The sequence below is a fragment of the Lytechinus variegatus genome, chromosome 5 (genome assembly GCF_018143015.1).
Source record: "Lytechinus variegatus isolate NC3 chromosome 5, Lvar_3.0, whole genome shotgun sequence".
In the NCBI taxonomy this organism is placed as follows: Eukaryota; Metazoa; Echinodermata; class Echinoidea; order Temnopleuroida; family Toxopneustidae; genus Lytechinus; species Lytechinus variegatus.
In genome coordinates, this window is record NC_054744.1 from 6,266,701 (window position 1) to 6,338,789 (window position 72,089).

The 72,089-nt window shown below is 36.3% G+C and overlaps 2 protein-coding genes across 5 annotated transcripts; both read left to right on the forward strand.

The window, feature by feature from the left end:
* Nucleotides 1-1,614: 1,614 nt before the first annotated feature.
* On the forward strand, nt 1,615-16,213 carry LOC121415147 (regulator of G-protein signaling 9-binding protein-like). 3 transcript variants are annotated; one of them, XM_041608280.1, is made up of 8 exons: nt 1,615-1,714; nt 6,443-6,641; nt 7,111-7,213; nt 8,408-8,574; nt 11,543-11,673; nt 12,348-12,483; nt 14,186-14,333; nt 15,609-16,213. In XM_041608280.1, the coding sequence occupies exons 2-8, from the start codon at nt 6,604-6,606 to the stop codon at nt 15,729-15,731; spliced, it is 846 nt and encodes a 281-aa protein (XP_041464214.1). In that variant the 5' UTR covers nt 1,615-1,714; nt 6,443-6,603; the 3' UTR covers nt 15,732-16,213. The 3 variants fall into 3 exon arrangements, with proteins under 3 accessions (XP_041464214.1, XP_041464213.1, XP_041464215.1); XM_041608279.1 differs by having other exon boundaries at nt 1,625-2,030; XM_041608281.1 differs by having other exon boundaries at nt 1,625-2,030; nt 6,461-6,641.
* Nucleotides 16,214-24,492: 8,279 nt separating this feature from the next.
* Nucleotides 24,493-48,683, forward strand: LOC121415149 (solute carrier family 35 member F6-like). Of its 2 annotated transcripts, XM_041608282.1 has the most exons (12): nt 24,493-24,662; nt 27,801-27,901; nt 29,465-29,532; nt 31,177-31,235; nt 32,101-32,242; nt 35,834-35,893; nt 36,641-36,716; nt 37,085-37,179; nt 37,922-37,966; nt 42,035-42,218; nt 46,692-46,817; nt 48,324-48,683. In XM_041608282.1, exons 1-12 carry the CDS (start codon nt 24,568-24,570, stop codon nt 48,569-48,571), a joined length of 1,299 nt encoding a protein of 432 aa, XP_041464216.1. In that variant the 5' UTR covers nt 24,493-24,567; the 3' UTR covers nt 48,572-48,683. The 2 variants fall into 2 exon arrangements, with proteins under 2 accessions (XP_041464216.1, XP_041464217.1); XM_041608283.1 differs by lacking the exon at nt 27,801-27,901 and having other exon boundaries at nt 24,570-24,662.
* Nucleotides 48,684-72,089: the final 23,406 nt, after the last annotated feature.

Genomic DNA, 72,089 nt, shown 5'->3' on the forward strand with positions numbered 1-72,089 from the left:
GTTGTAGTTAGGTTTTCACTGCATAAAATCCTGAAATGGGGGTGACTTTTTACATTAATTTACCAATAATAATCATATAAATTACATGTGATGTATTCCTCTGTTATTGGACTGTACAACAAGACGTATGCACTTCATTTTGTATTTTTTTTTGTCCTAATTCTAGTGCCAAAAAGGGGGAAAATTACATTTTTGGGGTAATATTTTACAATTTTGGGGCATTTTTCGCAAAATCCGCCCCCATATGGCAAAGTGAAAAAATATTGACCTTACAACATCATCAAATATTCATTCTTGTACACCTCAGACAACTTAAAACTAAAATTGGCGAAGAAAAGTGAGAAATAAGGTTGAAAACAATGGATTATCCTATTGGGCTTTGTATAGGCCAATATGGCGCCAAAAAGGACCCCCCACAAAGGGAAGGAAGGGTCTGAAAATTTGACCCCCATCGTTTTTGGTCTAAGGGGACCCTATTGAAGCCAAAACAACCAAAAAATCAATTTTGGCACGCTAGTCCTACGGGATGACACACCATACCGCACTATAACATCCAATGGGGAAATGGCTTTCATTTTCATGAAATATACATTCCATCAAATCTTTAACCCCGTCGTTAACTGCCCATTCATTCTCGAGCAATGGGGGAATGAATACAGAGTGTCTCAAAGTTTGTGTGAAAAAAGGTGCATTTTCCATAGAACTTCTGCCAAAAAGCAATGCGTAAGGGAAAGATTAGCCCCAAAACACGAATAGATGAGTTAATCAAATGGGATGAATCATAAAAATCAGTGAAATGTAGTTTCTCCTGTACTCATTACTGAATACCCTGACTTGATACGATTAATTTTTCCCCCTCTCCATCAACTTTTAAGAAAAAAGGTGCATATTTTCATAAAAATATTACGTGTTATATCGACGGACGCCCGTGCGTACGAGCAGGAGGAAGTCAAATGTCTCGTATTTTTCATAATGATTTGAAGAAGAGATATAAAAAGTCATTTGGCGGGCTGTATCACAGAAAATTGTCAAAAATAACAAAGTTCTAGTTAATTGAAATAAGGCTAGAATTTATATAATTTCATAAAATGAAGAGGTTCTACAGGCTAGCGTTCGAACTTGACATTCCGTTTTGTTGACGATCATGAGCATGATCAGTCATCTTTGTTAACCATCCGATAGCTTCTGTGGGAAACCGGTGAAAGCACATTTATTTAATGAAAGTTATGGAAACACAAGCATTGATTCGAGGAAATATAACTGTTATACTTCTTGACCATTTTTTTGTGATAAGGTATAGCAGATATTGCACTTTTTAGGCCGCGATATGTGATTTGCGAAAATTCAGTGACCCCCGCCAAATGAGTTTTTTGGTATCGGCTTTCTTCAAATTGTTTTTGCTCACTCATGCGTGAATGAGGAATAATCTGAGTAATATCAGATGAAGGAGGAGATACTTTACATTGGTAGGTCATTAAATTGTCTATTGTATTTTCCCTCCTAGGAGCCCCTATATAAGAGGCAGACGAAGAGTACATACGGTAGTACCGGTCCCGGGATACCGGTACCGAAATGTTTCTGTTTTCGAGCTGATCCACGTACGAGACGAATTGTGTAGGTTCATCGGATCGGAACGACGATATCTCAAGATAGATATCTCGCTCGTGAAAGATGCTTACCGTATGAGTTGGATTTGTTGGAGTGATGCTGTGATGTGAGTTGAATTGTATTGAAGCAGTATGTAGTTTCTGCAATATGCCTTGCCTTTAAATGAATTTTTGAGAATCATTTCATAGTTAAACTCAACGTTAGAAGTTAGAACTGCGTTTTGATGCGCTGAGCAAACATCATACCACTCACACATTGACAATGCTGAAATCGATGAACGGAATTCGAATCGGAATCTTGCGAACCACCCCTGCCGCCCAGCCAGGCACGCATTTGTCTTGTCTTGGCCTGACGTTGAAGTTGGCTTTGCTTCAAATTCAATCATTCATGTGAACTGAGTCTGAGATCTAGCTGTTGAGCAAGTGAGTATCACACTGTGTCCTAGACCAAAAGCTTCAGTCTCTGTATTTTGGTTGTTCCGCTGAACTGCGTTGGCTCCAGCTCCACTCACCATACATGATCATTTTATTACATAGGCCTAGCCCTAGCCTAGGCCTACATGTAGCTATATTACATGATTGTTTTTTTTTTAAAATACAGACAAATTATACATCACTTGAAAGGTTTTTTCAAGACAAATTCAATGGTGAAGACCAAATTACAATTGGAGCACCATAACTGAAGATATGGCCTCTTAAAGGGACACTATACGCGGAACTTTTCTGCCACCCAAGACAAGTACGGCATACGGTACCCAGTTGTTGTGTATCCGGACGGGTTGTGTGTCCGGACGATCAATTTTAGAATGTCTTTGGAAAAAAATTACAAGCGAAGTTTCATCAATTATTAGTACAAAATGTTAGGAAATATTATAAAGAACAAAACAGAAAATTATTAGAAGTAATGAATTCACATTTTTAGTGTAATCCACAGACAAAAAAGAAGGCTTCAAAAAGATAAAGTGTCCGGACACCCGACCCCCCATCCTACCCATTGGGTGGCAGATCTACAGGTACTTGTAGATCTAAGAAACTTCCATCCTTTTTTTTCATGTAGGTTACTAAGTTAATTTGACTAAAATGCAACACAAGATCAAGATGTATGAATTCATATTTCTCTTATTCAAACAGCTTCTATTTGTGAATATATAGTATACAAGAAGAAAGATAACAAATTAGAATAAGACAAGAGAAGTGCATGGGATGCTTTGCGTTGTTAAAAAAATTAATCAACTCTTGGGGATCTCATTCCTCAACAGACTTTAATCAGAAAATAAAAATGAATGTCCCACTATACTTCCCGGTATCTGTAAGATTTATATCATTCAAAAGTAGAAAATTAAGTTTGTCAAGTAAATTTTTTTTTCTTTCTGTTTGTCCATGTTCACTCTGTATTCTGTATAATTACCATGATGTCTCAAACTTGTTTGCAGATCCGAGAATGCGAGATCAGACAGCTGGAGCTGCAACAGTAGCTAGAAATGTACTCCACTGCTTAGAATTATAGAATATATTAACATTAAATATATTGGAATATATAAAGTTAAAAAGCAAGTCTCTGACATTATCTGAATTTCTACTACATTTAAAATCACATTTACAAAATAATCTCCCTCCTAGTAAACATAATAAAACAGGGACCCATTATTGTGTACATCATGTGAATTGATGAGACAGCTTATTGATATGATGACACAAAACAACAGAATATAGATATAGTCATGTATCTATTCATTTTAATACCAGTACCAGGCAGCAGTCAATGCATGGTCTGCGCCTGTACACCATGAAAAAAAAATGAGACTGGAATTAAACATGCTTTAATTCCCGCCTGTTTTTTTTTTTCTTGAAATATTAAGTTGAAATTATCATTAATTTATCATCAATACACATAATTCATGCAGAAATCAAATGCACAACTTATCACCTACAACTAATTTCAATGGGTTTAACAATAACATACATGCATCAAGTACCACACCCACGGCCACCACGCCCACTCACTCCTTTCGGTCAGCCATGGCACCAAAATCACACTCTAGGCGGCACAACATGGGCTTGCATTCGCCTCTTGCGCAGCTATGCGACACATTCTTATATATCAAAATTAGATTTTCTGATACAAATACACTTCAAAGAATTAATTTATATCTGATATTTGACTGTTCCCTGGGAAATTTTCTGTTTATACGGCTTTGAAGTAAGAAAATAGAAACATGATTTACCTTAAGTGTCCAAAAAACTCCTTTTTGTAACGAAAAACATTGCCGACATTGAACTGAAATCGTCACTAACTTGTAGAAGAAAGTCTGCCGATTTTAATGATACATAACACATGGTTATTTGATGCCCCTAGAGGGTGTCAACAAGTAAAAGTAACTTGCAAGATTAACCCGGTTCTGGAGTCATATTTCCAAAATGGCGACTTCCATCGTGTGACGACGGACAGGTGGTGCTCTCGAAAACGGCCTTAAAAACAACATTTTGGCGATGCAAATGTGAGTAAATTGACTAGAAATAAGAAGTTTAGATATAATAGAAAAAGATCGTAACATTTTATGAAAAAAGGATTTGAAATGTTGATACACTGGCTCAATGAATTTTGCCCATTTTGTGTGTTGGCAGAATAGGAAATGTGTTAAACGCGAACCCGTTGCGATCGCTACTACATGAATGGGGATTACAGTAAAATGTCAGAAATTGTTGAATAAATCCCCAGAAACGTCTGTCCTGTCTGTGTCCATGTCCTTTCTATTCCTTTCTCCAATTACTTTTTTTAATTTTAAGAATGAAACGAGAATGAAATGAGTTCGGAATGTGAATGGGTTGTGTGAAAACAGAACAAATTAAAGAAAAAGATATATGAAAGTACGGTATAAGAAAATTTGACAATTATGTGGTAACTCCCAATAGGAACGTTACTCAGCAGGACAGCATTTTGCTGGTAATGCCAAGTTAATTGGTATACCAGGCGCGTAAAACCCCAAAACGTCCCCATAAAGAAAAAAAAGAAGGGCAATTCCACAGGTTGGGACAAATCTGTAACGTGAGTAACCGACACATTCCAAAGATTTGCCAGGAGCATAATAGAATTTCCCAAGTTTTGTTTTTATACAAAGGATAGTCAGACTGTGTACTTTGTTGTGATATGGAGATGTTTAGTTCCTATCAATAATAAAGGAGTTACAGCTCCAAGTATGAGTCAAGGTGTCTCCAAATGTAACGTGAGTAACCGTGGAATAGCCCAGCTAAGGAAGAAGAGAGGAGAAAAGGAGAAGGGAAGGGAGGAAAGGGAAGAAAGGTAGCTTTGTGTTTCTTTTCCCCCCTTTTTATTCTTTTTTTCTCAAAAGAGAAACTACTTTATTCTTGCTCTATATTTTTATATGAATTTTGCTTAAATGACAGTATTGAAGTTCTTCATTGTTTCCCCCACCCTTTCTCTTACCCTATTTTTCCACCTCAGCTTTATGTTTTTCTTGTCAATTAAAGTTCAAATGTATATAGGGCATGGATTTAGGGTAAGGTTAGGCCTAAGTATATATGAAGTTATCCTTTTTTTTGATCGTGCAACTTCTGGTCGGGTGGGATTGTTGGGTGGGATTTTTTTGGGGGGGATAACAATAAGCAATTATAGATGGCATGGTTAACTCAAGCCTTTTTTATGTTTTTCTTTATTTTTATAGACTAGTAAATTTTATGTCAGACCAGTAAAAAATGATCAGGTTGGGCTAGTAGAAAAAAAGGGTTAGTGACAGTGTGGAGACCTGAAATAGATCTCTCTTTAGATCCTGACTCGGACCTAGCGTTAACTCAAGTCTAATTATAGTGTTGTTACTGTTCAGACTTTAGTGTGTGTGTGGACGGGGGGGGGGTGTTCAAACTGTTGTCGAGTGATGGAACATAATAAAGCAAGAAAGCAAAGTGACCTGCCAGAAGCTTTTTTCACATTTCAGGCATTGAAATTTAATAGTTTGGTGCTCACTTCAATTAGAATTTTTTTGAACCCTCCCTTTGTCTATAATTAGAACATCATTCCCTATAATATTGTAGGAGAAGCATGTTTAAAATGTTCTCTCTTTAAAAAAGAAAAGAAATTTTAAAAACCTCTTTGAACAAACTCATTTCAGCCTCAAGCTCTAGATCTAGAGCCCTATGCGTGGCCCAATTTCTTGTTCATATACTCTACCATTAGAGAAAACTTCAGACTTTGGCATGAGTTAATTGCCCCTTCATGATCATTCCTGACCTGGAGTATCTTGCAGTATCTATGAAAAGGGAGCAAAAAATTGAAAGCAAAAACCAAATCCCACAAGCGCACATGACCTCATTGCGCATGTACGTAGCCAGCAAGCTATGCGCGTATGTAACCTTCATTTACTGAGCGCAATGAATTGAACCGTATTGTGACGTCACCTCCCAAAGCCGTGCAATGGTACGTCTTGCGTGCAACGGTACGAATGTTTGACATTCAGCCTCCCATTTGCTCGCGTACAACGAGCTAAGTAGGCGTTGTACAATAATTTTTATGCAATGGTGCCCCAGGTCATACATTAGCAGTGGCCTGGTGGCCCAGGGCAACCAAAAAGGAGTAGGGCCACCAAAGTCCTTTAAATATGCCAACACTTGGTTGCCCTGTTGCAGTTTTGATAAATTGTAATGTTTTCTAAAATGTGTTCGGGCCACTAGATTTACTTCGAAAGCCACCAAAATGTGAAATCGATTTTGGTGAACCGATCGGGCCACCAAGAAAAAAAGTTAGTGTGGAGCCGTGCTCTTAAACTTACCATTTATATATGTTGGACATCACTTTACTGTACATTCATTATCATTTTCAGTTATATTCCACCATCAAGCTTGTGAAGGATTCAAGATAAAATTCCAGGAAAGGAAACCTGGCTTGCCAGCTAATATTCATCTTGGATTCAGAAGAGAAGAGAAAACACTAAAAGAAGAGTTCATCATATAGTTTGTCAACTATCATATCCATTCCATTGGCATGAATGCTTTGCAGTTTGGAAAGAACATGATTCGAAGGTAAGATTTCATTTTCTTATTTCTATGCTTCAATAATCTTATTTATTGACGAATTCATGCAGTAGGCCTATGTACACATCAGATATTTATATGGGATGTAAGATTCACAAAAGAGTGAGCAGTTACAGTAATTGTGTTAGAAAAAATATTTGTAAAATTACTGGCCAGACAGTAAGGTATTTTGAACAGGCCTATGTACAAGTTTATATAGGGGTGCAAGATAACAAAGGTATTAGAATAATTTTTTGTCAGTTGGGGATATTATGGAGTTTCAGGACGTAATCATCTCTTTTTATACTCTATTTTTTGTCCTCTCCCCCCCCCCCTTTCCCAATTTCTTTTTCATTAAACTTGTAAAGTCATTGGGGAGATATAGAGATGCCATTTTTTTTCTGCCCTCAATATTATGTTTAAATTGGTTTTAGGGGGTTTTAATGATTTTTTTTCCTTTCTGATTATATCTTTGAAGGCATAATAGCTGCAATCGCAACCACTCAGAAGAACACACCGGTATACAAAGTGACCCTGATACTGATGAGATAGAAGACTGTGGCATGCCACTTTGCACAAAGGTAATTAGACCAAAAGTTTCAGTCTGCTGACCCTCATTTGGTGGTTTCAAGTTCGGTGTTGACCTTTTGGTGTTGGTTTTAGGTCAATTTCAACATGATTTTAACACCAAACATAACATGAAGATGGTCCCGAAGAGTCACTCACTAGTTGTTGAGATGTCAATAGTGTGATCTGGATCTGTTTTACATAATCTGAATAAGTTTTGGAGCTAGGGGAAGCAATCCAAATTTCAACACCAAGGCCAACATCGAACTTGAAATCACCCATTGGCTACACTTATATGGCAGGGATAGTAGTAAAATGTCAGAAATTTTTTTTTTTTTTAAATCCTAGGAAAAGGACAATTCTGTTAAAAAGGTAATGGACATACATGTATGTCATTAGGGAAAGATGATGAAAAATGACGAAAGTTTTTGCAATATTTGATCTATAAACGTCAACATCTGTATTATGATGAATCTTACACTGATAGACTATCTGATAATCGATGCATAGAATATTGTATTTTGTGTATTTGAATTTGGCAAATCCTTGAAACATTAAGCATGTGTGTATGTGTGGTTCCAATTTTCTTTATATATTACTTCACTTAAAAATCTGCTCAAGGCATCATGAACTATAAAACAGAGACTAAAATTCATTTTCAGGGAGGTATGACTCACTGCCTTGGACGTACATGTATAGAATCTCCTCATTTTGAAGCTTTCGTACCCAGGGTCCGACATGTACATGATATATCAAATTTCAACCTCCGTACGTGCATGCATGGTACCAAAGACTGGTTTATGAGCAAGTCATGTCATTTAAAGGAGAATGAAACCATTGGAACAAGATAGCTTGTGTGAAAAACAGAAAAATCAAAGAAACAGATCAACGAAAGTTTGAGAAAAATCTGACAAATAATGAGAAAGTTATGAGCATTTGAATATTGCGATCACTAATGCTATGGAGATAGCAAATTGGCAATGGGACAAAGATGTGTGATGTCACTTGTGAACAACTCTCCCCATTACTTTAGTATATATTTCACTTGAATTGCCTCTTTTATCACATCTATCCGTAGATCATGTGTTCTTTCTACATGAGGGCATGTAATATATATTTTTTAAGAATACATCATGGATAAAGAGTTTGTATCACCATAAGAGATAAGAGATAATGTATTTTTTCCAATGCCCATTTGAAAACTCTAGTTGGTGAAAGAGTTCAACATTGAGACGGCTCGTTACCATGACCTTACGTTGACCCTAGGAGGATCCAGTGACTCTGAGTACCTACGTGATGAGCTCAAGAGGACAAGGAAGAATGCCTTTGATCTAGCCAAGAAAAGTATGCGCAAGTTGCTACCTCACCTCAAAGAGTAAGTGGATGTTGTATTTGATTGTAAAGTTCACCCTGATGAGCTGGTTTTTGTCTCACCTGCGAAGCAAAGTGAGACTATAGGCGCCGCTTTTCCGACGGCGACGGCGTCGGCGTCAACATCAAATCTTAACCTGAGGTTAAGTTTTTGAAATGATGTCATAACTTAGAAAGTATATGGACCTAGTTAATAAAACTTGGCCATAAGGTTAATCAAGTATTACTGAACATCCTATTAGAGTTTCATGTCACATGACCAAGGTCAAAGGTCATTTAGGGTCAATGAACTTAGACCATGTTGGAGGAATCAACATCGAAATCTTAACCTGAGGTTAAGTTTTTGAAATGTCATCATAACTTAGAAAATATATGGACCTAGTTCATGAAACTTGGACATAAGGTTAATCAAGTATCACTGAACATCCTGCATGAGTTTCACGTCACATGACCAAGGTCAAAGGTCATTTAGGGTCAATGAACTTTGGCCGAATTGGGGATATCTGTTGAATTCCCATCATAACTTTGAAAGTTTATGGATCTGATTCATGAAACTTGGACATAATAGTAATCAAGCATCACTGAAAATTTTGTGCAAGTTTCAGGTCTCATGATTAAGGTTAAAGGTCATTTTGGGTCAATGAACTTTGGCCGAATCGGGGGTATCTGTTGAATTACCATCATAACTTTGAAAGTTTATTGGTCTAGTTCATTAAACTTGGACATTAGAGTAATCAAGTATCACTGAACATCCTGTGCGCGTTTCAGGTCACATGACCAAGGTCAAAGGTCAATGAACTTTGGCCGAATTGGGTGTATCAGTTGAATTACCATCATAACTTTGAAAGTTTATGGATCTGATTCACGAAACTTGTACATAAGAGTAATCAAGTATCACTGAACATCCTGTTCGAGTTTCAGGTCACATGATCAAGGTCAAAGGTCATGTAAGGTCAATGAACTTTGGCCATGTTGGGGTTTTTCGTTGAATAACCATCATATCTCTGTAATTTTATTGGTCTAGTTCATAAAAAAGGGAAATAAGAGTAACCATGTATCACTGAACATCTTGTGCGAGTTAGAGTAGTATTCAAAGTGAGCACTGCTGCTATATTGAACCGCGTGATGCAGGTGAGACGGCCAGAGGCATTCCACTTGTTAAAGAGAAATGCCGGTAGTTGCAGTAAACACTGATTTCACGAGAAAGTCTGTAAAACCAGGCTTAATTGTCAGTATATCATCGAGGATCTAGATCTGGTACAGTTACATAAACTGAACTTTGTGAAATCTTGAAATCTACGCTGAAAAAGTTCACACTGAAGATCACAAACACAGATAGGCACACGTGGGACAGTATATTATTATTGCTGGAATAAAGACCCAACGGAAGTGACCGAATCCGAGCTTATTTTGCTTATTTCTCAGCAATTACACAATTTCTCCCAGAATCCTTTGGCACATATTTTTTACTCATACAAACAGACACTTGGGTGGTCATATTAGATTCTGTAAAAAGTCATTTTGAGATCGTTACCAAAACTGGAATTTATCTTTAAGAGGAGCAGAAGAATTAGAGAAAAGTGTTGAAGGTTTGATTGAAATCCATCAGAGGATGAAAAAACATGATTCTTTATTATCAATCTTAATTTTGTCTTCATTCATTTTATTTTCATTTACTTATGTTGTCTTAATCTGTTATTATTTTTACTTAATCAATTTTTTTTCTTAATTTTGTGACTTCAGAGATGATCAGCTTTTCCATTCATTGTGTGATTTAGATTACCCAAAATGCCAGTTTTTTTCAAAAATTGAAAATTGATTTGATTTGTATGGTGGATATATCCTCAGGTAAATCATTTCATACCCCATTACCAGTATATTACAATTATATTTGTGAAATACCATTGCGATTTGGAATTTATGGAATATATATATTACATTACATGTGGAGCACTGTGGCCCAGTGGAATAGTCTCCGGACTTTGAAACAGGGCCATGGGTTCAAATCCCAGCCAGAAATTTATCCACATTATGCTGCACTTAACCCAGCTGAGGTGAATGGGTACCTGGCAGATATTTATTACCTTGAAATGCTGAGCGCTGGAAGCTAGCTGCTTGAGCTACAGCTGGGGTAATAATATCCAAGTCCTTTGGAAGCGCATGGAGACGTTTTTCATAATGTGCTATGCGCTATACAAGAACTGACATATGATGCAGCACGCCGTACACCACGGTACCGTAGTACCCCGGGGTACGGCGTTGTGCAGCGCCATCTCGTGTTGTAATAGTGTACAGTTACATTGTTGTCATGGTGATCACGGTCGTACGATCGGTGCGACAATCATGACAATGAGTTGGGACAATGATCTCAACGCCTATTTCCTTTCTTTGATACAATCTAATGCCAATAATAGTGAACACATTATGTGATACTTAAGAATTTAAGTATACTTTTCGACAGCTATCTTACACAAAAGATTAGCTTATAGTCCCAAAACTCGCCCTGGTACACGCGGTGGGGGTGGTGTAGGCTTATTACTCGTCCATCACAGGCATAGCGCAGTGCATGTGCAGCGCATTTGCAATGGAATCGCATGAATTTCCAAAAGTGAAGATAGCCATTAGTTATCAAAGTTATCATTTGCATGCATTAATTGTTACATAAGATCACTAAAAACAAAACAAAAATCTGTACAAGACATTAAAATATTCTCGTACACATTTTTTGGTAACCCAGGGTACAGCGCAAAAAATAAAATGAATAATTCAACAAAATGGCAGATTATTATTTGGTACCCCAGGGTACCAAATACTGCAACGTATGAGGAGGTTTCTCCTATACCATGTAATATAAATTCTGTATGGATGATTTTGACATTTATAAATTGTGATTAATCCCAAACTGCACTCCATGGTGATATTGATGTTAATCTTTACTTTTATGCATGTATTCTGATGATTTGCATTTCCAGTAAATTTGACTTCAAGGCAGAGCGTAGCGAGTATGAGAGACTGTGGAACATGTTTTCAGCTTGCCTGGAGGTTTTTGAAGGTCACATGAGAAAGTCGCTGGAGCTGGTGAAATCATTCCCCATCCATGCAGGTGGGCAAACAAGAAAATAAGTCAGTCTGGTTATTATGTATACCATGTATAGTTTTAGAGTTAGCTCACATTTTGCTGTGTGTTTAATTAACCTAAACACCAAACTAACTTTAATGGTGTCACCTATAAATGGCTGTTGACATTACTGTTTGAAACTTGATCTTGACACCTATCACCTCCATGTATAAAAGTGTTTAGTAACACTTGTCTAGTAGAATCACTTTACGTTAGTGTTATTTGCTTAATCATAACACCAAACTAACACCTTACACCTGGTAACAAGGGTCGGGTGTAATTGAATTAATTATTATTTCTAATATTGCTGTGTTGTACTAGTTGAATTACTAAACACCATACTAACTTTTGCACCGGGTAACCAAATTGTAATGGATCACTCAAAGCAACTCCTTAAAGAAGATGTAATTTGGTAATTTTACTTGACTAACATTGCTGCTAGATACAGACCGTTAAAATCAAAGCAACATCTTACACCGGAATGAAAAGTGTTGATTTACATTGGTGTGAGTGATCCTCATGCCATGATTAACATTGAGGTGTTTGACTCCCAAACACTAACTCCTTACCCCAGAAGCACAGGTATTCTAGAATCACCTGGTGCTTCAAACATTGCTTATAATGCTATCTACTAACACCAAACTAACTTCTTACACCAGGTAACAAGGTGTTGATTAACACTGGTGTAATGGAACCTCTGGGGGTTGATAACATTCCTGTGAATGTGGAGAATCTTGATATTCCCTGTGTTGATAAGATGGTACTGGAGAGAGAAGATACCAGATTATTGGAGAGGTAATGTGACATAACTAATACTTGATTTCACAAGATTAAAGGGGAAGTTCACCCTGACAAAAGTTTATTGTAAAAATAGCAGAAAAAATGATAAAAAATATTGCCGAAGGTTTGAGAAAAATTCATCAAATAATTAAAAAGTTATTAGAATTTCAATTATTTGATTTGTGACGTCATATGCGAGCAGCATTCCTACATAGCGAATGTTAAAAAATCAATGAAATGTCATTTTCTCAGAAAATTGAAAATGGTTTTCACTGTAACTTTTGTATATCAATAGACAAATCATTTCACACCCGATCATGAAAAGAAAACAAAATTAAGTCATCAGGAACCATACAAAATTTGAAATTCATACATTTTATATTACATAACACATGGGGCAGCTGCTCGTTTATGACGTCACAAATCCAAAATTTTGAACTCTAATAACTTTCTTACTCTTTGACGGATTTTCCTCAAACCTTCACCAATATTTTAAAATATTTTTTCTGCTATTTTTACAACAAAGTTTTCTTCAGGGTGAACTTGCCCTTTAAGGAGCTTTAAACCATGAAGGGAGTACAAACCGTGGATTATGCAGACTGTGTGTACATAATGATATGATATTGACTGGCCTTGAGGGGAACATCAAATATATTGCCCACAAGAGGAATCAAGAGCCAATCGGTGTGTTGGCTCAGTTGGTAGAACATCCGTCTCACAACCGGGAGGTCAGGGGTTCAAACCCCAGCTGCGTCGGACCAAAAGACGTGAAAAGATGGGAGTTGCTGCTACCCTGTTTGGTGTTCAACGATTAAAGCGGCTGCTGGGCCCCCGATCAGTTGGGCAAAGCAAATTTTTTTAGTATTTTATTTCATGTCTATTTCGAACAATAAAATATGGATTCTCATCTGTTCTTTTTTCATATTGGCCCAAGTCTTTAGACGAGGGCAATATGGTTCTTTTAGGGCAATTTATTTGATGTTCCCCGAAAAAAAGTGGCAGTCAATATTTCTATTATCAGCCCTTCCATGAAAACATGCCTGGAACTGTTTCACCGGAATAATTCAAATGTTTAAAATTGTAACTTTGTTATCCGATTTTGATGAAATTTTCAGCATTTTAATCTGTGAATTATACTCTTTTTCTTTAGATATAAATATTTTCAGCCCAGGGTATCTCTTTAACTTCATACTTAAATTGGAGTGAGGATTGAAATATTTGAAGTGCGATATTATGAGAAATCTATGTTCATGTTGTCCATGACCATGTATCTCCTAATTGAAACCTCTCATGTGTATTTAGGTCTAATAGATAAAATTATTATTTGGAACATCACATAAGTTATTTCTTTCTTGCTTCTTTCCCTACTTATTTTGCATGATCTATCAGTGTCACTGTACAGACCATAGAGGTTTTTTAATCTTTCAAGTTCATTTTGATTTCTACCTGAAGTTCTACTTGCTTATACTGATGAAGTAAAGCACTGCTTTTGTTCATTTTCATACTTGCATAGTAATGATATTATTGATGATGATGATTTCGAAGTTTCTATGATGATGATAATGATGATGATTATGATTATAATAAGGATAATAATAATAATAAAAATGATAATAAATAATGATTATAATAATAATAATGATGATGAATAATTGGTTCATTTTAAGTTTACTTCTTATATTGATGTCCATTGTCCATCATCTCTTTTCACCCCCAGGGATATCCTTGAGTTGCGTAACCTGATGTCTGAGATGCACCGTCGCGTTGACATCAAACCATGGACCATCCAGCCTCCCAGTGATTATAAACTGGACACCAAGTCTCAGACCTCACTCAACAGTGAAACAGCCTCCTCGACGGGCTTTGTAAGTGAAATGCTTGAACAGTGCTATTTTGAGACATTATTGCCCCAGTGTTTGTATTGACCAAAGGCAATAAAGGCGATGGGGATTGGCCTGTTCAATACATGTTTTAAGACACCTCTTTCTGTCTTGCTGGCAGGTGACACAACATTTGCTCTTGCAACAATTGCTCTTGCAACTATTGCTCTGGGCTTATTCTTGTCTAAGATGTACGGTAAGGGTTGCAATAGCGTTTTACATTAGGTTTAGGGTAGGGTATAGTGTTCAACTCAGGGTTGAAGTTGGCCATTCCAATAGTTTGTGGAATTTAGAGTGGAGCAATTATCGCCAGAGCAAGTGCCATTGAACCGCTTGCATAGCAGAGTGAGACTTAATTCAATTCAATTTTTTCAATTCAATTCAATTCATTTTATTCAATCATTTAAAGACACCGGAATTGTCATAACTTTGAAAGTATATGGATCTATTCCATAAAACTTGGACATAAGAGTAATAAAGTATCATTGAATATCCTGCTTAATTTTCAGGTCACTTGAACAAGATCAATAAACTTTGGCCATATTGGGGGTATTTGTTGAATTGCCATCATAACTGAAAGTTTATGGTTTAGTTCCTGAAATGTGGACTTAAGGGTAATCAAGTATCACTGATTGTCTGGCACAAGTCTTCGGTCACATGATCAAGGTCAAATGTCATTTAGGGTCAATGAACATCGTATTTTATTATCATGTGAATGTTTTTTGGGGGGATGAATGACTATTCTATAGTCGTTTTCAAAGTCAGCACTGGTGTTATATTGAATCGCATAATGCAGGCAAGACTGCGATAAGGCTACACTTGTTTGGTTATTTTTACACAAAAAATTTTGGATAGATTATGTGTTGAAAAGTATACTTGCATGGAATTTAGAATGAATAATGTTTTTGTACTTATTTTACTAGTTTATTTTTTCTTCTATTAGATAAAAAAACTTCAAATTCCAAATTCATCTTTTTTTCTTCCAATCTACTTTTCCCCTCACTGTAAGTCTTTCTCTCAATCTCTCTCTCTCTCAAAATTCATTGTTTGAAATCATCAGTTTATAACTTCAAAACTGTGTATACTTTAAATGATTTAAAGGAAATCACATTCATTATAAAAAAAAATATATTGAAACTTTTTTAATGTTTCAAGACGTTAGAACACATTTTAAAAAAGAAATAGGAACATGACATTCGAACATGTCATATCCCCTGTAACTCTAATTCGAGTTTATTTCTCTCTTCCTGTTCCACATAGGATCCCCAGTACGATGCTCGTCAGCGACGTAAGTGTGCCTTTCTGGTGTCCGTGGCCCTGATCACCCTGTTGGCTTTTGCAGCAATCCTCATCATATGCCTGGTTCTCTTAGAAGGGAAGTAAATCAATATCATCGCTGCAGGAGAGCATTTCATGAAAGGTCCCGTCAGATGTTTGATCCAACAAAGTATGTTTTTGATATCCGACAGGTACGGTAGCGACCGTCGTTCATCTGCTTCTCAGCCAATCAAAATCAAGGAAAGCTGACAGCTTGTCAGGTGACAACTATTGAGTGAGTGAAATGCTAACCTGGTAGAATGGTGTCTGTTGGTATACTGCATAACCTTGATGTCTTTGATGAAAAATTTTCAGGTGAGGGCGGAAGGGGGGGGGGTCACAAAGTCGCTAAAGGCATGTTCGAGTTAAGTAAATCTAGACACGATAGATCTATTTAACTGCAAGAAATCTATTTATACCTTATTTGTGCTTTGAATGTGTTCTTTGCTCTTGACTTGAGTTTTCTGATTACAAAGTGGAAGATGAGATTGGGGATGTCGTCTTCATTTTAGTCCTGAGTAATGTGAGAATAATCAAGTGTAGTGTTGGGTTTTGGAGTTGCTCAATGAGCTGTTTAAAAATCTCATTGGCATCAGTTTTCCTGGGGAGTAGATTATTATTTGCTGACCCCAGACTTTGTCAAAAGGCATTAGAAATACCTGTAGTGTAATAGAGAAATTTGAGGGGGGGGGAAGCGAACTTGATATACAACCAAGAAATGTTTCAGCCAAGCCTGCTTAAATTCAAATTTGTTGAAATGTTGGACCTCAAGAAAAGAGTAATTTGACCCAGGTGAAAGTTATGCTTGGCCATATTAGAATGCTGTACAGTGCCATTAAAAAAGTGTTCCAGAATTCTTCATGAGATGTCACCGAGAGGCAAATAAGTTTTTAACCTCAAATGCCTACATCCAAGGCATTTTATTCCACTTTCCTTAGCCTGGGCAAGGTTATTAAGCTGTTTACAGATGGGCTCTCGACTACATCTGAGGGGAACGAATATGGCAATACCATAAGGCAATTTCCAGTGGCATTCCATAACATCAGCTGGTCATAAATCTGGTTTTAATCTGGGCGATTTACTAAATGGTGACATATCCCCCATGAAAACGGACATTAAAATGCCTTTAAATGCAGATTTTCAAGGAAGCTATTTTCATATAGAGGTATTGGTTCCATGACGTATGCTCCACTATAACAGGGACTCAGTTTTAAGGCGAGTGAGAGTGATCGCTCCCTACTGCTCGCCTTAATCCATTTCAGATAGAGCAAACTATCGCTTGCCTCAGCGAATTAGAATTATTTTGTGACATGAAATAATAATTGCAAAAATGATGATAATAATAATACATGAGATTTGTATAATGCACTTTCCATCTTGATTAGATGCTCAAGGTGCTTCAGACCAGAACAACAAAAACTATTTACATTTAATAGATGTCTGAGGAGAGTCACCCCCTTTGCACGTTAGAACCCACAGAACTATTTGTATAAGAGTAGGGGGAAACCCCGGTGTAGTGGTCCACCTGCATTCCCCCCAATCAGATATATCGGGAGGAGAGACCTGCGGGTCATAGTGATTCAGTTCGCTTTTCGCCTCCCAGGCACAGGTGAAGCCCAACAAATAATAATACCGGTAATAATAATAATAACAATAAATCAATGTCTATCAAAAAACACTTATACAGATATGTTTTCAGGTTGCCCTTGAAGGTGGTCACTGAAAAAATGCAGAAAATCCGGCAATATCATACACATTTGTATTGTTTGTACAACTTATTCCTTGTACAACCTCTATTCTTTAAACCTGAATGTAGAACAAGAGTGTCGGTCAATCTCTACCGCTCCCCTTGAAACTTTTAGGAGAGCTTTTTTATAACTCCCCTAATAATTATGAAACTGGGTCCCTGCTATAAATTCCACACACAAATTGAATATCCAACTTCAACCCTGTATTTACAGGACAAGTCCACCCCAACAAAAACTTGATTTGAATAAAAAGAGAAAAATTCAACAAGCATAACACTGAAAATTTCATCAAAATCGGATGTAAAATAAGAAAGTTATGACATTTCAAAATTTCGCTTCATTTCACAAAAACAGTTATATGAACGAGCCAGCTACATCCAAATGAGAGAGTTGATGATGTCATTCACTCACTATTTCTTTTGTTTTTTATTGTTTGAAATATGAAATATTTTGATTTTCTCATCATTGTCATGTGAAATGAAGTTTCATTCCTCCCTGAACACGTGGAATTCCATTATTTTAATATTTTGTGCTTCAGGCAAGGAGGTCCTAATCGTCAAATTCGTAAAAATTGAAATATTGTATAATTCAAACAATACAAAACAAAAGAAATAGTGAGTGAGTGAGTGACATCATCAACTCTCTCATTTGGATGTAACTGGCTCGTTCATATAACTATTTTGTTAAAAATAAGCGAAACTTTGAAATGTCATAACTTTCTTATTTTACATCCGATTTTGATGAAATCTTCAGCATTGTGCTTGTCTGATTTTTCTCTATTGATTCAAATCAACATTTTTCTGAGGTGGACTTTACCTTTAACACTATACCCTATCCTGGACCTAACGTAAGACCCTATTGCAACCCTAACCCTATATCTTCGACAAAATAGAGCCCGGAGCAATTGTCGCCGGACCAAACGTCTTGTCACCGTATTGTTAGCCAAGGTTAAAGGACGTGCCCCCCACCCTGTCTCCTTGAATCAGGGTTCCCACATTCATGGAAAATCCTGGAAAAATTTGTGGTCCTGGAAAGTCGGGGAATTCAGACAATTTGTGAAAAGTCATGGAATTGCATTTACCTCTTGGCTATGGCAGCTTTCCCGTTTGTAGTGTCTCGCAACTCTCATACTCTGTGATCATACTCTGCTATTATAATTGGTGTTCATGATTTCCATTTTTCCCAGTTTTGTGACATCCTAAATTCTACATAACTCCCGGGACGTCACGGGAAGTCTTGGAAAGCAGCAATTTAGTGATGGAAAAGTCATGGAATTCTGTTTTCAAATTTCTGTGGGAACCCTGTTGAACAAACAATCTTAATTGTACTATGCTCACATTGCTCAGTATTCTCATCACTCTTTTGTTTTGTACTACCTCTTTTTCTTCTTCTTCCTAAGTGAGAACATGATTTGCTTTCAACATTTTAAAAGAGTCATTATCTTGAGCTAATTGATTGATTGATTTTAATGTGCTTTAAGTCTTTCTGTTCACAGCTGCTTTGAGTTTGTGATCATGCAGGCATGGGCATTTTATTTATTTAAAAAAAATCATGTTTATGTGATATTCTCATCTTATATCTGATTATGTTGAATGGTTTTATAACTTTCTTTCTTTGAGAGTATTTAACAACTTGATATGCAAAATCATATGTATTCTTGTATAAAGGTCAGTGTGTAGAGTTTGTGAAATATTGTTATGTGTTTAAAGTATGCCAGTGTAAATATTAAAGAGTAGTTTATTTTATTTCATCTGCATTCCAATTAGATTACTCTAGAGATAAACAGCTTAGTGTATTTTTATTTATGTGTTAACTTGATGTGTCACAAAGAAATGGCACTGCAGTTTTGTTATAATTCAAGCAGTACTGTTTAAAAAACATTTTGATTGTTATGTGTACATGTGAGAAAAATATTCTATTTAGGTAGTATCACACAAAATTACTCTAATATTGGCGTACTTAATTCTTTATTTATGCACTTGAATTGGAACTACTTTTTTATTCTAAAACAAAAGTTTAAAATTTAAGATTAAGATAGTAGATAAAATGATTGTGATGTTCAAACCCATTTGAAGTCAAATGAGAATCCAAAGTGTTGATTATACCATTTTATCATAAAAGCAAAACAACAAAGCAGAAGGATACAGCTGGTCTGACCCTTTGGTGTTGTTGAGAATTTTAAAAAAATTGTGATTTTTTTTTTCAAGCTTTTGATATTAATTCAAAAATTTATGACTGAATTGGTGTGAACAAATTGCGATAATCAACTTCATTACATGTATTTACTTAAATATGAGGCTTAGCTATGGGAAAGTAGATGATTTGGATATTAAACTACCCTTTTATCAGATGAAATGAAAATTACAATTGTGCTATAAATTTCTAAAATAGGGGAGTATCATTTGATCAAATCTGGTTCACAAAAAGATTAAGTACAAATGAATTTTGTATAATTTATTGTCTCTTCAATGTGTAGAGCAAAAAGGACTTCGTTTGATGTGACTTGTATACGTACATGTTGCTCTGTGCACATAATCTGTCTACATAAGTACTCGTATTTGTTGAAAATAACACTTGATTCATCCTCATTTTAAATCATTCTCGTGAAATTATGACAATATGGTATATATTGGTCTCATGCAAATTTCATATTCTTTGTGCTCAACCCTTAACTTTGATTTCATTGAATGTAGCTTACATGTACATAATACACGGACAAAAGTTATTTTTCAATCATCATACAACAATATTTGATTTTTTTTTGCTATTATTAATATTGATGCTCTATCATACATGTAGTATTATTGATGCTTATCAATCAATTGTGCCTTTAAAAAGTGATTTATTGACTATACGAGTGTTTGTGATCACCTTGACTTGTTATTGATGTCTATTTTGCACAAAATCTTCATGTATACAAACTAGGGGTAGAATACACTGTACAGTGAAATTTTTAGCCAATGGTATGTCTTGCGACATATAAAATTGAATTTGGATTAATCTATTGATGTTAATTTAGTGTCTTGTGTAGAGCATTATAAGAAGTCATCCTTGATGCCATATTTTTTTTCTTCTCAAAAGCAGAAAACACGGTAGGAGCACATTACTAATGGTTTGATGAAAATTGAAGAATGACAGAGTAAAAAGTTTTGTAAAAAAAAATCAAATCAACATGTGTGACATCACAAGTTATTCTCCTATTATGTCATGAATCATACGAAATCAGGGGGGTGTTTCACAAAGGGCAATTCCATAAAATAATCAACCTTTTTGTACGTCCGACCACCATTTTTCTCAAGTTTTACTTCACTTCATAAACTGACCAAGTCATGGTCACTTGAGAGCATTAGAGACTGTCAAAAGAAGAAGAGATCATAGAAAATTTCATGAAGGTCCCACATATAGGGGGTTGGACGTATATATTTTATGGAATCGCCCCAAAGAAAAGCATGACTTGGCGTCGCACTTAAATGCCAACGTGTACAAGATATGCAACGTGCAATCTTATTGATCAATACATAGTAGTGCGCATCCTCTTCTCATGATCTGACCAATGACATTTAGACTTTTAAGTGAGATTCTTAAAGTCATACTTAAAGCTTTGTGAAACACCCCCTGATAACATCTCATCATGAACCATTAAGAAGTGTCAAATTATAAGATTATATCAAATAACTTATGTGGGAGCTGCTCACATTTTACACCACAAAAATTAACATCAAGAATTCATTACCTTTTTGTTCAATTTTGTGGATTTTTGCCTTAATGATGAATGTTTCACTCATTTTTCTGCTTGTAATAAAATTGTATGACATGTATATGATAATATATCAAGATGGACTTTCCTTTAATTCTTTGGAAGATAAATGTCTGTTTCATATTAACACATTCATTGGAAAAAAGATACATAAAATGTAACTATTAGAGATCATAGATGTGATATATGCAGTTTACAAAGTTTAAGTTATATTTGGTATATTTTATTGTGATCTTAGATATAAAGTGTGCGTGAGGTATAATGTTTTGTTTTAAAGATTGTTGTAATTAATGTATTTCATTTATTTATATTTTTTTGAAAAAGTTCAATTTAACAAGAATGTTAAAGACAATTTGACTTCATACGGCAACCCAACCCTTTCAATAATTTTATTGGCATTGTAGCAGAATCTGAATGATTATTTTGGAGTAAACCAGACCAATAATATGGAAGGTTTGAAACAAAAAATAGCGATGTCTAATTTTCAGTGAATTGTAGTGCAATATGCCTGTATCTAAAATGTGTCACCACCAAAATATTATATATTTTTTAGGTTTCCTTTACATATAGGCTCAACAAACTGCCATTGAATTTGGGTAGCTACTCTAGTATGTGAAAAGGATTATTGATGCAAACAGGTTTCTAGTAAATGCTCCTTAATCATACTCTGAAAATCTTATCATTTTATGTGTTTTTTTAATGATAAATGTAAGTCTTGAAATTCCCCATTTATATTGGTTCTTATGGATATCCACTAATTAATAAAACTGGTAGTATGCATGTTACGTTCAGGTTCAAAGTCAGGTTAAACATACACTTTGACTAATGTCTGTTGGTAAGATGTTTGTTTGAATATTGCCATAATAATAATTGAAGTGGGGGGGGGGGGTTATGTTCTTAATCTACCAAGTAATGGGGTTCCCCTTTCTTTTTTTTGGAGGGGGGGGGGTTACCATGTACTAAACCTAATCAACTGTGCTATCATTTGTTGTGTGCTGTTTAACTAACTACCTTTTACTGTTCATTTGTCAAGTGTGCAATATGTTGATGCTTTTGTGATAATTTGATTAAATTTTGTCATGCTTCAGTTAAAAAAAAGATACATGTATTGTCATTTACGGTCATTTTTACTAATGGGATACAGAGAGAGAGAGAGTGAAGCAGCCTGGTGAGATGTGGGGAGAGAAAGATAAAGTGAGAGGGGGAGAAAGAAGAGGGAGAGCGTGAGAGAAGTGAGGGTTGGGAGTGAGGGCGTAGATAAATGGGAGGGGTCATAGACATTGATGTGTTTTTATGTCCAGTTAGGGTTTTATAAATCATTTAAGATATGAAATTATGAAATTTTATTCATCCTAAACTTTTGATTTACAACAATATCTACATTGTAAGATGTATGGTCACTTAATAATTAAGATTTTTTAAGATAGAAAAAGTGTGGGCAAAATGTGTCTTGCTTACTTCTTCTTTAAAGGACAAGTCCACCTCAACAAAAAGTTGATTTGAAAAAAGAAAAATCCAAGAATAACACTGAAAATTTCATAAATATTGGATGTAAAATAAGAATGTTATGACAGTTTAAAATTTTCCTTATTTTCACAAAACAGTTCTATGCACATCCTAGTTGGTATGCAAATGAGGCGACTGATGACATCATTCACTCACTATTTCTTTTTGTATTTTATTAAATAGAATATTTTAATTTCTTCACTCATGGAAAGGGAGTTTTATTTCTCCCTGAACCTGTGGAATTACCATGGTTTTAACATTATGTGGTTCAGTCAAGTTGGTCCTTATTGTCAAATTTGTAAAGATTGAAATATTGCATAATTCAAACAATCATAAAAAGAAATAGGGAGGGACATCAACTGTCGTTTGCATATCGCTGATTACTATTTTGTGATAAAAACCTTTAAAATGTCATAACTTTCTTATTTTACATCCGATTTGGATGAAATTTTCAGTGTTATGTTTGTTGGATTTTTCTCTTTTGATTCAGATAAATATTATTCCGGGGTTGATGTGACCTTTAAAGTATACATGATTAATACCCGATTTCCACTGTTCGATCTGTTACGATTGGCCTTTTTAGCGAAGATTTTTTAGCTGTCCAAACTTTCTTTTACAATCACCATTGTCACAATTGACCTCAAGATCTGATAAGATCCGGCACAATCATAATCAGAGGCGTCGATTATGGGGGGGGGCAGGGGGGCGATCGCCCCACCAATGAAAATATTGGGGGGGGCAAACGTATCATTTTGCCCCCCCCCCAATAATTCCGCATGTGCTAAAAATAAAATAAGATTGTAATGTTACACAGAAATCAGCAAGCGAGATTGAGATACACAACTCGTTCTTCGTCTAAAATCGTGCTCAAAATGTCCACTTTTCAGATTGGAATATCAAAAAATTTCAGCTCGCGCTTCGCGCTTGCATCATTTTTGTAACAAAAACCCATACTTTCCATGATTAAATAGGTGAATATGGTCCCGTTGTTAGTTCTAACCCTCAAAATAACTCCCACTTCGATTTCCAATAATCTTTTGTTGGATATATATATCTTGTTCTTTATTAAAAACGTCCATTAAACTCAATTTTTTTTTCAGATCGAAATATCAAAATTTTCAGCTCGCGCTTCGCGCTCGCATTAATCTGCTGGTGAGATATATATATATGTGTGTGTGTGTATATATACATATATATATATATATGTACACATATATATAGGCATGTGTGTGTGTTTATGTGATCAAGCACCTTTGGAAAATTGATTCATAATTTTGCCCCCCCAATCTGAAAAATGGATCGGCGCCCCTGATTATAATTACCTCATAATTAAGAAAATGGTTTCAAATCTTAGCGCGAATCGTGATAGTGGAAACTAGGGATTAATCACGTTATTTACTTTGTCATTTTATGCTTATAAAAACCGAAGCTTGAACTCTTTACTGACTCATAAAACTCGATTGGTAAAAACAAACTTGCTTGACTCTCTTTTTCATCCCTTCTTTCTTTTCCTTTGTCTTTTTTGTTCTTCCCTCTGTTTCTATATTCATTTATTTTACCGATTCATCTTCAACTTTTCCATTAATTTGTCGATTTTGTTACTCGATTTTTTGTTTTCCTTCCCGGGTTTTCCTTCTCAAAAGGCAACTCAACTAGAAATGGGCGGGGCGTGATCTGTCAAGCAATATAAATGGACTGTACTCGTCATTGTCATGTGATCAGAGTGCTCATGATCATGTGACTGCGAGATTTCTTGGGCAATTCGCGCTCGGTTATTAGCGAGCGCTCGGATCGCTGCTGCCGGGAACTGTCCCGATGATTTTTGTGGCGTGTCGCTAGTAAAATTAAGTTCAGGCTGCTGTCGGCTGGGTTGAGGAAGTCGAGATCCAAGATGGGACTGTCGTGCTACCAGATTCTACTAGCTGTAGGAATGCTTGTTACAGGAAGCATCAATACTCTAAGCAAGAAAGCCCAGAATGACTGTCAGTGAGTTATATAATGAATGCTCGATCTTTCAACTAATTTATAAAGTTATTTCTGTTCTGGAGATTATATATTCCTCCATTTCGACTTTCGAGATGGGCTGCAGATGATTACTTAGTCTGTCAACAACAAATCTCAACTGCATATAGACTATATAGACTTACTACTCCACTTCTATTCTAAAATATACAAATTTGTAATTACAACTCTGTTTTACTTGTCTATACTCTTAGTCTTTGATAAAAAGTAAAAAAGAAAAAACTTACGTGTGTCATATTCGGAGGAGCGATAGCTCAGTCGGTAGAGCGGGGTTTCGGATTCCAGTGACCCGGGTTCAATTCCCAAGTGGTTCGCTAGTGCCCTGTAAGGCATTTATCCTCATTACCCATAGTACCAGGTCCCTCAGAGAGGACCTTAAGGCAAGCCTTTGGTCCCCTGGTTGTTGCTTGCTCACAGGCATTCGTGCTTTCTTAGCAGTCAGGTAAAAAAAACCTCTGTATGGTAGGGGGTCCTAAAGCTGCGCGGGTCCTAAAGCTACGCACCACTCATCGCGCATGCAGTTTTCAATGGCAAATGCGCACTCTGTGTGTGGAACTGTGACTGCAGAGTGATGAACAATTCCTATTAATTTTTTTCTACAGAGGCTGCAGTAAATCTCTAAATGCAGAGAAAACCAACAACTGTTAGGAAGTTTGGAGTTATATTCGCTTTAATTTTATATTATCCTATAATAATTTGAATATATTTTAGAAATTGAGGCACAGGAAATACTATTTTTTTGCATGATAAATCGAGTGCGTAGCTTTAGGACCCCTTCTACATCGGGCGGCGAAATCAAGAGGTGTTCGAAAAACACGACGGGATTTTCGTATTAGTGAGTTTTGTGATATTTTCTACTTGGCTAATTATCTTTAGAATGTTTGCCACAAATTAGTGAAATATAATTTGTTGAAATATCAAAATTGGGACAGTTTTTATTGTTTGAAAACAAAGTGCGTAGCTTTAGGTCCCCCCATCATATAATTACATAATTACCGGATGTACTGGAAAAATGCAGAAAGCTGCAGCCAAGTTTCCAAGTCTAGCTTTCGTCCAAGCTCAATCTTCTTCCACAAGTATTAATAATGTGTTACACTTACAGTGTCAGTGTACATGGTGCAATAGCCATCTTTTTTGTCAAATCAATTCATTCCCAGTGACTGTACCATTCTCTATTCCAGAACTTATCAAGCCTGGCTTTGAAGGAGTTTACAGATGGAGCAGAGACAACTTCATTTGGTAACGAGTTCCAGTCATGCACTATTCTGGCTCCGAAGGCATTTGCTCTTACATCCAGTCTATTTCTTTTTTTGAAGAGTTTAAATGGGTGACCACGGGTTGCCTCAACAGTAATAGACGAGAAGAACATATCCTTGTCAAGCCAGTCAATTCCATGCATTATTTTATAAGTCTGGATCATGTCACCTCTTCTCATTCTGTATTGCAGGGATGGTAGTTTTAGGGCTCGAAGTCTGTCTCCATAGTTTAGCATTGCCAAGGATGGTATGAGTTTTGTTGCTCTTCTTTGTACTGTCTCAATCTCTTTCATGTCTGTCTTGTGTCTTGGGTGCAAACTGCATTCCCATATTCGAGGATTGGTCGTACAAGACCCTTGAAGAGTTTTGGAATTGTATCCCTATCCCTGGTGAGGAAGGTTCTCTTGATGATTGCAAGTACTCGGCTAGCTTTCATGACAGCTGAAGCAACATGTGTGTGGAATTTCAGTTCCGAGTCCACGATAATGCCCAGGTCTCTTTCTTCTGACACTTCCTCAAGAGTAGTTCCATCAAGGCTGTAGTTGTAATGCAGGCTGTTTCTCCCAATGTGTAAGAACTTACATTTTGCTATGTTGAACTGAAGCTGCCATTCTTCAGACAATTTGATAAGGTTATCTAGATCGGCTTGCAGGATTTCACAGTCAGCATTTGTTACTATTTCTCTGAAGATCTTGGTATCATCTGCGTATATTCGGACTAGACTTGTAACTATCTCTGGCAGGTCATTGATAAAAATAAAAAAAATTGTTGGCCCGAGGACACTTCCCTGCGGTATTCCACTCTTTACTTGACTCCACTTTGATATCTGGCCATTGATAACAACTCTCTGCCTACGCCCCGTCAGAAAAGCATGGAACCAGTCCTCCAGCTTGCCATATATTCCATATGCTTTGAGTATGCTTTGAGTTTGCTTAAAAGACGTTCATAATATGAAGGTTCAACCACTGACAGTGGCTCATGAGAGGACTGTTACTGATGATGGTGATTTTTTTTATGGTGATATGAATAATTGGAATCCGGTATAATTGTCACTGACAATGTCATGCACGTGTTGTCAAAATATTTTTTCTGTTCTGATGAAACAAGCATGAACAAGTGACCCAATTTAGGGTAGGCACTGGCACTAAATTTGTGCTGTAGTGTAGACATGTGAGCTCTCTAAAAGTCAATACTGGAGTTGGCCCCAACTGTTCTTTTGAATGTTTTAAATTTGAGTGAACCATGTAGTTACGTGTAGCGCGTCATCCTTTTAGAGTCATACACAGTCCTAGTACTAGCACAAAGACTGTAAAATGCCTATTTTTAGCCACTATCCTACACAGTATAGGGACCAGTATTCATACATGCATTGAGTGACTACATCATTTCAAGCACATTTCATGGAGTATTTAAGCCTTATTTAACTATTTAGGAAATTTTGAAGTTGAGCAATGTCTTTGATAATATTGCTAATAATATCAAGGCAAAGCATTTTAGTAGAAATGCTATTCCTTTTTTTTTTGGAGAATCTATAAAGATTCCTCCTAATGAATTCAATAATTATGCTAAATTATTTCCATTTTCTAAGGATTGGAACTCAATGTAATGTAGATCTAATGCTAGATCTATAGCTTCAACTGTGAATTCTGCTGGCATGGCTGGAATTCATCTAGAGAGAAACAAAACTAAAAAAAATAAAATGTTCAAAACAGATTTCTGTGGTCTATATTGTTTCATCTTCATACAGTATGTTGGGAACATGACAATCCATTAGTTTTAAAAATAACAAAAGTGTATACTTCATGTCTTCATCCATTTTATATCCTCATGTTTTTCATTTGTGTAGTGTGAAGGGAGTGGCCATTCCCCAAGGGCCGAATGGAACAAAGACTGCAACAGAGCATGAATTTGATCATCCCTGGTTTCAAACCATCATCATGTTCATGGGTGAATATACATAATGGTTCATTTAATTAATCAAAGATTTATAGTTTCATGCAATACAAAAATAGTAATATATTGTAGGTATTTTCCTTAGTGGTCTCTCACATTTACAAACAATGTGATTCTCTCTTCTTCCCTTTCATATTTGAAACCTTTTAATTCTTCCCATCCAGGGGTGGATCCAGGATTTTCCGAAGGGGGAGGGCATTTCTTACAGGAAAATTTTGACAACCCTCCCCCAAAAAGGTCTTCACTCCCAAATTCCCAAATCGATGTGATGAAAAAATGAAAATTGTGGTGCTCTCAAGGGGGGGAGGCAAGGGCCAGATGTGGCCCCCCAGATCTGCCAATTTTCCCATCCCCCTCTCCCTTTCACTCTCCCTAGCTTTTTCTTACCCTCTTTGATTGTGCTCTCCCTTTATATAGATCTCTTTTCTTTCTCTCCCACTCTCTTTCCCTCTATCTTCAATTACCTTGTTTTCATTTTATCTCATTTTTAGTAGAAGGTGTTTCGTAATCTCCTTAGCTTCCCTTCCCTGTTCCCCTTCTCTCATTTTAATTTCATCTCACCCCTCTTCATTTAAACAAGCCTGTACCTGGGGATTTTTTTTTTTTTGGGGGGGGGGGTCGATAATTCGATTAAAACCCCCTAATTTTTTTAAAGCAAGAAAAACAGTTTTGGGTGGTGAAAATGCCCAACAATTTTACATTTCGACTGTGGACCTTTATGTTGTATTGCTTGTCAATTTTTTTGGAGACGAAATGGCCAACAGTTTATATGTTTATTCATTTTCTTTTCTTTTTTTGGGGGGGGGGGTTGTCAAATTTTTCAGCCAAGGAATAGAGAGAATCAAACCTAATTGAAAACCCAGGCTAGAGTGCTGCATTCATGTATTGGGAATTTACGATTTGGATGATGTCAATTTGAATTTCAATTTCTCATAAGAATGCTCATGTTTTCATTTTTATGAAATCTATATGTTTCAAGAAATGCATTTAAATTTATTGAATGAGAAAATATTGATAAAATGGTCTTTCTTGCTGATATAATTAGCCTTTATAAGTTTATATCATCATGTTCATCTGTCAACTCGGTGTCCATATTCTCTCAGCAATGAATATTATCAAGTGTATCAAGTCAAACTGAATACATGATATCAAATATTGAATTGGAGTTTGTTAAAAATTATAATAATAATTAATAATAATAATTGTAAATTTATATTGCGCAATTTCTATTTGGATATACTCAACTGCGCATTACAATACATAGCAGATAAACAGAAAAACAATTATTAACAGGATACGCAAAAATTTTAAAAGTAAAATTAAGTTCGCTAAATTAATCGAAGAAAATAAGTAAAGATTAATCATTTCTACAAAATACATAACCAAAAACATGAAAAAGTGACTTCTTTTTTAAAAACTATCTTGGAAGAGGTGGGATTTCAGTTTGGTTTTAAATAAGTTGACAGAGGATGCAAAAATTATAGCTTGCATTTAAATTATTTACGTAGATGAAAAGACATTTTTACTCATTATGTTCGTTCATTTCTGTCTCCCCAGGGGAAAGCTTGTGCTTGTTGGGATTGCTGATTGCCAGACGTCATGAAAGAGAGGCATTTAGAAGACAGGTAAAGTGAGAGTAAAGTTAAACTTTTTTTGTTACTTTCATGTAAGAAAAAAAAAGACTGACTTTCTGCTGCACTGTAGTTATTGGCAATAGGCATAATTTTATGACACTGTGAAACATTAGGTATTATTCTGTTTCTGTTTGTGGTAACTCCCATAGGAACTTGGCAGGACAGCATTTTGCTGGTAAACGTCAAGCTGGTATATAACCAATTACCTGGGAAACATTTCATGTCTAGGTTAATCAGTCATAGTGGCTGACATAATAGACAACAGATATCACTCTTCGACCTCACAATCCTGCGATTATGAGTCCAATGCTCTAACCACTGGAACACACGACCCGTGTATTATGGATACTCTGATTTTCATATTTTGCAATAATTTTATAAAAAGTAAAGAAGACATAGGAAAAGAGAAAAGAAGAGGAAATGAAGAGATTGAAAGAAAAGACAAGAGTTGAAGAGAGGAGAGGGGCAAGGTGAGGAAGGGGAGAAGGGAGAGGCTGTGAAATCATAGAAATTTGCTGGTCACTGGTTATTTTTATATCTCAAGGAACACATTTAATGTGATGATGACATAGCGTATTTCATTCATTTCATTTGTTTCCATATCCATCCAGCAAACAAATATAATTCAAGTAAATACCAAAGTAAGCATTGTTAAAAAAATGTAAAGCATTCAAATTAAATTTAACAACCAGGGGCCGTATTCTGAAAATTGTCGTAAGAGAAATATTCTTGTATCTTTAGAGTTACGATAAAATCCGTATTCCGAAAATTGTCTTAACTTTTCTTGTAACTTTTCTTGTAACTTTCACTGAGTGCGTATGATGTCAGAGATATAATGATGCGTAAATACATAATCGGCGCATAATTATATCTCTGCGCAAGATAAAATATCAAGTTACAAGGTATTCTGAAAATTCTCTTATCTTTGCTTTCTCTTAACTTCCTTGGAAAATACAATGAAATTTACAAGAGGTGGGGGCTATTGTAACTTATTGTTGCATGCGATATTTGTCCGTCTGCAATAAGTATTTCTTGCTGCATCCGCAAGAACATCATGTTTTACCAAAGGAGACGTTCCAAAGACATAACGACGGATTGGTAGAATTTTCAGCAATTAAAAATTGGTGTTCGCGACGATGGATCTTTGGAGAGAAAATATATCTTTGAGAGAGCCACGTGTATTTTTAGCACAGAAGCGCACAAGCATAAGCGTCGTGGGCGCAAGGAAACTACGCCTCATATCAACAATGCGCTTCATTATTTTAAGAAGAGATGCTTCTATTGGTTGGCCTAAGCATATGCCAAGCTTAATAATTGGTTGATGACAGAATATTAGGCGTGTCAGAGATAAAATAGGGGACGTCCTTACAGAGATAAGACAATTTTCGGAATACCAATTTAAGAGAATTTTAGCGCGCTGTTATCTTGCTGACTTACAAGAAAAGTTAAGAAAAAAGTTAAGACAATTTTCAGAATACCACCCCAGTTCATAAAGTACAATAAGTAGTTTATACAACAGATTGGGTATGGAAAGGACTGCTGCTTGTAGGTAGCAGTCCCCTATATCAAACTTAGATTTAAAAGTTGTGCTTTTAATACATGATTCATATGATTCTATCTCTATTATTTTTTCAGCTCAGGGAGACCCATTTTCAAGATGCACCACCTGCTGGTGTCATGCTGAAACAACCAAGGTAGGTACCCAGCAGGGGAAAAAAAAAATGGGGGCTCAGAGCAATTTCGCTCCCAAATTGCTTTAAAAAAAAGGACTGGAAATTAAAAAAAGCCCCTGATAATCTCTTTTCAATACAATGATAAATCATATCCATTAAAACAGATTTGATAATAATAATAAATTAGAAAATGTGCACAAATCCACTCCGTTCATCTAAAGACCCATATTTGCTTGCCATACCCAAGACTCGTACAAAAACAGGTGATCGCACATTTAGTGTTACTGCTTTTAAAGAATGGAACAACATCCCCACTTTCATTAAATAATCAAACTGTTCAGATCAATTTAAGAAACTTCTAAAAACATGCCTCTTTTCCGATTAATTTCTTTTGCATTGATTTGTACTGTAATTATTATGTACTCTTGTTTTAAATAATTTGTAAACGCTGTGATATAGTTAACTATGGAGAGCGTACTAAATGCTAGTTATTATTATTATTATTATTAAGGAATGATGAGGGTGCCTAACAATTCATCATTTTGGCAACAGGTTGTTAAAATGAAAAGTAATTGTAGCCCATGAAAATAAATAAAAAATAATGTTTGGCATGGTACCCATATTAGTTAAAATGTTCAGTTTATCAAATCTACACTTTTTCAAACTTAAATAAATTTACTATATAGGGCTGAGTTGATCTAGATATCTTTGAAAGCCTACTTTGAAATGATATAATTTGGTTTGATCACAATGTATTTGATGAATATCTCATCTTAAAGATGTGAATCTTTGGTTTCCCTTTCTTGATACACCTGGATCAATATAAGCTTTCAGGTGTTACCATACATAAGAATAACCAGTTACATAATCACATTTTGTTATGCAGAATCTTTCAACCCATCATCATTTTACCAACCCTCTGCGACCTTCTTGGGACGACCCTCGCTGGTATAGGTCTCATCTACGTCTCAGCATCGGTCTGGCAAATGCTCCGAGGTTCCATCATCATCTTCACTGGAATACTCTCGGTAAGTGTGAGAATCCCGTTAAATCTGCATAACGGTAAGTCAATGTTCTATATAAAGTGGAATAATCGCCTCGGTCAAAGTAAAGGCCTGGTGACACCGCCCAAGCGTTGTTGGAGCGGTCGTGGAGCAGAGAGAAAAAATCATAACCGCTCGCTACTTTTCACCATTTTCAATTTTGATTGTTCTTATTTTGTTTTCGATTTTTCCCCCAATTTTGTGAGCGAAATTCGACTCTCTCTCCGTACTGCTCCATGACCACTCCAACAACGCTCAGGCGGTGTGACCAGGCCTTAAGTTTTGAGACCAGGGGTCCGTTGCAGAGAGAGTTGCGTTTAAACGCAAGTAAAAAAATCAAGTCCCAAATGCGCGCTGTTGATTGGTTGAAAATGAAGTTGCGCATGATTTTTAGAGTTATAATTGATTGCAACTCTTTCTGCAACGGGTCCCAGGGTCCCGTCTTACAAAGAGTTACGATTGATCCAATCAACCTCAACTCAAGCCTTGAAATAGGCACCTGTGAGCCGGGGCAATTTTGTTTTTTAAATTGCCCCCAGCTCACGGGCTTTTTACAGGAACCGGGGGCAATTTTCTGGAACAAGGGGCAATTTAAAAAAATATATATAACGGTGAACCACACCGCAAATTTGTTTATAGTAAGCGCAGCTCCTGCAATTTTTTAATTAGTAAATGAATAGCATATGCTAAGTATTAGGCTTATTCAAACATTTAAGAAATCAGATTTAAATGTTTAAGTGTTTTGACACCCTCACTCCACATCCCCTTTACAACCACACACACATGGGCTTATTTATTTTTCGTCTTTAATGAACCATGATCAATGAACCCCCCAAAAAAAAAAAAAAATCTAAATAAATTAATAAAATGAAAATTAAAAAAAGAGAGAGATGGAGAAAGAGAGAATTCAGATCAAATAATAAATTTAGAAAAAAAAAAAAATTTTAAGGTTTTTTTTTATGGTTTGAATCATGGGAGTGGGTGAGTGTTTGTGTGTGATTGTGGCTGTGAGGTGCACTTGGATTGCATATACGATATCAATAAATAACTCAGTCTATTCAAATTCCAGCACATAGCCACAGGCTATGTACATGTATTGTAGGTTCACGTACCTTAAGTTTTTCACAAGTTATTTGAAAACGCAGATCACAGAAAATGCCTTTCATTCTGGGAGAGTCTGAATTCGGTGAAAATGTATTCATTAGTAACTTAAATATTCATCACAATGAAGGAATCATAAAGTTTTTTGACAGTTTTCAATAATTAACATGAAATCTAAACTCTATCTCAAACGGGAAATCACCATCACTTAGGCCATTACTGATAGAATTCTCACCCAGAGGTCTGGCAGACATGAGCTCAAAACTGGCTTGCTAACACCACAATCAAGTGCACGCGGTGTCCTCCTATATTTTTTTTAGATGGAGCCTTGTTAGATTATTTATTGTCTGATATTTACCCCTCTCCAGGAAAGAAATTAAAAAGCTACAATTCACAACTATAAGCTAAGTTATTTTGGATTATTAAGGCTCCGTTTTGACAAGCAAGGTCGGCGACTGTGAGGATAAAAGACTTGCACATCGTATGTGCTGTGAACAGGGATTTATCTCCTGTGCAATTCAAATTACTATATCACAGAATTGTGATATCCCGACTGGAAATGTGTGCATTAGAAATTGCACATGGTGAAGTATGGAAAAACCGCTACCGGAAGAACGCGCGCACATGTATTACAGGAAAAAAAGACGGACGTAGCTCACTTTTTATGGTACAGAAAAAAAGACGCACTTGGCAATTTTAAACTGTGTTTATCGTAAATTGAAAGTTATTTGATTTTGGCTTTACAGATATTTAAATTACATGAATGATATGGCTTCACTGCTCACTCACGGCGGGCGCAATTACCTGGAAAATATTTGCGCCCATTCGTCAAAATTTGATGATTTTGGGGCTTCATGGGCGCAATTGATGGCGTTATGAGCGCGAATTTGCGCTCAGCGCCCACTTATTTCAAGGCTTGCCTCAACTATATGGAAATCTATCAATGTCATAATTTTGCACAAATTTGCACAAATTCCTTTGCATACTGAATTGTCAAGAAAAAGATAAATGTATGAATGTACATCATAATTATAGAAAACATTTTGAGCAAACATGCATTTTTATCTGTTGACGTTTCTGGCTTTTCATAGTTGTGTTTGATCGGATCAATCAAAACTCTTTGTGAGATGGGGACCAGGTGAGTGTTTCATGAAGCTGTTATTATCTTTAGAGCAACTTTAAGAATGACTGGTGATCCTTTCTTGTGGTAAATGGTATATTCATTGGTGATGGTTAAGCACGTAAGAAATGTTTGCCAGTCCTTCTTAAAGTTGTTCTTAACTTACGAACAACTTTATGAAATGGGCCCTAGATGATGCATGATGTATCGCCTCCTGTGAGTGGAACAGATGTCTGTGGTCGTAAGATATTTGACTTGGGTGAAACATGAACTTCGGATGATTTCATGGGTGGAGCTAACATTTTTTCTCCCATTTTATGGGTGTCCTAGTGGTTACGACTCTTGTCTATCAGAGGGATGTGCATGGGTTCGAATCCCAGCCATGGCGTGTTTTCCTTCAGCAAGACATTTACCCACATTGTGCTGCTCTCAAACCAGGGAAGGTGAATGGGTACCCAGCAGGATTAATTCCTTTAATGCACTGGGCGCCGGTGATAGTAGCTTGAGCTAAAACTTGCGTAATGATAATAATCACAATGCGCCTTGGAATAGTTTCTTTCTAGAAAGATGATGCAATACAAATGCATGTTATTATTATGATCTTGAGAGTGAAGTTCCATCAGTTAATGGACTGATTCGATAGGGTTTTGTTTTAATCATTTATTTTGATCTTTTAAGCAGACACAAACCGGCAGCCATCTCAAGCTCTTAAACATCAAAATCTGGCCAAGCTGTAAACCCATAATGCAACATTCTCTGAGCAGTGTAGTCTTGTAATTCAGACCCATTGAAATGTTAATTGCATGCTTATTCACAACACAATATATTTCTACCACAAAAATTGTGTACATTTCCTCAAGACATTTTGTTTCTCTATACAAGAAAAAAATGTTAGCTAATTTATTCTCTGTATTGATAGTTATCTCAAAAAGGGCATTTTATAAGACTAGGTATTTATGACACAATGTATGAGAGACCACAAGCAGTTTGCTCCCCTTTTAGGACCAACGCCTCATACAGATATATCTAAGCTAAACAAGAACAGTTAACATCTGTGAAGAGGCTTGTATGTAAACTATGCAGTATATTCTGGGAGTGTTACACTTAAGTAACATTGCAACTGCACCCATGTTTTCTATATCTCTGCATTTAATCCTATGTTAATTAAGAATTCACATCTTAATCATATCCAATTGACTCTTTACACAATGATGTTCCTCAGCTTTGTTCCTTTAAATTAGCCTTTTAATAGTCAGTGATTCATGTTAGGGGATTAAGAGTTGAAAAAAAATAATTCCATCTCTTTTCTTTTGCTTTTGTTTGCAATAACCCATAATTTTGTTCTAAACTTACAGAAAATCTTCTTAAAAAGACAGCTAAAGTGGTTTCACTGGACAGGAATGACAGTTACAGTGGTGAGTATTGGAGCGATAAGGGCAATTTATGAACAGAATCACTTCCTCCAAGTTAGATTCAGATATGAAAAGGGTATGGTATCAGCACAAACATATTAAGGCATGGGGTAATTCCCAGACTATGTCCTAATAAAGTAAAGAGGGCTTCAGAATGAAGGCCAAAGAATTCAAATGTCTGTTGTGAATTTTTTTTTCATGGATACCATCTACTGATAAGTAATAGTACTAGACGATATTTTGATTTCACTGTTACTCAATTATCACCTGCAAAATATCACCGAGTCTGAAAATTCATTATGAGCTGCAATTCTGTGAGAGCAGAGAAGAGGGAGATGAAAAGTAAGGCTTTCATAAGGTGCTTGTTCATGAAAAGCAGGCATTTTTGGTACCAACTTCTGAAGTTTTGAATTGGTTTAAAGCAATAGGAAACATCATTTTGGTCAATGAATAGTGATCAACTTTTCATAATCGGCAATATTTTGTTCATGATATTGAATATTGAATATTTTTTCAATATTGCATGATTTTTATAATATTGAAATATGGCCCAGCACTAAATGGTAATTTTCTATGTATCACATTTCCCATGAACGGTGAGGGCAAGCTTGATTGTTAGTTGATATGTTTCTCTTTTGGAGGAGAGATTGTAAACTTTATTCAATTTATGTTTTTGTTTTGTCAGAATCCTATACATATAATCTATGTATTTCATCCCCTATTTTGAATCATGATTTTTTTTCCATTTAGTTTGGACTAGTTTTAGTTGGCATGTCAACGATATTTGCAGAGGAAGGAACTTCAGAAGTAGGTCAAACTGTCTTAGGTAAATACAGTAGAATAGAAGCATGTATTCAGTATTTAATTAAAGTGGTCAGTCAAGATAAAAAAAAAAGGTTCTTGAAAAATGGTGTAAACATATAAGTTGCGGTTTGAAAATAACAATCTGAAAGTCATGTATGTACGTCCATGTATATATGATGGTTTTAGCATAGGGCTTTTGCAGTTTAGTAAAGATAGAGATTTGAAAACTATGAATTATGAAAAATTTATGTAACAATTGGCTATCCATACTTAAACTACAATTTTAAACCCGACTTCAGAATACGGGCCCGTATGTTTAACGCTTTAGCAGACGCATGCTACAAAGCCCAGTTTGGTGAAAATGTGTTGAATCCTTTTTTTATATTCCAGGTATCTTGTTAATATTAGGAGGTCAAGTGATGAATGCTGTTCAGATGATTATTGAAGAAATCTTTCTTAAAAAGAGAGCTTATCCTGCACTACAGGTATGAAATATGTCTCTAGAAAAATGTTAAGAAATATCATCTTTGTTGTTCCTCAGGTTAAGAAGGTTTGGTTTATGGGGTGACAGACAAGAGGATATGGTGCCCTTTCAAGTTTCTCAATATTGCCTTTTTTTTCTTCTTTTTCTTTTGATAGATGTCTATTTATCATTATTTATTTCTATATCAGAGTAGAGACTAATATTATAACACATACAAAATTATTTTGCTTCAAAATTTTATGTGTAGATTTTAACAAAGACGTTATGTTATGACAATATGAAATATGGGGATACGATCATGAGTGTATAGTCATGTGACAAGTTCATGTTCGGTATGAAGAGTTTTAGAAATTGCATTTTTCACTTGTCTCCTTTGCCTATCGTAGGGCATTGGTACGTTTATGTAGCACACAAGTGATCAAAGGGACAATGATATTTATTGCCATAGGTTTCATTAGTCTGCACGCACAGACCCTTGGTTTTGCACAATTTGCATAGTGCATCATGCAGAGTCTGAAGTAGTGAGACTAGTTTCATAATAATAATAATAATGTACTGTGTGGCTGGCTCTACCAGACACAGACAGAACCTTTGGCCTCTAGTCTTAACTCTAGACCTATTATTGGTTAAAGTGTCAAATATGGGTCTGTGCTTGCAGACTATTAAAGGATTCATTTCAATATAGCTGAATGATTTCACTCAAACAACGTGTTAATAAAGTAATATTTTGTTTATTTTACCAGGTGGTAGGAATGGAAGGTATATTTGGATTCTTCATCTTAGGGCTGGTAAGTGTTCATTGACAGACCTATATTATGCTGCCATACTTTGGCAAAAGAAAGCAAGTTACAAAAGTATTTGTTGTAAATGAGCAATGTGTTTTTGTCATTTACCTAGGCATCAGTGCAATTTAACAGCATATTTTCTTCAATATCATTCCATAGAATGATCATTTCTTCCCAAATTTTGCCAGAAGGTGCATCATACGCTGTAAAAAGGGTGTTTCAGAAATAACAATAACTCAAATTTGACTGATGTGTCACTTGCTTCCTTTTGCCAAAGTTGGGCAGTATGGTCCGGTCACACCACTTGATCCAACTCCAGACTGATCAAAGATATTACGTTATTATCGATGGCATATCGTCTGTCAATTTGGAGTCTGTTTTGTTGGTGTGTCTGTATCCTTAGCAAGGGCATGGGCTGGTTTGAGCATGGGGAGGTGCACATCCTGGGGAGGTGGGACTTAGGCTGCGTTTATGCGACCTCAACCCAGAATCATGATTTGAATTACGATTTGAATCATGATTCAAAACAGCAACATGAATCACGATCCGACAGAATCAGCGTTTATACGACCATCTTTCTAACGCTGTTTCTCCCTGAATTCGGGCCGATCCAGTGCGCATCACAGTGCGCAGTTTGACCCAGGAAGTATAGGTCAACATTTTCGCGCGTTTCTAACTTAAAGTCGGCTAGCTAGATTTTTGCTGCCGCCCGAGCTAACGCGCGATCGTTTGTGCAACGTTTACTAGGCTTCCGATAAATGAATATTTTACTTCCAGAATTCCGTGTACTAGTATTGTACCTCGTATTGTTTTTGTTTACTTGTATTCAATCTTGTCAGTTCATCGAAAATGGTGTTCGGTAGCCGTAGTACTGGGCACGAATTCTGTTAATTTTGTCTCGACAGGCGGTGCCACATCTCCGTAGAAATCCCTCCCTCGCAAGCGCCGCTGAAAGGGATTCGTAGATCGTCTTATTTCTGTGAATCCCGGTCACTGATCTCTATAGATCAGTGATCCCGGTAACTCTAAGGGATGCTTTTGCTTCAGGCCAAAGCATGCACAAGCAGAGCCCCGAGTTCGTCGTCAGTCCAATTTGTGCCTTCGGAACTTGAAGATTGATGAAAACAATGAAATATACAAATGACGCTACAGTACAACCCCGGGGGTACAATACACAGAATGATAATTCCTAAACGCACGTGACAATTGGCATATACCGGTACTAGTACACTGGCAATACTGCTACACGAAATTTAACCTGCACGAAACACAGCGTGCGCCTTTGAGTCGAACCCGGAAGAAGCACGACACAATGACGTCATAGAATCATGATTCAAATCACGATATCGTTTATACGACCTTTTTCGTTCGTGATTCTACAGAAACGTCTTTCCAAACGCCCCTTTTTTCGTGTTTCATGTTTGTGATTCTAATCATGATTATATTCAATTTCGACTAAACGCAATCGTGATTCTGCAGAATCGTGATTTGAATCATGATTCTAATCATGATTCTAGGGTAAAAAAGTGTCGAATAAACGCACCCTTAGTGGTGTGGGGGGCGTGCACATCTTTGTGAGGTGGACATTTGGAAAATCAGCTGTTGAAAGCAGGAGAAGGGGTGCAAATTTTGTTTCGCTTGCCGGTGCCGGAACTCCACTGCCTGAGTGCTCAGCGGGAGGGTGCATGTGCACCCAGGCCCCAGGGCACTCCCAGCCTACTCCCTTGATTAGGGACTGTATGCCGGGGGGGGGGGCACTTACATTGACGACTGGATACCATGCGCGACCAAAAAAACATGTAAAAAGGATGTCTTTTAAAGATAAAGCATGTTTTGTACGTAACGTAATATTAGAGTGTCAAAAACACCAAAATAATGAAAAAAGGGTATCGCTAGGAAAGCTACGTGGTGTAAAAAATTAAGACTAAAATGTTTAATAGAGGATGTACTCTCTGCCCCAAGAGTCAACACTGCGTGTGTAGAATTAGATTTGCACGAGATGTGGGAGGTGGGGGCTGTACTTAACCCAATCAGGTAAAGGTAAAACCGACGACTGAGTGACATAACAATAAAAATATTTTTGTTCTTGTTTAGGGGGTCAATTCAGAAATACTTGCCAAGAGTATCGTTTTGTTTCCAATAATTTTTAAGTGTAGGGTTTCATACGCCAATACTTGTTAAGGGGTGCATTTTAAGAATATGGAAAATATGTGTTTAGGGTGCTTTCCGAGACCGCGTGGTCGCGCATGGTATCCAGTTATCCACCCGTCCATGGAACTACCCCCCTGGGACTGTATGTTGGTAGTAACTTACTACAAATGCTGGGTCATTACTGTTAAGGGAAGGGGGCAAGCTTTGATAAAGAATGGGATGATTTTAAGTTTTGGGGTTTTATACATATGGGCCTTAAAGGTAAATGCCAGTTGTGGTAAAGATATCAAAATGAGTTCGTACAGAATCCAATGAAATGACCACCAAAGTGTCTGTTTGTATATATAAAATATATGTGCCAAAGGATTCTGGAAGAAATTGTGTAATTGCTGAGAAATTAGCAAATAAGCACAGGATTCGGGTCAAGCGTTGGGCCGACATTCAGAGCAATAATAATACACTGTCCCACGTGCGCTTATCTCTGTTGGTGATCTCCAGTGTGAATATTTTTCAGCGTAGATTTCAAGATTTCACAAAGTTCAGTTTACGTAACTGTACCAGATCTAGATCCTCGATGATGTACTGACAATAATGCCTGGTTTTACAGACTTTCTCATGAAATCAGTGTTTACTGCAACTACTGGTATTTCTCTTTAAGAAAAGACTTTCTATCTAGGAAAGCTCTTGCATGGAATGCTTGTAATAAGCTTCATTTGATTTGGGAATCAAATGTTTCTCTGACAATAAAACTCTCCCTGTTTAGGGCATGTGTAGAAAATGTCCTTTTGTATGGTTGAGAAACATGGACAATCAAGAAGTCATTTAAAGATGGCACATGTACTCAACTTTTAATGAGGTTACAAAATATTAGTTGGGAGAGATCACAAAACAAAAGATGAAATTCATGGAATCTCCCACCTATCTCCACCATGGTAATTAAACTTAGTATGAGATTTGCTGGTCACTGTTTCCGTGGTGAGAAGGAATTTATTTCTGATGTACTTTTTTGTTGTGCCTCCTTCACAAAACACAAGGACGGAGACCTTATATGTTAATTACATATGTAGGGATACCAATAATTGGTTACATGATTTATGAATTCTCGTGTCAGATCACTAAGCCCAGCGTACCATTGTTGCTTCATTCTCGGATGCGTCCGATTTGTAGTGTAGTCAGTACTCGGTTCTCATAGCTGAAGCGATTGACTCAAGCAATGGTGGTGAGAGGAGGTGCTTCATAAAGCTGCTTGTAAACTAATGCACAAGATTTTTGAGACATTGGTTGGCACAATGATGATGCACATAATTTTCTTGTCTTCTTGTCTTGTCTTTCCGTTAATGCCCACAATGATTATATTATGGCATATGAATGTCAAGATTGACTTGACCTGAATTTTGCCGGGACCGGCAGGTGTAATACACTGGGTGAACACCCTACTCTTTGACGAATAGTGTATTGGTTTTAACGTGCATAGGTTGTGACTCTCCTGTACACGGGACCAACATTTGCGTCCTTCCCGATGGACGGAGTGTTTTCCAACTGCATTCACACCTGCACTGAATACAGTGGTGAGACATGCTAGCAAACAATGCTATAGCATCAGATTTTTTGTTACACGTGTTTCGGCATGAGCGGGACTCAAACTCCACACACGTTAAGATCTACAATCTTATCCAAAACATGCGCTCTAACCGACTGAGCTACGCTGCCTTCTTTACTCCATCTGTAACAGATGCTGTTCCGGAAAAAGAAAATGGTAATAAGCTTGTATAGGTTTACCAAGAGAGCCAATAAATTTCTATTGGTTTCAATACAAAATGCATTTTATAAGTAACAGAAGATTGAGAAATAGGGAGGATAAAGTCTTGGCATCAAACTTTTTTGATCGAATTACAAAAACTCTTAACTTGTTCTTTGCAGATCGTTCTTCCCATATTGTACTTCATCCCCGATGAGAATGCTTACACGGGTCGTTACGAGGACAGCATAGATGCTATGCTTCAAATTGGCAACAGTCCGAGGCTGCTGGCTTTCTGTTTACTTTACCTCCTGTCCATTTCAGGGTACAACTACTTTGGACTTTCTGTTACAAAATCTCTGACAGGTAATGATAACATGCGCTTGAGTTGAGGCTTCCTTGAGTCTGGGCATGCATTTCCAAAGTTATGCAAGATTCTGTATTTGCATTTTGGACAAAACATTTGCTTAAAAATGCCCGAGATGGGGAGTTGGGGGTTTGGGTGGATCCTTCCTGCATCCCCCCCCTCCCTGCTACTGCTGTGAGAGTTTGAGAGGGGTTCAGATAACTAGGCTCTATTTCCCACACACTAAATAAATCTTGTACGCACAAAATATGTTGTATTGATAATTTACACATTTTAAACACTCATATATGCCCTCTACCCTAGAATTAGCATCCCACTATTACTCTCATGAAACTTGGCAATTCGTTCAGGAAATTTAGACAACATTTCCTGAACAATAAAACTTTGTTTTGTGGTAATTATAAAGTACCAGTGGGTAACCACACGGGTTGTGTGGTCCAGTGGTTAGAGCATTGGACTCACAATCACAAGATTGTGAGTTTCATGACGAAAACCTCTCGTTTAAACTTTGAGTCATTGCCTTTGAAAGAGGGGAGAGTTCCAACTCGAAGAAGCTTATCAAAGAAAGTAAACACAAGTAGCCCCTTGTGGGCAACAGTTAACCGCATCTGAAACCCATTTGATAGGTTGGATAGTCTTGTACTCAGACATTTGTTAGCGCAATTTATAGTCATTCACCTCTCTCCCCCTCTCTCTTTGCTCCTGCCCGTATCACTTTGTCATGGTCATCTCTCTCTCCCTCTCTCTTCCTCTCTCCCTCTTTCTTCTATACTCTTACGCATGATATCATCATCCGTGATTCTTTTTTCTTCTTTGTCTACTTCTCCCTCTGCTTCTTCTTCCCTTCTGCCTCAGATCCTCCTTCTTCCCCATTCTCCTAGCTGTTCCACTTTCCATCTGTGCAATTATAGTATAGTATAGTATTTATTTCAAACCATATCAAACACAAACAATAGTACAGAATACAACATCATAGAACTCAGAATGATAGGTTTGGGACCCCAGTGAAGCACAGCTTGTTAACGGGGCCCCTTTACATAGTAAGTAACATATTTACAATGGGTGTAACTTATATGTAACTTAAGAATAAATGATTCGACAGTATAACAAAAGGGGTAGCTTATAAAAATAGAGATGTTTCAGCTTGCCTAGGGTAACCCTATTAACAGCCTAAATGAAGCAGGGCCAGGACATTCCCCAAAGCATCCTACAACCTCATTCATTAAAATCGGTCAAAATTTGTGAGTGCATAAAAAATGCTTAGGAAAGGACACCTCACCAAATGAACAGGAGCCCCAAGAAAACCGAAACACCACCCTTTTTTACCCCTGTATAGACAACCTCTAATAATAAACACACACATGACCCCCCCATACACACCCGATTACAAATGCACGCACACACCTCTCACACACACACACACACACACCCTCACACACACACATGGAGACCTCACTCATTGCAATCTGCTTCATGATTTATACATTCATATCCGACCGCAATCTGTCGAAGAGATGCTTTTTACACAATGTTTTAAATCGGGACAGAGCCAGGCTATTTCTAATGTCATGAGGTAACTTATTCCATTCTTTAACACAAACTATTCTAAATGAATTTAAAGCAGTTTGGGTTCTTGCTAATGGCTGATGGAGAAGGTTTCTTTGACGAGTATGATAATGATGGATGGAAGAATTTTCAACAAACACATGAGACAAAAATGCATTCTGGCGTGATTGACACTTAAACATAAATGTGACACAGTTAAGAGATACCAATTCATCAAAAGGTAAAATTTGCAGTTGTAAAAACAAAGGAGTGCTTGGCGACCTATAATCCGAATATGTTATGTATCTAACAATTTTTCTTTGAAGAACTTGCAATTTATGTATATGAGTCTTATATGTGTGCCCCCAAGCAACATTACAGTACGTCAAATGAGGCATGACAATAGCATTATATAAAGTAACAAGTGTCTGCTGGGGGAGGAAATAACGAAGTTTGGATATCACTCCAACACAACGAGAAACTTTAGTACATACATTATCAAGGTGGTTTTTCCAAGATACATATTCATCAACCGTAACACCTAGAAATTGCACATGTTGACTGCAATTGATCTGTTCATTGCCAATAACTAAGTGATGAACATCATCAGGGATTACCCTCCCTCTAGACCTAAATAATACACATTGTGTTTTACCTGTATTCAATAACAGTTTGTTACTACAAAACCATGCATAGAGTTTACAAATTTCAGAATTAACTGACTGCATAAGAGTGTGAATGTTCTTGTGAGAATATAATAAACAGGTATCGTCAGCAAAAAGAGAATAGGTAAATAATTGAGACGAATTGATGATATCATTAATGTAAATCAAAAACAACAATGGACCAAGGACAGATCCCTGTGGTACACCATAGTTTACATTACTTAATTGTGATTTGGCGCCATTAATATACACAAATTGTAGTCTGTTTTCTAGGTAACTTCTAAACCAACTTAAGGCTATACCTCGAACGCCGTAATATTCAAGTTTTCTTAGAAGTATATCGTGGTCAATTGTGTCAAATGCTTTTGACAAGTCTAAAAATATTCCAAGGCAATACTTCCCATCATCAATTGAAGTAACTATTGCATTTACCAAATTTAGAACACCCATGCTAGTTGAACAATTTTTACGGAATCCAAATTGCTGGGGTATCAAAATTTCATAGGTGTTCAAAAAGTCATTCAATCTTTTGTAAACTATTTTCTCTAGAATCTTTGAGAATATTGGCAACAATGCAATGGGTCTATAATTCTCAATGCATTTTCGATCATTCTTTTTGTATACTGGAACCACTTTTGCTATTTTCATTTTGTTGGGAACCACCCCTTGAATCAATGATTTATTGAATATGTCACAAAGTGGATCTGCAATAACATGAATACAATCTTTTACAATTAATGAGTCCATACTCACTCATATTGCGATCTAATTTTTCATACTTTAAGAAATATTATTTATTAGGAGTATTATCATTGCCACGCTAAACCTCATAATTCCATCAATTAGTAAAAAGTTGTGAAGTGATTCACACCCCTCTCATTTACATTAGAAACCAAAGATACATTTATAGAAACAGTAGTCTGGTCTATGAATTAGACTAGTCAATGATAACTAGTTTGCTGTCTTTCAGATTGAAACACTGACTTCCGAGTTCCCGAAGACTGTCTACATGGGAAACTCGGAAGTCAATGTTTCAATTTAAACGAGTCCAAATGCGTCCGTTCGATATGGGCACATGAAGAGCGTTGGCAGCGCGCTCACTGAGCAGAGAGACATATAAACTGAATATAACATATCTTGGCTTATACTCGGTCCTTTTCAGAAATTCAAAGTTATATCTGGGGTAGCTATCAATTTAAGAAGTCGTATTTATAAAATGAAGATGAAATAACTAACAAGAAAACGAATCATGATGTCCAGAAATTCAAGCCAGTCAGATTAATCTGCACTTAATTGCAGTAAAACTAAAAACCACAGCCAAGGTCAGTGATGGGCGATGACTATTGTGTCAACAACATATTTTGGCTACTCCCTTCAAAATGCAAGTTGATCATTTCTGTGTTTAGAGGATTCTTATAAGTAATATTTCATCTATTTCCAATCCAATTTTCATGCTTTAAAGCTTATTCTGGGATACAAATTCCTGTTAACAACTTTTCCATTATAAGAGACAACTTATTTTACAGGAGAGTATCATTCAACCATGCAGCTCAGTCGGAATTCAGTAGTTGTATATTCTGTGGTTATCAAGCCCTTTATGCCCTTATCACACCCAAGGGCATTCTGCGGTCTGGGGACAGATAAGGTTTCTTGGGGTGCTGCAGAGAAGTCAATGTTTCAATTCCGAGTTTGCCAGGGCTAACTCGGAGAGATTTAAACGGGAGATTTTCGTAATGACCACTTTGATAAAAAGGTCCAAGAGTAATATCTCTGTCATCTTTAAGATCAGCCATTATGACTTATTAACCTAGACGTAAAAATTTCGCAGGTAATTGGTTATGTATACCAGCTTGACGTTTACCAGCAAAATGCTGTCCTGTCCAGTTCCTACGGGAGTTACCATAAACAGAACAGAAGCAGACACCTTCTGAAAACATGACAACCAACAAAACTTCGTCGTTTAAGGGTAAATGAGAGGTGAAAATATTGCATGTCATACAGGAGGCAGAGATGTCCTATATGACATGCAACATGTTCACCTCTAATTTATTCATAAACAATAAATATTTTTGTTGCTTGTCATTTTTTACAAGGCTGCCAACTAGTAATTTATAATTCCCTCGATACAAACTGTCTTTCCTCATTTGCTTGTCCAGCAGTTTGAAAATGTTATGAAAATGGTTCTCGCATGGGAACGCCCAACTTTTGAAAGTTGTGCCACCTCCTGAACAATAAATTTGTTCTGCTTATTCTTTTACACAGCTGTCCATCGAACCCTAATAGATGCCTGTAGGACCATTGTTGTATGGATAGTTGGTCTTGTTATATACTACGCATTTGATCCTACGTTTGGCGAACCTTTTGATGTTACATATGGAATTCTTAAAAGTAAGTATGTTTCTAACTGCCTAAAATGATCACTTGATGCATGTTGTATGCAGGTTTTCAATGTTTGTTTGTATTGTACTGTTGATTGCTTAAATTACTTGTTGAGATATGCCTTCATTTTAAGTATAGTAATCAATTGATCATCATATACTTTGCTCCTCAATTAACAATGAAGTATTTTTATTGCTACAACAAATTGGATTTTTTTCATGTGGTGTCTCAGAAAAAAAATGAAGTTATATTCCCTATACTAAGAATCATGCTACAGGATTGGTCAAAAGTTAATCACGTGATAAAGCATATAATCACCTATTGATTTCACGTGCAGAGACAAACTAGCACTTCCTTGGCAAGTTGGATGTACTTGCTATCTTTACTCTGCTTCGCTTCGGAAAGTTAGCTCCATCCAGCTTGCCTCATAATTGATACTTTGCCCATCACCTTGACCAATTGTGATTATTTTGCTTAATAAAGTTGGAGTTTTTGCAATTCGATCCAAACAGTTTGAATTAAATTTGATGCCAAGCAAATGATTAATATTTTATCTTCCCAATTTCTCCAACTTCTGTTTACTCTAAAAATTCATTTTGCATTGAAACTAATAGCAGTTCGTTGGGTCTCTATGTACACCTACAAGCCTTTTCACATGGGGGAGGGGGGTGGAGGGAAATCAAACTTTAATTCAATGTGTCCTTCTTTTCTACTATTAAAGGTAAAAGAAACTAGTTGCATCAAACAATTATTTTATGAGAAAGTGTTTTAATTCAAGGTTAATTGTCACAATGTTACATGTATCATTAATCTACATCTGGTCCATTAGTGTAAACTTATCTTTGTGAAATCATGAAATCAGAGATGCCAAGTTCAAAAAAATGTTATGCGGCCAGTACTTACACTCGTACGTTGCGAAAAGGCGCGCGCGCAACGCGCGCACTCATGAGATATGGGCTTCAAAACCATGAGATGCACACACGCGATTCATCGTATCACGTACTAGCTGTGCGCTGACTGCACTCTCGATTCGTATAATCTGGCGAATAATGCTACTTTTTCTCTTTTTTTTTCTGTCTGGTCCCGATGCGTGAGAAAAATGGGTGCCATGCGTGAGATCGTGAGACGGACCCTGAATGCGTGAGTCTCATGCACAATGCGTGAGACTTGGTAGCTCTGTGAAATCTTAGCTGAAAACCGATAATTCTGATGATCAACAACACAGAAGGGCATATGTGGGATTGTGTATTAATATTGCTTGGAAAAATACCTGACATTACATCGAATTCTGTGCACATTTTGCTCATTTCTCAGCAATTGAGCATTTTCTTCCTGAGCCATTTGGCACATATTTTTTTATTTACACATGTATGCATACAAACACCTGGGTGGTAATTTCATTGGATTCTTTTCAAACTCATTTTGAGGTTGTTACCACTACTGGTATTTATCTCTAATCTAGAGGTGTGTAGTTTTGTTAATTCAGGATTATTTGCCATCTCTCTCTCTCCACAGTTGATGGGTTCATGTTTCTTCTGATCGGGACTGCCCTCTACAACAACCTCTTCGATTTCTCCTTCCTGCCGTGTCAGTGTTTCCATGACGACGGATCATCATCAGAGTCACCTAGAGAAGCGAGGGTCGCCGGTCCTCAGGTTACCGGAAGCATCCAAGATGCGGCCTTACCAGACTACGGTGATGATTATGATGATGATGATGATGATGAGCATTCACCGTTGATTAATTCTAACAAAAACAGATAGGATTGCAAAATGTATTGTTTCTATTTCTACTCACAGGGTTAATAATAATAATCCGCTTTTATATAGCGCTTAATACATCGGAACGACGTGTCCAAGCGCTTTACAGATATATTATTACCTAGGTCATCGGATTCAATCAGTCATTCCCTCACACAATGTGTGCACATCCTCCACTCCCTTGAGAGTATTCCAGTCAGTCGCCAGTGAGGCGCACACAGTACTGGACAAGCTACAATGACTATCACATCCTACCGGGTACCCATTTAGCACCTGGGTCGAGAGTGGCAAACTGTGGATTAACGCATTGCCAAAGGACACCAGACCGTGTGGGATTGGAACACACGACCCTCTGTTTACAAGGCGAGAGGCAGAACCACTACACCACGGCTCCTCCACAATAGTAGCATCTCTTTGACTAGGAGAACTTTGATATTGAAGAGAACAGTAGGATATGTTTGTCAGGATCTGTGCCCCGTTGCATAAAAATGGCTATCATTGTAACTATGGTAACTACCATGGTAACGCTGATCAACAGCCAATCAAAATCAAGGATTCCAGGCAAGTTACTATTGGATGGAAAAGTCACCTCAACGGTAACTTTTATGCAACAGAGCCCTTAATTGTTTGAATTAAGGTTAATATTCTATTTATATGCAACTTTGACTTATGTAGGCTTTACTTTAATTGCAAACGTATACAAAGTTTCTCAGATATCAAAGCATTAATGTAGGAACCTGACCCTGAAAATGTGGTTAAATCAAATTTCTTTCAGTAGAATGAAATGAAGGGGATGAAGTCTGAGTGTGTTGGTCAAGTAGTTAAGTGCCTGGCCTCATGAACAGGTCATGTGTTCAAGCCCCTTTTTAGTTATACCGAACGCTTTTAAATATGTAACCTTTGCCTTCTAGCTTGGTGCTTATATTTCATTTGAGAGGGGTAATGATAACATTCAAGTATGTTATACAGGGGCTACTGGTAGAGCATTTTTTTTAATCAAAGTGACTAGCCTGGGTATACAAAAGGTTATATAATTTTTTCATTATTTAAGGAAAAAATAAGTGAAGATTTCAACAATGGACACTTCTAATTCATGGAAATTTCATAGGGCTGGATATAAATTGATCTTCCAAAATTCCTGGGAGGATGAGTTTGGGAAAGAGGAGCTGATCTGATTTTTTCTTGCCAAATTTTTTGATCAATGCCATGAAACTATCAATGAATATATTTTCTATGTATTATTTAGATTTAATGAAGCATAGGAGCATTAAAGTTCTTGGTAGCAACGTAATAAAGGTACATGTATATGATATACATGTAATGGGGTTGTATAGAATGCACAAAAATATTCTTTGGAGGCTGAGTTCGGGAAATAGTGGCTTATTTGATTTTTTTTCTTGCCAAATGTTGTGATCAATGCCATGAAACTATCAATGAATATTATATTTTCTAATAATATTTATGATTAATGCAATATGCAGATGGGAGAGGGGATTTATCTGAAGAAGTACAAAATGTTAATTTTGGGCAAGTTGAAATAGGGATGATGTCAGGTGCTGAAATCATTTGGCAATAGGGCAATTCTATAACATATACGTCTAGCCCCCTGTGTGTGGGACCTTCAGGAAATTTTCTGTCTCTGATTTCTTGTTTTTTGACAGTCTGTAATGCTGTCAAATGACCATGACTTGGTCAGTTTACGAAGTGAAGTAAAACTTGAGAAAAATGGGAGTCGGATGTACGAAAAGGTTGATTCTTTTGTGGAACAGCCCAGGAGTGTTTATTTTCTTGGTAGCAATGTAATGAGTTATGTGTAAGCTTATCATGACATTTTTCACCTTGTAATTTAATGTCTCAATTAAATATGGACAATGAAATGAATGATGCAAAATAATTAATATATAATATATGAATATGTCTTGTACTTTTATAACACAATTAATTGCAATATTTGGTAAGTTAAAAAAAAGCATTCATTATATTGTTTAAAAAAAAGGTGTCATTTTTGTTCTTTATGAAAGTTACAAATATGTGAATTACCGCAGATTATGATATAATATAAACTATGCTATTTGTAACTAATTTGAATGCTTTAATGTATATATTTTGTTATGATTTTTATGGTTTTTTTTCTATTGTTGGTATTACTTTGTCACAAAATGTTTATGCATATAAATGAAGTTTCTTAATAAAATTACAAATCACACACAAGTTTCCTTTACATGTATATATAGCCTTCACTTCAGAGTGATACAACATTGTAGAATACAGTATGTGAAATGTCAACTGAAGCTTGCGGAAAAATAGATAAGTTATTTACCACATCTTCTTCCTCCATTAGGTTCATCTATCATTAAAACTATACTACAAAACCAACCCAGCAATTGTGATATAAATTATTTTAATTGAAAACTGACCCATCGAGTTGCGATATGCACTGGGCACATTGAGTCCCTTTCTCAATCCCTCAAACGTGTTTCTCTTCCGGGGGGGGGGGGGGGTACTCACGAAATAAGGCATACGGGGATGTGCTGCTGGAATGGGTCGCTTTTTAGGAAGAAATCCCTAAACATGGGGTATGGTTTTATGCTGGAAATTCCCTAAACGTGGCCCCAATTTTTAGATACTGGCCTTAAATATGGGTCCATGGCCCAAATTTTAGATACTGGCCCTAAACATGGGTCCATATTCTCCAATTTTGGGTGATAACCTTTTTTTTTTTGCTTGTCACATTTTATGACATCCTTAATAATGGGTACCTTCTTAGCCAAAATGTCCCATATGGGTATGGGTTTTGAACCTTCAGCCGCGCACCTCCGTCCAAACCCCCCGTGGCTTATCTCCCCCCCCCCCCTCTCTCTCTCTACATCACAATCCTCCTCCACTGGCAATTAAGAGAGACGCCTTTGTTTTCTTTACGGCTTTAATACTGAACCTCGGTTGTCCAGTAGTGGTGGAAAGCAGAAAGGGGTTTTGAGTTTAGAAGCAAAATTTTCGTTATGTTGCTACTTCTAGATGTATTTCTCCCTACCCATAGCAGCCCCACCCCCTTCTGGCACCCCATGCTTAAACAGAGAAAAATCAGCGATGGCCTGATTTCCGGCCCCCATAACTTCCAGTTTTAGCCCTTTTCAGTTTTTTATGCTTTATATTGTACAGCATGCACAGTTGTGCAAATAATAGTAAACACCACCACAAAATGCACTCATTCATGCTGAGTGTTGAAAGAAGATGGCGTCACTACAATGTTCAGCAAGAATAACAGAAGCGGATCTAGAGGGGGGTTGCAACCCCCCCCCAAAAAAAAAAATCCGGGGACCATTTTTTAAAATCTTATCTTCTTTTTTAAACTTGCAAATTTATTTTATTCTATTTCTATGCATTTATTTCATTTATTAGATGCAAGAAAACGCCATTTTCACACACAGATTTTCAAAAATTTTCCCTACTGTGGGAGGGGGGACACCCCCCTACACCCTCCCCCCTTGCTCGCTCCGCTCGCTTGGACTCGGTCGCTACGCTCCCTCGCATACCACCCCAACCCCCCTTCATTTATAAAAAAGCTGGATCCGCCCCTGAATAAACAAACTTATTGCATGTAGTATTATATCACCTGACTTCACAATTAGATATATATAACCTGGAAGAACTTGAACACTACAAATATGTTCATTTTCTGGTTGGGGTTCACTATTGAACTTTTGAGCACCACTGCATAGGGCTATAATGTGTGTTTGCTTGTTTTTAGGACCAGTGAGTAACACTGATAGACATCCGTGAGAAAAAAAAATTACACATTATATTTCATACTTAGTAGTTACATGTACATGTTGATTGCTAAAAGTATTCTTGTACCCTAGACATGTAGCTTTATGAAATCGTATTTTGAATGCCTTTTAAATGCGAAAGTGTAATTTGCAACATTTCAGGAATTTCTATACTTTTGTATGTAACTATATGATTATCTTTTAAAGGTCAAGTCCACCCAGAAAATGTTTATTTGAATCAATAGAGAAAATCAAACAAGAATAACGTTGAAAATTTCATCAAAATCGGATTTAAAATAAGAAAGTTATGACATTTTAAAGTTTCGCTTATTTTTCACAAAAAAGTTATGCACAAATCGGCAACACGCAAGTGAGAGAGTCGATGATGTCCCTCGATCACTCACTATTTCTTTTGTTTTTATTGTTTGAATTGTACAATGTTTCTATTTTACAGATTTGACAATAAGGACCGGTTTTATGGAACCATGAAATGTTAGAACAATTGTAATTCCCCATGTTCATGGAGGAAGAAATCTTATTTCAACTTCCAATGAGGAGAAAATTAAATTAAACTCATAAAGTTTGGAAATCTGATTTTGATCGATAATCCCTCCTCAGTTTTAGTAAATATCAATGTGTAATTATACTATCAATGCATAGATCATTTCATTCTCTTTTAAATGATACCCTACATGATATGATTATGGCTCAAATGGAGATGTAGTACCTTGAAATGTGGGGCAAGGTCAAAATTCAAAAGTTGCCAAATGACACAATATTGAAAGTCACTGTTCTTTTTTCCGTGGTGATGATTGAGTTTCTCAGCGGTTTCTTTTGAATTTGATCGATAATCCCTCCTCGGTTTTTAGTAAATATTGATATGTGTAATTAATATCAATGAATAGATCATTTAATTATCTTTAAAATGATACCTTACATGATATGATTATGGTTCACATTGGAGATGCAGTGCATTGAAATGTGGGGCAATGTCAAAATTCAAAAGTTGCAAAATGACACAATATTGAAAGTCACTGTTCTTTTTTCCGTGGTGATGAGTGAGTTTCTCACCCGGGGGGGGGCCACTTACATTGACGAGTGGATACCATGCGCGACCAAAAAAACACGTAAAAAGGATGTCCTTTTCACGATAGGGCACGTTACGTACGTAACGTGAAAAGGGTGTCAAAAACACAAAAGAATGAAAAAAGGGTATCTATTTCGCTAGGAAAATTACGTGCTTAGGGTCGAATTTGCGGGGATGAAAAACAAAATTAAAATGTTTTATAAAGGATGTCCTTTTTGCCCCAACACTACGTGTTTAGAGTCCTATTTGCGCGAGGTGTAGAAGGTGGGGTCGTACTAAACCAAATAAGGTAAAGCCGACAACCAAAGGACCAGTAACAATAAAACATTCCTGTACTTGTTTAGGGGTTCATTTCAGGGAATATTTGCCAAGAGTATCGTTTTATTTCCAATACTTGTTAAGGGTAGGGTTTCACACGCCAGTACTTGTTAAGGGGTGCATTTTCAGAATATGGAAATTACGTGTTAAGGGTGCTTTTCGAGACCCCATGGTCGCGCATGGTATCCACTCGTGAATGGAAGTGGCCCCCCGGGTTTCTCTCAGCCGTTTCTTTTAATCGTTTTCATGCACCTTATCAATATTAACATGCAATCAAACACACCTCAGGCTCTGCACAAGCAAACACGTAAGAAACAAACAAACAGGCATGGGTATTTCAAACCACGACTTAAACCATGTTATCTCACAGGACCATCACTACATAAACCACAATTGACACAGACAAAAAAATCATGTTCTGTATTGACCCTTCATTACTATTTCTGCTGTTTTGCAGCTTTTCAATTCAGACCTCATCAAACACTTTTGAATCCTGTTCTTTTCGTAATGGCATGATCATACCAAGCATGGTATCATTTTAAAGGGAATTAAATGATCTTTTGAATGATATCAAAGATGCATTGTATAAAATTGGAAGTTGGGAGAAATTAATGGCCAAACTTTTTTTTGACAAAAGAAATAGTGAGTGACGTCTTCATTCCCCTCATTTGCATACCGACCGAGATGTGTATATAACTGTTTTGTGAAATTCAGCAAAACTTTAAAATGTCATAACTTTCCTATTTTTACATCCGATTTTGATGAAATTTTCAGTGTTATGCTTCTTGGATTTTTCTCTAATTGTTGGGGATGGACTTGTCCTTTAATTTAATTCAGTTATTACTACCATGTTAGTTGGACATTTCACAATACAAAGATGGATGCCCGCATATATATACTGTATATACATAGCACAGATACACTCAAATACTTTCTCCTTTTTCATTTTATTATATATTTACTTTGCTAATTGTTATACTTTGTCATCTACAGAACAACTCAATATAGGAAATGCCATGTGAATGAATAGAAATTTAAACGGATAATCAAATAAAACAAATGAAATAACAAATTAATAGGTGTAAAATGAGATATAGAGGTCCATTACAAAAGCCCAGATCGAGTTTTCACATATTGAAATGAAGAATATCATAATAATGATGTAATTGATATACTAATTAATTCATGATCAATGAAATAAAATAAAATTAATAAAAATGTATTCAAATTCCACCAAAAATGCTACTTCTCCATTTCAGGGGGGCCTGACCATGCAAAAAATCACAAAGGGTCATTTTTACGTTTTTGTACACGGTTTTGGAAAAAAAGAGGGTGGCTGAAGCCCCAGCCCCCCCCCCCTCGCTCCCGCGGCCCCTGGGCTGGAGCCCCCCCCCCCCGGGCCCCCCAAGAAAGTAGTGACAAACGACATTGACGCAGGCAATCCCTAAACGACATGCAAACGCTCATGGTTACGCACTTGGGCGAAACGATCGAGCGCACATTGGCGGGAAATTTTGAATAGGTGAATGTGGGTGTATTTTGCCGAAAGGAATGCAAGTCGAAGTAGGACCGCCTTTGAAAACAACAATGGCATTTTAAATGTCCGACCAAATCGGCACACGACAACAGAATTTAAACACCGGAAATTTGTTCTCAAACTGTTTACCAGCCAGGATTTCTTCTCCCGAAATTGTGCCTATATCAAGAGGAAAGATGAAAAGTGCACTGTGGTGAAAACCAGGTAACTGAAATATGTGAAATACGGTTATTTTCTAACAATTCTAACAAAGTTTTTATCACAAAAATCGTACAATATCTTATTTATAACGTGCTGGTTTAGTGACTACACAATCCAAGAAATTTGAAGTACAGCAAGTCTGCATACAGGCCGACTAACGCAAGACAAAACAGCTAGACGAGAGTTCCAAATTTTGGAAGGTTTAAAATGGCTAAAAAGATGTTTGTAAACGGCCCTTTGCCAACAACAAGTACCAAACAAAAGGGCAGCCATAAGTGTTTGTCAGCCAGTCAGTTATACTATGCAATCTTTGGGGGAAATCTCACAAGAAGAAAGATGAAAAAAATTCCTCCGAATTTGGTTGTGGCACATACAGCCTCGTTGTCTTTATGAGACAAATATGATGAGATTTTTTTCGGAAGTGAAAGTGTCGTTTTCCCTATAAATGAAATTGTGCATTCATTGTAAAAGGAATATCAATCATTAAGGAACGTGTTAGGTTTCATATAACTTTACCAAACTTGGAAGCCTGTGATTTTATTATCCCTTTTGCCATTCTTCCTTCCTGGTTTTCTCCCTCCGCTGCTTTCGGAGATCAGCCCTATATAATTATGCAGGCAATAGTATCCAATGTTGATAATCATCCAGGGGTTAAGGTAGTCGATTATTATTGTAAAGAAATGGTTCATGTAGTTTAATCATGGTTATAGGTGTCACGCGCGTAAAACATTCCCCATAGACTTGTGTGTTAAAATGGCACTTTTGAAAAATTCATAAAAAAAATGTGAAATTAGAGGGTGGAATGTTTACTACCATTGGATAGGATATATATCTGGCATTCCATATCTGACCAGGAAAGGGTAGCGTAGCCAGCTCATTTTAAAAATAAATTGCCATTTATGAAGATAACTATGAATGGATCAAATTCATGGACTCAAACAGTAAAATAGCCCTATTAGTCCGCCAGTCAAAAAAATAGTTCCAAGTCACTTTTTTATCTTCCCAATTTGGGCGAAGGAAGTTCAGTAGTTACCATTTCTAGAATCAGTGTTAGATTTTGAATCATATTCATACAGTTTTGTCAATCAGCAACATCAAATTGAGAAAAAATCGAATGGGTTGGGTCGAACGAATATCTTGAGCCCTCCTGATGTAATTAGGCTCATGGCACCTATATTATATGACCTATGAATTTTATTTTATTGAATAGCTACTTTGCTATTCTTTCATATCTGTACACTCACACTAGCACAAAGAAATGCATTAAAAATGCCTATTTTCTATGCAATGACCCATTTTAATGTATTACTCATTCATGTTATATTCACTATATGGATGCATACATATCCTGCCTGCATACAGCCCAGCAGTGAATGTAATGACAATAGAATTGTAATATAAAGGTGTATGTAAATTTTGTGTAGATATCAGGATACCAGAACTGCCTCAATCAAAATTACCAGATATACATGAGATTGAATGAGGAAACAATAAAAGTATAAGAACATACTACTTTAGTACATTTGCATTTGACCTATTATATCAAAATTTTCCTAGGGCTATTGCCTCTCAGATGTAAGAAGGAAGAGATACATAAAAATAGATAGAAGAGAGAGAGAGAAAAAAACAAAGATAGAAAGAGAGAGAGAAAGAAAGATAATTACATAGATGACATGACTTATAAAGAGGGGGTGGGGGGGTTAGACTGAGATTGGAGCACACAGCTACCCCCCCCCGTCCCTCCTTAGTTGTGCACTATTAGCCCTTAGATACCTTACCTTACTCTGTGCCTTTTTTCTTAATACCTTCTTGAAGGTACCACTCTAGTTCTCTTTAGTAAATTAGTTCTCAAAGCTCCTCTCTACCCCTTCCTTTTACAAGAGCAATTTGTTAAGGTCTTTTATGTGATGTACACTCACACAAACCAATGATGAATCAGAACAAAAAGAGGCATAGACGCTCTATACATTGACCAGTCTACATATAGGCTTACTTATGCACAGACCTACTAACTTTAGCTGATATGGCCTTGCTAGCCATTAAATCAATTCTTTGCACCTCTTGATGGCTAAACATATTGATATCAGTGAGAAAGTGTTTGCTACTGAACAGTTTGGCTAGCAATTCCATCCACTACTAGGGATTTCCCATATTACTTATAGGTGTCACGCGCGTAAAACATTCCCCATAGACTTGTGTGTTAAAATGGCACTTTTGAAAAATTCATAAAAAATAAATGTGAAATTAGAGGGTGGAATGTTTACTACCATTGGATAGGATATATATCTGGCATTCCATATCTGACCAGGAAAGGGTAGCTTAGCCAGCTCATTTTAAAAATAAATTGCCATTTATGAAGATAACTATGAATTGATCAAATTCATGGACTCAAACAGTAAAATAGCCCTATTAGTCCGCCAGTCAAAAAAATAGTTCCAAGTCACTTTTTTATCTTCCCAATTTGGGCGAAGGAAGTTCAGTAGTTACCATTTCTAGAATCAGTGTTAGATTTTGAATCATATTCATACAGTTTTGTCAATCAGCAACATCAAATTGAGAAAAAATCGAATGGGTTGGGTCGAACGAATATCTTGAGCCCTCCTGATGTAATTAGGCTCATGGCACCTATATGCACTTGTTCACTGCTACCATCCTGCCTGTGGGGAATCTTCAGGTAGGACTATGGTATGCCAATGTTGTACAGAGCACACACTTTAAAAGATTATTAAATTATCACTTTTGTGACCAAAATTACTAATTCCCATACAGTTGCAATTTATTTTACATTAGTAACTTGGGAATAATTTTTGTATTCACTAGAGCGCTCAAAAACTTGAATTTTGGGCATATTTTTGTGTACGCCCTCTATTGGTGGAAAGTAATATGGCAAGAAAGTTTTGCATTTTTTTATCTCTATTTTTAATTAAGAAAAAAATTATTTAAAGTGTCAAATTTAAATAAGAGCCAAGTTGTATGAATAATAGGTGTAATGGAAACTGTCAGTGTAAAAAAATCAGGCATTTGCCCCAAACAAAAAGAGAAAATAAGCCAAACATTGCCATCCTTATTTTGCCACACATGGAGATATAACTGAGAACAAGGTTATATTATAACCTTGTTCATTGAATGAGTGGTTATATGCAGGTTCTGAGCATGTATGTATCAATAGATTTCAATCAACACATATGAAGTTTACTTTATAAAAAAGGGTCTTAAGGAGCAGACTATCTTTGATAGAGACTGGTGGATCAGATACAAGAGGAAGAAGCACATCACGAGTGAACAGAGTAGGGTTTGCTGAGTTATAAGAAGAGATCACATCTGGGTAGTCTTTCAAGAGATTTATAAGTCAGAAGGAAATAAACTCAAAGCGAATCGAGTTTGAATGGGGACATCTTGATGACAGTTTGCTACGATGGTAAAGTTACCAGAAGGGTTGGTCGAGTAAAAGAAGTCATGTTGAAATAAAAGTGAAAGTATCTTTCTCTTTATAAATGATATTGTGTATTCATTGTAAGAGGATTATTAATCAAGGAGTGTGTTTCATAAGTAGGTTAATATAACATTGCTAATGTTGGAAGCCTGTGATTTTATTTACCCTTTGCCATCGTGATGACAGTTTGCTACGATGGTAAAGTTACCAGAAGGGTTGGTCGAGTAAAAGAAGTCATGTTGAAATAAATCGTGATTTCAGTTATTAATCAAGGAGTGTGTTCCAAAAGTAGGTTTAATATAACATTGCTAATGTGGGAAGCCTGTGATTTTATTTGCCCTTTTGCCATCTTGATGACAGTTTGCTACGACGGTAAAGTTACCAAAAAGGTTGGTCGAGTACAAGAAGTCATGTTGAAATAAATCGTGATTTCAGTCATGAATGGGGCCTAATATCTCAACGATGTGGATGTGTCGATCCTGGCCTGGTGGGGGAGAATATAGGGATATTTCCCCCAATAATTTTGACAACTAGAAGTGTTTACAAAATGCAATGCAAATGTACGTTTTAAACATCATGGCAAAGCATTATACACTGCTATAGAACCATTAAACTTGGCATTAAAATACAATAAAATATAATTATCAACTGGTCATTATTTTCATTTTGTAAATTCTGTTGCATAATTTAGCGCGCAAATTAAGTGCTCCGAAAGTTTGGTCAATTTCTCGCTTCTGCCCCTCCCGTCATCCAAAACATGGATGGACGCCCCTATCATTGAGTCTATTTAACCTTAAACAGTATTTTCATGATAAATGATTATTAGAAATGATTATTAACGTATTATGAAATGAATCATGAGGTAAATAATCGTCTATAGATAATGTAAAATGTGTTTTCATGTCACAATATGGATACGAGTGAAGTCATTTTGTTTTCCCACAATCGTATAAACTTTGTGTACTTTGGTCAAACCTATACAAAATAGAGATATGAGCCCCCATCCGCCCCCAAAAAATTGAGGGGGCATTGCATTAGGGCAGAATTTCTGAAAGCTGCTGTAGTCAGAAAAAATGTCGATCTTTTCCATACAAAAAAATTTGATCATGTGATAGGTTTGAACGTCATATTAAAAATATCATATTCCATCCCATTTTTTTTTTTTGGGGGGGGGGGGTCAATGTCCCCGAGTCCCATCTGTATCCGTGATAAAACACGATAGAAACAAGTACCTTCACATGGTCTAGATGCAATTTATGTTGTCAATGAGAAAGGTATTGAAACTATTCCGTACGTATAGTTCAATGCGATTTTTTACCATTTTAAACTCCTGCATATCTGATTGATACACGTCTGACAAAAATTAAATACACACACACACCCCTGCCAAATTAACCCCTAGCTTCCGCATCAACCTCTGCCATTTTTACCGTCCATTTAGTAAGTATGTCATTTTTACCTCTGCCATTTTACCCCTGCCATTTTTAACCTCTGCCTTTTTTTTTTATCTCTGTCCATTTATCTGTCATTTTACCTCTGCCATTTTTATCCCTGTCCATTTTATGTCTGTCATTTTTACCTCTGTCATTTTACCTCTGCCATTTTTATCCCTGTCCATTTTATGTCTGTCATTTTTACCTCTGTCATTTTACCTCTGCCATTTTTATCCCTGTCCATTTTATGTCTGTCATTTTTACCTCTGTCATTTTACCTCTGCCATTTTTATCCCTGTCCATTTTATCTCTGTCATTTTTACCTCTGCCACATTTACCTCTGCCATTTTTACCTTGCAGCTAATGAGAAAAGGAAATTCTTTCGATCACGAGAAGCTTAACCATTTTATAGTTATTGTTTTTTGGCCATAAGTTTCTCTACCCTTGTACCCGTCTGTGCTTTATTAAACAATTACATCTTATACCTCCGAAATGATGATCTTATTGTTTTATGGATTTTATTCTTTCCTCCTCACAAGTTTAAGTGCGTTTATTTATACCAATCACACAAACATTGACAAAAGACGTATTTATACAGTTTGACTAAAAATAATAAGACATCTTAGGTTTGGAACCCCCATAGAAGCAGGGCTTGTGAAAGGGGGCCCTCTTATATAGAACATTAACACAAGAATATTGATGACCAAATATTTACAATGATAATGTAGAGAGTATATAAGAAAAATACGTAAAGAAATTCACACACACACACACACGCAGAATTTAACCAGTTATATTTTCTCAATTTTCATAAATGCTTTGAGGCCGATGTGAGGGATTTTGCATAAGTGAAGTTAAAATATATACGGGAAAAGTAACAACTTTAACAACTGCTATTTTTTTTTTACGATTACTCTACATTTCACTGGACTTTTAATTTCATTTTACTTCTATATCAAAGGGAAATACCACTTTTTAGAACATTCAAAAATTATAATATTTCAAGTCATCAGCTCTCCGGCAACACTCCCAATTAGCTAATCACCATGTATATGTAATTGTAAAAAAATGTAAAAGTTAACTTTATTCATTTAAAACCGATTTTGATGAAGTTTATAGTGTTTTATTTGTTTGATTTAGTCTCTCTCTTCAGGTCAACTTTTTTGGAGGGTGGACTTTTCCTGTAACCAGAGTCCCAGATCTCATTCCTGCAGTGATATCACCCGATTGCTGTTGAGCAACGGGTACAATGGTAAGTAGATATGCCAGAGCTAAGAACCCCTTGGTAATAAAACAAAAACTGCAATGTCAGGCAATACTGAAGTATCACTAGTAAGAAAAAAATGTATATACAGTGCGTCTCACAAAAAACGAAACCGAGATTTAGCGATGATTTATCTTAATCACAAATACAATAGACAAAATAACCTACCAATGTAAAGCTATAGAATCTCCTCTTTCACCTGAAATAATTTAGATTATTCCTCATTCATGCATCAATGAGCAAAAACAATTTGAAGAAAAGATACCAAAAGCTCATTTGGCGGGGGTATCTGAATTTCAAAAAAAAAATCACATGCCTAAGAAGTTCAATATCTGCTCTACCTTAATCACAATTGATCTTGCTCACTCATGCGTAAATGAGAAATAATGTATTAAATTAAAATTAAAGAGAGTATTCTAAGCTTTACAATGGTAGGTCATTTGTCTATTGTATTTGTGATTAAGTTTTGATAAATCATCGACGAATCTCGTTTTTTTTGTGGGACACACTGTATTGTACAGATATAAAACATGAAATTTATTTTATAGCTTTTTTAAGGATTCTGTGGTTATTTTATGTCATTTATAAAATGTTCTGATTAAAGACTGACATCATAGTGTAGGATTGAGGTCTGGATTTTTTTTTGAAAGATCTCGTTTAACAAGTTGAAAAATAATCTTATATGAATTATACAATTACGAAACATAAAGTTTTTCATTAACAGATATATCAACAGATATCAGCATGGTGTGCATTAATAGGAATCAACTTTTATTCGATACCAGAAGTCCCAATCGTATCTGCTTTGGTAATATTGTAATTATCATGGAAACTTTGATTGTGGTTGATTGCAAATCCCTTTTACCTTAGAAGAATGGGCCCTACATGGTCTGTTGTTTTGTTGGATAATACAAATTTAGAATAGAAATTAATTATTAATAATTATATAAGATGGTACCGCTTTTCTTTTCATATACATCGGCGCAATAATTAACTGGTGTCAGCTAAGACTTCCACTCCTTCGATCCTACCCACAATTAGAAGTGGAACCACCAATCGTGCATGCTGTCTGGTCAGCGAGAAACTTGGGAAGCTTTCATCAGGAGGTGATGGCGGGTTGGGCGAATGTTTCTTGGAAGGCATCCGGATGTGTGGTTAACTTACAGTGAGATGAGGTCTGACGTCATTGTTGACTGGCCAATCAGAATGATTTCCCACTAGTTAGGACACAATTTTACATAATCAGGCAGCAAGGTGACTTTTTATCAAATGAACTATACTAGTTATCAGTATCTGAATATTGGAACAGTAACCCCAGTTACCAAACGTGAACGTCTGACATCGCATCTCTTCTACATGTACTCCCTACAGACGAGGACGCCCAAAAGGCATAAAAGGAGCTCCCGATTTTATATTGATTTTTTAGAGGAATTAGGTCAAAGAAAATAGTTTGCCGTATGGTGGTTTTGTAAGGCATTCATAACTTGTGGGTATCAGAACGCTCTACTGGAAATATATCTTCTTTTACAGATTTCCTCATGATATGTGGATAGTTTGTCGGAAAAATAGAAACATCAGGTTATAATATGAGTTTTATCATAAACAAAACGATAAGAGTATAATGAAAAGAGAAATAAAATTAAAATCAATAAAACGTAATGTTTTGCTCTAAGGACAAGTCCATCCCAACAAAAAGTTTACTTGAATAAAAAGAGAACAATTCAACAAGCATAACCCTGAAAATGTCATCAAAATAGGATTTAAAATAAGAAAGATAGGACATTTTAAATTTTCGCTTAATTTCACAAAACAGTTATGCACATCCTGAACGGTGTGCAAATGAGGAGACTGATGAAGTCATCAATTCACTTATACTTTTGTATTTTATTATATGAAATATTCTATTTTTCCTCATTGTCAAGAGAAACAACGATTAATTCCTCCTTGAACATGTGGAATGAGCATTGTTTAATACTTTATGGTCCAGTCAAGTTGGTCGTAATCATTTTAAAATGAAATATTGTATAATTCAAACAAAAAAAATACTGAGTGGTGGAAATCATCGACTGACTCATTTGCATGTCACTGAGTTATCACTGTTTTGTGAAAAATAAGCGAAGCTTCAAAATGCCATAACTTTCTTATTTTACATCCGATTTTAATGAAATTTTCATTGCTATGTTAGTTTGATTTTTCTCTTTTTATTCAAATCAACATTTTTCTTGGGTGGACTTGACCTTTAAAAATACAAGTTTTTCCATCTCAATTTTAATTTAAAGTATTGTAAACCCAAAGGCGGATTGATACTCAATTGTAACTCCAATGGTGTGTTCAGGAAATAAATATTCTTTGAAAGTGTACAAAGGGGATGTCATGTAGCAGAGATGCACTGTCAGATGATTGATGTGGTAAATGTGGGGTTCCTTTATGTTCCGAAATTCGGATACTTGCACCTCTTTCGTTTAATCAAAAGTCCTCTATATTGCTCCCCTACTTATACTACGAGGAGTAGAATGTGGATGGTGGACTTTGATCGACGAATCTATAGCATGTTGATACCCTGGTTTGAAAGTTCATCCGATGCAGTCACTTCATTAAGGGCTTCTCAAAGATCCAGTTGGTCTTTAGCCGGCCCGAGATCGACGACCTTTACGTTACACAATGGAAATGTTCCCGGGACGGTAGCCATGGACCCTTCCATGGTATAGCTAACCGTCAAGTCGGCAACTCCGCACGCAAAATAATAAAAATTACATGAAAATAAGAAAATGAAACTGGCGCAACGCTTAAAAATTTCATCCAAATTTGATGTAAAATAAGGAAGTTATGACGCATTAGTATTTTTTGGCTTATTTTTCACAAAACAGGTATTTGCACAAGGACATCATCAATTCACTATTTCTTTTGTATTTTATGAAATAATTAATCTTAATGCTTGATTAACTGGCGGATACAAGGGGGGAGGGGCAGGCAATCCAGCGCCCCTCTTAGAGAGGTACAATTAAAATTTGTAATGTAAAAAACGCCGTTTGAATAGAAGTTTGGTTAAAACCCTTTTTGTATTTTTTTTCCTCTGGAATATGTGTCCCCCCTTTCGAAAAATCCTGGACCCGCCCCTGGCTTGATTCCTTTTTGAAAGTGAGGGATTGTCATGGTTGCAATCTTTATCTTGTGATTCTGTTACTCTCTTATCAAATCTTTCACTACAAAAAAGTAAAAAGAAATAGTCATGAGTATGTCATCACCGACTGTTTTTATTTTCATATCACTTTATTGTTATTATTATTCTTTGAAAAATAAGCGAAAAATTTCAAACTATCACTATCTTAATTTACATCCGATTTCAATGAAAAATTCAGCATTATATGCTAGTTTGATTTTTCTCTTTATGTTAAAATCCACCTTTTTTTCGTTGGGACGAAACACGTAAACGAAATCGGTTCACTTTTGCACGCCTGCGGCAACTTGTAATATGCCATTTTCATGACGTAAGGGAAAATTTGCATTTTTTAAAAAAATTCTAATTAAAGTCTTGGGGACATTTCCTTGCTGTAACGTATAAAAGTCTTTCTCTATTTTGCTCTCCCTTGTCAAACGTAGGTATGAAAATTATGATTTTTTTTGACGTAGAAACATTACATGCAGCCGCGGATTAAGGACGTTTGGTCTCAAGAAAAACTGACAAGCAAACAAGAGGCATCACCCCCCCCCCCCCCGGGGGGCACTTCCATTGACGAGTGAATACCATGCACGACCATGGGGTCTCGAATAGCACTCTAAACACATATTTTCCATATTCTGAAAATGCACCCCTTAACAAGTAGTGGTGTGTAAAACCATGTAGCTATTAAACACAGATAGCTCTATGGTAAAACCATACCCATAACAAGTATTGGAAACAAAACGATACCCTTGGCATGTATTCCCTAAATTGAACCCCAAACAAGTATAGCAATATTTCAATTGTTATATGTCGAGGACGTCGGTTTTACCTTGATCTACATCATTGGCCCCCATCTCTCACACCTAACATGTAGATCTAGTATTGGGGCAAAAATGTAAATCCTTTAAAAAATTGTCGTTTTATACCCTATCAATTTTTACCCTAAACACGTAGTTTTCCTAGCGAAATAGATACCCTTTTCATTTTTTAAAAGTGTTTTTGACACCCTTATTACGTTACGTACGTAACGTGCCCTATCTTGAAAAAGACAACCTTTTTACATGTTTTTGGTCGCGCATGGTATCCCCTCGTCAATGTTAATTAGTGCCCCCCCCCCCCCCGGGCATCACTCACATATTGAAAGGCGCTTGATCGCAATAAAAGACTGACAAGCACCCCCCACAAGCTTGTGTGAAAACAGAAAACTAAAACAAATCAATAAAAAGAATAAGATTAAAAAATATTAGGAATGAGCTAAAATATGTTTTAAGTTGGGTTATCAGTGTAACAAAAGGGAGATTTGTACTGTTACATCTCAAATCTTGGTTGCATTGCCAATCGGAGGATGTCCATAGAAGAAGTGAATTCGACATTCAAATACACATAACTTCGTATTGCTTTGCCAATATTGTTCTCAAACTTTCATTGATCTTATTCTTTGATTTTTCTGTTTTCTACGAGTTATATACAAGCGTTTTATTCTCCTTTAAGTGGTAATGTTTTGTTCAGCTCGGATCGCATAATTTTGCAGCCCTGTTAGTTAAAATCTGCGATTTTAAAGGCAAAATACGAGTACATCATTCTTTAAAGACAAAAATCGAGTTCTAAAGAAGTAACTTATAGGCGGCAATTTGAGAAGGCGTCGATACCCAAGAAAAAGGGGAAAGAATGCAGAATCATTTCTTATAAAAAAGTAAATGCATCTTTTGTAAAGTTTTAGGAGTTTAAAATTTTACTTTTTTAGAGCACAATCTCCTTGTGTTTGTTTTGGGGTTTCAGGGTCTCGTTAGATTTAATATTTGCTACAGTTACTAAAAAAAACAGACCTTTATTGCCACTTTCATTGATTCTTCTCCCAAACTTTTTCAATTTTTTTTTTACTGTCTCTACTCCATGAGCATAAAAGCGCAAAAATGTTTGCCAATTAAAATTTGAATTATCACCTGGTAAGCTATAATTTGACCAACAAACATATTACAAAAAATAATGCATAGAATTTGAGAAGTAAAAATGTTTCATTTTACATGTTTTATGTATTTAATTGCTGGTATCTTCCGCAACCTTTTAAGACAGGTCTATTTTCTGCACTTTGTAATTCGAATTAGTAGGACCTACAAGTTCCTGTAAAAAAAGTATTTTCGCTAAATTTTCAAATTCGTTGTTTTTTTTGTCTGGAATGTTGTTGTACACAGCCTTTTGTAAGTTACGAAACTGGTGACCCTTTGTTGTGCTAAAATGATATATCTGAATCAGCTGACTTAGCACCTAAAGATGTGTTCCAGTCGTCCGTAACTTACACAGCAAAAAACTGTGGTGTTAACCGGCGTACATAGGGGACCACACTAGTTATTTTACATCGGTATTAACTTGTTAAACACCTATAGGTGTTATTAAAACACCTTTGGCTGTTGAATTTACACTCTTTGGTGTTATGCTGAATCTCTAGGGTGTAATTTTAACACCTAATTGTGTGGTCCTCTATTAACACCAGGCTGGTGTCACTTTTAACACCACAGTGTTTACAGTGTACAAACAGCTTTATGCAACAACACCCAGGACGATTGAATAGTAAATGATCGTGTTACACCTTCTTTTGGCTACTTGTATTTATTCTTGTTCCTGTTCCTTATAAAACCTTTGTCCCTCTCTCACCCCCAACTGTCTCATCCTCTTTTTTAGTATCTCTCTCCCTGTCTCTCTCAAATCTCCTTCCCTCTCTCCCTTCTTCCTCAGCAGTTCTGTTTTGCACATGAACAAAGAAGATGATGAGAGTGAACTTCATGAAATGAATGTTTACATTGATAAACCTGATCTAATAATAACTTCTGCATAGGAATTGAACAAACTTCCGATTTATCCTCAGATCCAAACCCTATGATAAATGTAAAAAAAAAAAATTAAACTTATTCTTTGTATATTCATTACAAAATAGAAATACGAAATAAGAAGTATAGTACAGCTCATTGTCAGAAAATACTATATAAATATAAATTGTTATCAAATTAAATCATTTTCAACGAAATCATGTTCATTATCTGGAGTTCACTCTTGTGAAATTACAAAAGATGATTTGCCCCATATTTTCAATTTTCATTAAACCTGGAACGTTGCAAAGTGCTTTGTTATTGCGGATTCTCCAATTACTAAACATTTTTACTCTTCAAAGTTCATGAATTATCTTTTGGATGATGATGATGAACCAAAAAATTGGGGTTTACTTTCATTTTGGTTGAGATTTTTGATGATACAAAAATAAGGGGATGACGAAGTACTTACTAAAATCATAGGGAATGAAAATTTGCTATCAATTTCGATCCATTTTGCAACATTTTACAGAGACCAGAATCTGTATAAGAGGCGCATGGGGGAATAATTGAAGGTCATTTGGCTTGTACAGTGCAGATACAAATCGTGAAATAAAATGCAAATTCATTTAGAGTGATCACCATTAAAAGGCATTAAAAAATCAATAAAATTTTATATTTCTTCTGAAATCTTGAAAAAGATGGTGAGTGTACCAGGAAAATACAGTCCTACTTGGGAATTTCCTTTGAAAAAAAGAAGCTATATTTAACAATTTGAATATACATCAGCCTTCTACATTATGATTACCTTCTGCATATTTACAGCAGCCATGACAACCTAAAAGCTGGCCGGTAATCTGAAATTTGTTTTATCTTTTGTATGACATCTGTGTTATTTACCCAAACAAATTTGAAAAATGGTATTTTGTGGTTACTTAATAAATGAGACCTATCTATTCACAGGATAAGGGACTACACTGTGTGAGGAAATGACATACATGCTAACTAAAGGGTTGCTATTAAAGATAACACAATATTCAGAATAACGGTCCTGGGCCCTGTTGCATAAAACTTGATATAAAATAGTGATATGGATCCTTATCATATGATTCGATGATTTCAATCACATGACCAGTTATATGATTCAGCGAACATGAAAAAAATTGTCATGGAGTTTTGAGATGGTAATTGGACTTGGGGAAGTTTCGCCGTTATTAAAATGCTGAGTCCTAAATGATTCATCCATTCACTGCGATGTTAAAGCTTGTCCAATGTTGCAGATTTAGGTAGGTTGTGAAAATTGGCCCCCGAAAAAAAAAAGACGAGGGTGGCCTATCAAATGACAAGGATCCACATCACTATGATCTTATAAAACAATACACATCATTTTGCTTGGAATAATTACACACACTTGTTACCTTTGAGACGGTCATAATACCCTCACTCTGCTCTGCCTTGGGCATGTTAGAACTCTCCCAAAGGTACGCTGTGTTTGTAATTCTTACCAATGCCCTAGATGTGTAATGTATGTATGTATACTATTAATGTAATTTTGCCACCAAATGGTATACCATGGACCCCCCCCCCCCACCAAAACGGAGCCAATAGGTATATTGCAAAAGTAAAAACATTCACCATTTTGGACCCCCCCCCCCCCTTAAAAACTTTTTGGGTCATTACACCACTGGATGGATGGCAAAATTACTGTAATAGATTTTTTTATGCAACAGGGCCCGCCCAGGGGGTTTAAGGAACAAAGCCAAATTTAGCATTTTCATAATAGATGAAAAGGGGGCAGGTGTGTAGATGATATTCACAGGGGACAGAGTAAGCATAAAACTGAACAGCAATGAATTTTTAATTTCCAAAAACTTTTATTGAATTTTTCAAAGAAAAACAGCCAAAAAAAAATGACCAGCAGCCCAGAAGATTCATTCAAGTATACAAGATACCATAGCAGCTAATGACCTCTTGATTCGATGGGGCAAACCCCAACCCTCACAAAATGACCAGCAGCCTTGTCTGAGCTGGGATCTTGACAAAATCACACAATAGGTGACATCATTACCTTGAGACCTATTTTCTGGTGCACAAAGAAGCGGACTGGATACTGTTGTGCATGCTATACAACTTTTCATAATGAAAGTGCTTTGTTAATTGTGTAGCCAATAGTATGAAAGACAATGCATCAAATTTCCAATTGGTCATGTTCTTGGGGGCAACAATTAATTTTTTTACGGGGAACTTTCATTCACAAAAAGAAATTCCCTCCCCATACCCCTCTCCTTTCCTTCCCTCTTCCTTACAAGAAGAATCTATAAATCTCCTTTGTAGTCTTTACATTCACCCTTGGACAAAACCACCACCTTTCCTTTAATCTGCCCCCTTCCTAACAACCATCTCCCCCTTCTCCACTGATTGTGCTTTCTTCCCATACCTCCCTGTACTATCCATCCAGGGAAGCATTTCATGAAGATTATTCGTCCCTGATTTTTCACCACCAATCCCTTGCTTCTGATTGGCCTTAGCCAATCAGTGATAATCACATAACTTGTCATGAAATGCTCCCTGTATCTGCCCATTTTCAATCATTTCACATCCTTTCAACATTAAATATCCATGACTGACACTACAAAGTTTAAATTTTCACATAATAATACATAACGCTTACTGCGCACAATGTTCTGTTTATGGTTTATACTTGGGAGGAAAGAAAACAATATTTAGTATTACAAATCATTTTTTCACATTTCATATTTTTATCATTAAATTCATATCATTAAAAACATGTTCATTGGCTGGGTTTTTTTTTTTTTTTGGGGGGGGGCTTTTCTTTTAAAAAGAGCAAGTGGAATATATTACCATTCTGCAAATAAATATACCTTTTTCTGTACATGATGCAATTCCATTTCTACAAATTTCAGTGAATACTGCATTTCTATCAAAATAGAAACCAACATAAAAAATAATTATGTTTTCTCCTATCAACCTAATTTATTCATTCACCATCATACAAGAACCAAATGTTTGCTTGCATACTGTATCCATCGTGCCACCATGAACTCTGAGTGATCAGGCGAGGCACCGACAATGATAGATAGATCTAACGAGGTTAGGAATTCAAAATAGGCTTGTCCTGAGGGAGTCCAGTTCATATCCCACAATGGTTTATAATTCCCCATCAATCATTACAATACAATGCATGAACCATAGTAGTGAATCGAAATGTCAAATTTCAGAGACAGCACCCAATAAAATTTCCAAAAAATGTTTCTTCAGCCGAATGGTCATCAGGAACCAATGAGAACTCTCACAGACAGCACCCAATAAACTTGCCCAAAGTTGTTGCAGACTGGATGGAGGAAACCACTTCTTTCGCCAAAAGGTCATGGAGTGTTAGGAAAATCTACCAAAACATGCACTGTCAAATCTGACGGACCGCACCCAACAAAATTTCCAAAACTTGTTCCATGCTGGATATAGGAAACCATTTCTTTAGCCACAGGGACACTGTTGGAAAAATCTACCAATCACTGCCCAACCCAGACCAGAAGATAAATGAATGAGCAGCCTAGCATCACTTCATGTCAAGCTTCAGGACCTGGCTGACATGCTTCTCTGACATGGTCACTGGAACTATATAAGCAACAAGGACTAATTCTACGATGGTCTGCAAATTATGCATTGTATGATCACTGCAAAGAAGTGAAAGACTCACCAATTCGCATTAAGAGATTTTACATAGCACCATATCATACGCAAATTGATCATTGAGTGGAGGCCCATCTCCAAATATAACTGGCAATTTTAAGCATGTACGTTTAACCCTATCTAGCCCAGGGGGGGTGGGGTGGAACTTGTTTTGGCCCCACATGATATTTTGCATGATAAATCTGTAAAGATCAGGACACATCATTTAATGAGATTTTTCTCGTGCAAATTTTCAGACAAAATTCACAATGCGATGGTATGCAGTTACAAAGTTAGACAAAGTGCATTATCAGATCCAAAATTGCTAAAAACTGTGATTTCATATGACAAATTTCAATGCAATTTCTGGATGTAGCCAAAATTAATAAATGTATCATCATTTTTACCTTTGCTGTATTACAAGCTATTGATTTCATGTATTTATGACTGAAAATAAAGATAACTTTTAGTGAAAAAAATTGATGAGAACCCACTGTCTATGTATTTTCAAAATAGCCTGGGCTATATAGAGTTAAACACAGTGGCCCGTATTCTGAAGTCAGGTTTAATTTAGACCATGGTCTAACTCTGTGCTAAAATTATGGGGAGCCAAAAATTCAAACATTCTGTTTATATTGTATATTTCTTATGTTTACTCTTTTTCTTTTTTCCTTTATAATGAAAAAAAATACTTTAGTTATCATTCCTAGACAATTATGAACAATTTGGGTGTCATATGAGTTAATAAATTGAATGTGTATTGTTAGTGATTTGTGCTCCAATAGGCTCTCCATAGTTAAACCACAACTTCAAACCAGAGTTTA

Bases quoted from the DNA above. Each gene is read 5' to 3' on its own strand.
- LOC121415147 (XM_041608280.1), top strand. From the start codon at position 6,604: ATGAATGCTTTGCAGTTTGGAAAGAACATGATTCGAAG. The intron at 8,575-11,542 runs GTAAGTGGATGT...TTGCATTTCCAG, and splicing joins TTGCTACCTCACCTCAAAGA to TAAATTTGACTTCAAGGCAG. The intron at 14,334-15,608 runs GTAAGTGAAATG...TGTTCCACATAG, and splicing joins CAGCCTCCTCGACGGGCTTT to GATCCCCAGTACGATGCTCG.
- LOC121415149 (XM_041608282.1), top strand. From the start codon at position 24,568: ATGGGACTGTCGTGCTACCAGATTCTACTAGCTGTAGGAATGCTTGTT. The intron at 35,894-36,640 runs GTGAGTATTGGA...TTTTCCATTTAG, and splicing joins CAGGAATGACAGTTACAGTG to TTTGGACTAGTTTTAGTTGG. The intron at 46,818-48,323 runs GTAAGTATGTTT...CTCTCTCCACAG, and splicing joins TACATATGGAATTCTTAAAA to TTGATGGGTTCATGTTTCTT.